Raw genomic sequence first — 60,948 nt, forward strand, 5'->3', positions numbered from 1 at the left:
GGTTAGTAACTGGGATAGAACCTATCATGATTAAACTCTGGACTTGCCGGAGCTCTCAAGTTGGTAATCGTAGAGCAGTAATCAGCATCTTTCTCAAAAATATCAAAAATTGTCATATTTCAATTTATAAATGATAAGTGAACCTACAAGTGGTTGAAAATGAGGTTTTCACCTACAAGTGGTTAATCAAGGTCATTAAGTTGAACTTGATTCAACTTTCATACAAAATGGCTAAAAAAAAAAAAACAAAAATGATGAAGTTTATCCCCTAACCTACAAGTGGTTTGTGAAAATCAACAAAACTTATTTTCCGGAAAACCATTTTGATTAAAACAAAGTTAAGTGTTTTGAAATCATAATGGGAAAATAGTTTGTTGTCGGGGGGGAGTTCTGATTGTTTAAGCCAAGTGGATGGCGAATTGAAGCAATTCACAACAGTTGTCAGTTTATTTGTACAGTTTATTTTCAAATTTTCCTTGAAAATCAAAAATTGAAACATATTTTTGATTTTAAGGGGAGTAAAAATTTTAGAAAGTTCGAAAATTTGAAAAATCCAAAAACATGATAAAATCTAAAAATCCAAAAACATGAGAAAATTCAAAAATGAGTTTTGTTGTAAAATAGAGGAAATGATAGTACATTAGTGGACTATCACAGCACGCTAAAGAATTGAAAAGTAAATTGTGATAAACGATCTCAATGAGGATATGCCAGTAGGTTTTTATACATTCAGTAGATTATTTTCGAGATATAAACCTAAATATCAAATACTTACTTCTTTCGTGGGGAACATCTCTTGGATATATGGGTAACCCCCGAAATCTTGTTTGAAGGGCTTTCTATTTCTGACATACTAGGTCTTTGTGCGTGATGATATCTGGGGTATTATACCTGGACTTCTGATTTTGCGGAAGCAATAGCCTAGTCCTCGTATAATACTTTGTACAAGCTTTAATCATAAAGCCTACCCTCAACATAAAAAAATGATGAAACATTGAAAAATGCTAATCATGTGTTGTTGAAGAAAAGATCCCCAAACGGGACACACCTAAAGTCGAGCCATCATCTCTTTGTCTGAACGGAAGTTCTAACCTGAGCTCTCATGGTCTCGCATTACCCACTTACAGATATCATTAGTGTACATTCACCTCTAAGACTGAATATAGAAATCTGGATACGGGAGTATATTCTGAGGTGGAACACGCGAATAAGTTTAAGTCCTTAAACTACTAATCTCGTATCTCGAAACAGTTGAACTTTGTGTGAAAATTTAAGTGGATCAGTATACTGACAATCTAAGTGAATCGTTTAGAACTTAAAATGTTTAAAGCTTAACGGTGTTAGCGATTTTTCTCAAAAACTGGTATGATCCTCTTAGACAAACTCACAAAAAAAAAATTGTCGGTAAATATTTCTTTACTGCATTTATTTAAAAACAAAATCCAAAAAGAGTTTAAGTGTGTTTTAGCATAAAATTTTGAAAAATACAAAAAGATTTTCGACAACTGATGTTGGAAATCTGATTTTCAAAATTCCGAGTGCTAAACATGATGAACAGGTTTGGGAGAGTTTGTTTAGATAGAAAAAAAAATGTTATTCTTACGTGTGATTATCTGAGATTTTAAATGTTAAATCATTTTGATGATATCTACAAGTGTTGATTTGAAATTGTTACAGGTGATAAGCAGAGATTAAATTTGTCAAATTTTTAAATTTGTGAAATTTATTTCTGGGTAGAGATTTGTGCAGGAAGAAGCAGCCAGGTTCCGATTCCTGTGAAATTTCAGCATGAAGATATGCAGACTTAAGTCAGGTTCCAGATCTTACGGCTACGGAGAGCCAGGAAACATTTATGAATCTGTGAAAGCTGCAAAGTGTGATGAGTAGAGATTGTGCCAGATTTCAGATCCAAAAGTTGTAGATTGTGAACTCCAGACTGCGATCCCAGCTTATTGAAAGGGGGAGTCTGAAGATATAAGAGCCAGTTTCTGATCCTGGATCTGTGATCAACATTCAAGGGGGAGTTTGAATGTAAGAAAGCCAGGTTTGAATCCTGACGTGCACGCAAGCTGTTGATGCTGAAGAACTTAAGGAATCAAGAGATCTGATCAAGAGAAGATAGAGACAGGTTGAGATTCTGGAAGAGAGAGAGAAGATAGAGATACTTTGAAGAGAGCGAGAAGACTGATAAAGACTGAAGATGTGACATATCGAAGACTCGACACCGAAGACTTCGTCAACATCCAAGGGGGAGTCTGTTGGTGCATATGTCTGTCGACTTCGTCTTGTATCGAGTCTTGTAATAGGTTAGATAGATCAAGGCACGATATACGAGAAATATGAGAATTATGTGAGATGTGACCATTTCGCACGAAATGGTAAGGCTCAGTTCGCACGAAATGGTATAGCCATTTCGTACGAAATGACATTGGTCATTTTGTGTGAGTCTGTTCCGTGCGAAATGGGAGGTCTATATATAGGAGCCTTGGTCATTTCATTTGTAATGTTTGGTTTCCGGTAGCGAAGCTCTGCTGAAGTGTCTCCAGCATTGTAAAACGATCTGATATCAATACAAGAGACAGTTTAAGTGAATCTAAGTGCAAATCAGCTGAAATAACTCTGATACGTCTGTTTCCGCCTTTCGTATTAGACGAGATCTCTTCTGAACGACTCATTTGGTCGTGCAAACGATCTTACAAGTTTACTCATATATATATATATATATATATATATATATATTAAAAATGACAATTATGCCCTTTTTCGTCATAATGACTAAATAAAGGTTTTAAGCTAAATAACATTCTGACTTTCTAAATAGAACGTATAATGTTATAAAATATGTTTTGACACCTCGGACTTGTCATAGACCCAACCGACCTTCTGAACCCGCTTATACGCGCATAACTAGTTATATGAACCTAGTTCGCATAAAATAGGCGTAACGGGTCAAAATACTTCAAAACCACTTTAAAACAGAATGTTTGGTAAAATAACCTTTATCCAATGAGTCAATACACTCAGATAAGTATATATAGACCACATTCTATACAGTCTACGCTTAATCTGGCGAAACCGAACCTTTTCCTAAGTTAATGGGTCAAGTCTAGGGAACTTACCTATGACCCCCCAGATAATCGGACTTGGGCAATAATACTTAGACTTGCGGCTTTTGCTAAACTAAAATCGTTAATGGTTGGAAGCTAGCAAAAGGTAAATACTCTTAACTTATTTTATTTTTAAACTTGGGGTATGGCAAATATGCCACTTGGAGCGGGTATTTTATAAATGAGCCATGAGATCTGCTTATAAATATAATAACTCGGTTTAATTTGTATTACTTAATTACTGAAACAATTGGAGGTAAATGTTACCATGTCCGGGCGTTCTGACTCATAAACTATCATGGCCATACTAAATAACGTGACGAGGTACGCATACTGACTATAAGACGGGTTATTAAACTCTGGTGTGTACCTTAATTATTATTGCACTGAAAATGACCAGCTATGATTTCTAGTTCCCGACTGTATGACAAGTATTGTAAAACTGGTGACAAAATAAAATCTCAATAAATATTAAACTCTGGTGTGTACCTTAATTATTATTAAACTCTTTTTGGAAAATTATTTTTCAAAACGGGTCGGTTAATTGTATTTACTATTTGCAAAATATTGAACCGTAGGTATCAAATCTTGATATTAGGCTGGGAATCCGGGTCGGCTATGATGAAGGCTATAGAATTTGCAACTCCTCAGCTTAAGGCCTATAATGTCTAAAGCTCATTTTATATTGATCTCGCGTGTGGGCATGTACTCGAACGCTTGTATAAATATTTCTATATATTCAAGCTTTTAGTATTAAATACTTTTACTCAATACTTCCATTGCATATATATTGTGATATTGTTATCCAGTCGTCACGCTTAAACCCTACGCCAACCGGGGCCATCGAAAATTGGGGTGTGACAGAGACAGTCATGGATAATTATGATTTTTACCTTTCTCATATTACAAAAAGAAAATTCCGTACATCTAGATCACATAACACAAATGGCAGGTTGTTCATAGTTAGTATTAAATACAAATAATACACAACTTCAAGATGGTTTGCCGTTAATCACTAAAGCAACGGCAAATTATTCACTGTTATAAACACAAAACCACACCAACAACAAATCAGAAAGGTCAATAAAATAAAATATGCACTTAAACGTGCGAAATTGATGAAAAATGGACAGTACCATCAACTGGATATGTAGATTGTGGTTTGTAGTCCCACAGGTTATGAAAACCAAGAACTATTTTTGACATCGTCTTCTTGAGTGCCCGGAAGAAACCAACAATCATATTCCAGTAATCTGATATGTAAGAGTAGAAGAAAACAAGCACCGGGAAGAATGAAACTGCGTACAACGTTACGTCTGACCACTTTCCTTGATTGCTGATGGTTAAAATAAGTGTGGCTACAAATGCTACCATCATCGTTGCCACAGAGATGATCAACAGGATAAGTGTTGTAAGTTGTTTTTCAAAAAGATGTGAGGCAAAATCCTTAAAATGAAATGGTGATGTGACAATGTTGAGAAATACGATAACTGATGTCAATGCTCTTGAGAGTGAAATTGCATCAGCTAATGTAAAGAGGAGAAACATGGGTTTTCCCTTGAGAACTGGATGACCAGTCTCACTTGGACCTCCTGGGACGGTGTAGGCGGATGTAAACGCTACTGTTGCGATTAGCACAGCGACAATGGAGCAGCTTTTTGAATTTTCGCACATCCACACCTTTGCTTCGGCGCGGAGTTTGTCATTCGCTTCGGAAAACACCTCGAAAGCGGTCTTCTGGTTGGCGTTTCGGGTACTCATGTCTAAGGTTGTACATATCTTCTCCACCCTCTATATATACAAATCAAATAGAGAATGAATACAATGAAAAATGAAGGAGAAAAACATGTGTAATTCAGATTAAAAGATAATTTATGTGTTTGTTTTTGTTATATGCATTATGTCATTACACATTTAGTATTCTAAAAGTGTTGATGCTAACTCTCAAATAAAACTATGATTGCTGAATTATATATTATGTGTTACTGAAAACAAAATCTCCTTATATAGGTTACAACAAAAAGAAAGTATAAGTGTAACCAGATAATAATTATCTCTAAAACAATTAATAATACACTAGATATATTTTTTTGGTGAATCAAGTACTGATAAAAATTATCTCTAAAATAATGCATAATACCCAAATATAATGATTAATACACTAAATATAATATGGTGAGGTTTATTGTAGAACATTAAAGTATTGCAATAACAAACTCCACAAACCTAAAATTTTATCAACAATTCATTTTTTTTAAAGTTGTAATTTTATATACATACAAATCCATATGGCAAATAAAAAAATCCACTAAATATGATCCTAAATTTTAACTGTTTACCCCCATCACCCCCCCCCCTCTCTCTCTCTCTCTCTCGATCTCGATCTCGAGGGGCCAGTTAACATACAATATTCCTTAACGTATGAGTCTTTGCTGTGAAATTACGCACGTTGTAAACTCAAAACCTAATCACGCATGTTGAAAAACCATAATTATGCATGTTGAAAAGACATGGTCACGCATGATTTATGTAACATGCTTTATTACATAACTATAACATGCGTGATTAGCAAAACACATTATTACTAGATTTATATAACATGCTTCATTACATAATGAAACATGCGTGATTGAGTTTTTTCAACATGCGTGGTTACGCTTTGAATTTTACAACGTACGTAATTTCAGAGCGTAAAGAAATATTGTATTTTACAATTTCAATGTATATATATAGAAAGTATATCGTACATTACGGCTTAACGTACTTCACAAACGATAACGTGCATGATTTGTTATATAACATGGGTGATTAATGTTTTCAATATGCGTGATTATTGTGTTTCAACATGCGTGATTTTGGATTTTTAAGTTATAACGTGCGTGATTTTAAAATTAACGTGCGTAATTACCTGCCGTACGTGATGTACGTTAAGCCGTAATGTACGTTAACCTTCCTATATATATATATATATAGGGGAAGATTCAAATGAAAACCAATAATTATCACGAAAACTCGAAAACTAACTAAAAAAGTCAAAAAAAACATACCAAAATTTATTTTGTTTGCATACCAATTTTCGCCACTTTTTATATATAAAAAAAAATTCAAAAAAAAAATTGTAGTACACATGTGTAATACTACACATGTATATGTGTACTACACATGTGTATTATTATACATGTGTACTACAAAAAAAAATGTTTTTTTTTGGAAAAAAGTTTTTATATATATATATAAAAACCTGCGATTTTTATAAAAAAAAATTGTGTGTTTTTTAAGCTTTTTTTAGTTAGTTTTCGAGTTTTCGCGATAAAAGTGGTTTTCATTTGAACCATCCCCTATATATATATAGGGCCATGATCATTTCAGAACCATAAATATTTACAGAACTCGCAGAACTCCTAATAAACAATCGTTTTATTTATATATTTTTATGTTTAGAATAATTTTATCATTTATTATGTGTATTTTTTACGATTACATACATGTTAAGAGTAATTTTATCATTTTTTATATGTAATTTTATAATTACACATATGTAAACTAGTCTTTTTACATATATGTAATTAGTTATGACACATATATATAATTTTGGCAATTAAACATATGTAAACTACTTTTAACATGTATGTAATCAAAGAAATACATATAATAGATGATAAAAAGATCCTAAATACACAAACTTATATATAAAATGATTATTTATTAGGAGTTCTGAAAGTTCTGATGTTATTTAGAGTTCTGAAATGAACTCAACCATATATATATATATATATATATATATATATATATATATATATATATATATATATATATATATATATATATATATATATATTGGATATTATACACATGACTTAAGCACATTAATTATACATAAACAAAATTTGTTCCTATTTAAAGAAAATGCTTATGGGGACTAAGGTCGTTAAAGTTTTTGCTTTTGGATTCAACCAGTTAAAACCAATAAAACACAGGGACTCAAAATTTACCCAAAAATTAAACATTACTTTATGTCAAATACTTTTATTTTAAAAATATATTTATATTTTATTTTATTCTTCATGTATTGTAGCGTTAAAAAAATCTTTGTTTTTCTATACAAGAAATTTCTTTAATCATGTCGTCATGATTGACGAATAATTAAACTAGGTGTTCATAAAAGTTGTCTTTGTCTATAAGTTACCAACTCCATTTAAAAATAAATTACGGTATTGAAAACTCAAAACCGATACCGTTGTTAATGATTTGGTTCAAGAAAATGACAGAACATATTACTACAATTAAGGCTTGTTTTATTCACACCCCTAAATTCTTGTTCTCACGTCCTTTTCACTCTATCTCTCTCTATCTATTTATGTATATATAAAGAAAGATAGAGTGGAGGGATGTGTGAATATTAAGACCGTTAATGTATAGGTTTCAAAAAGAATAACCACCTTATAAAGACGTTGATCCTCTTTCAGTTCTTGAGCAGGATGTTTTATATCCTCCTTCATGTCATCTACTTTGTGACCAACCATGTGCAACAAAGTGTTATAATTGCTGTCAAGCCTTCCTCTTAATCTGGTCAATGGGTACTCCATTTCTTCCACCATATCAATGATTTCATAACGTCTATGCCATATTGCCAAATGTAAAATATTGTGCCCTTCTTTGTCGACATGTTCGACGGCCTGAGGATAGATGTTCAGTATTTCTCTAACAATCTCGGTTGAATCATGTATGGTTGCTAACAGCAATGGCGTATCAGCTGTATGAAAAAGTTTCACTTCGGCGGCTGTGGTGATCATTTGGTCGGGTTTGAGTTTGGACATGCATCGTCCAGAATCGGTCCATGATGCAGTCTTTTCCCATGAGTTATCTTCTTTTATCAACAAGTTAGCGATTTTCATTGCCCACTCACATGAATGTTTTTCTTTCTTTAATTTCCACAATTTCTTGCCGAAAGGGAGCTTCTTTAGTCAGGGCCGTCCTTGAGAATGATATAAAACTTTTGGGTCTTGTGCGAGACAAAAAAATTGGGCCCCCCACCCTGTAATTTAAACTCATCAATCATATATCAAAAAACCATAATACGACTGAAGGGGTATGGTCCCAGATCTCGCGTCAGCATCGACCGCGAGTGACCATTACCCTTATCAAAACCCCCACCAGTAACAACCTACTTGTGCCCATGCGAGAACGCATCGACACAAGGGGTGAATCCAATCTATCTAGTAACGAAGGAGGACTTACATGGAACATGAAAACGATAGAGTGATGCGACATAGCATCACATCTGGTGTATGAAAACGGAAGTATTCACAGCGATACGGCCTCGCACCGCATCCAGTGAACACTTCTATCAATACAAGGAAGCTGGATAACAGCAACAGTCACCACAGGCGACGATGCGGCCAGCACCGCATCTCGCGTATTTCTTGATCACTAGCAAGAGAACCGCAGACAGCGATGCGGCTAGCACTGCATCCTATACGCTCAACAAGTGGGACTGACACCACAGTGCAAGTGGAACCAATGGCAGTCACCTGTCAGATCTACGGAAGCGACAGACTGACGTGGCGTCGTCTCAACGGCCGACATGCCTGACACACCTGCAAAGGTGCAGCATGCCGTCAGTCTATCCAACCACCTCCTCCTTCACTCCTCGGCTATAAATACCAACCCCAAACCAGGTTTGAGGTATCTCTTCACAACTCTCTCACTACTACTACTATCTTACTTTGCTTCCCAAGCAAACTACTGATTCTCACGCCGGAGAGTGGTAACAAGGAGCACCCCCCACCCCATCCTCCTTGTTACGAGTCACGGTTTGTTTCCTTGTGCAGGAGATCAACCCACCGGTGATCCAGCCAGTGATCCTCGAGAGGAAGGGATTAACCCTTCTTGACGAGACCAGTGAGTTAACCCTGCCCGGTTAACCATTGTTTCATCATTGGCACCCACCGCTACTCTTAGCACTTTTTCGATCATCCTTTGTCCTCTCTCAAAATCATGACTGATCACCAAAACAATACTACAGGGGATAATCCACTCCCCACCAACACAGGAAATGTGAGGAGTACCCCACCGGAACCGAATCCGGGCCATATCGGCACATCAACGCAAAGGGGTCCATCCCTAACGTTCGGGCATGACTTATCACAGTACGCATCTGTGATCCCCCCGAACATGGACCCCCACATCTGGTATGACCAACAGGCCACCCTGCTGGCCGCAACATACAACCGCGCTTGTGCGGAAGCGCACATACAAGCTGGGCCAACCCCAGCATCGCACACCCCTGCTGAACGTATTCTACAATACGAAGGTAGGGGACATTCACGTCCAGCTTCGAGAAGCAGACGTGAAGACCGCGGATCATCTTACTGTTCGATCCACACAATCAACGAGGATGATTCCGCATACGGGTCCCACACCAGGGGATCAGTGCATACCCGCCTAGGTCCTCACGTTGAGGACAAACGACGGTAAGCATCCCGACATGGCTCTGGAATTCAGAGCCGGTTGGGCCCGCAACCATATACCGAAGGGTATGGTCGTACTGACCCGGACGACCATATATATATCGGGGATTCGCATGACACCAACAGCAGACCGGGAGGATGCACCTATGTTCCTCCCACTCACCCCCGCAGTACATACCTCAGGGCTGCAAAATGCCCTGAGAACCAGCCATACAGGCCCAAAGCTGCGGCCGAAAATTCCAAATTCGCCCCGCGAATTGCCCACGCCCATGTTACCACAACAAAATTCCCATTCAATGTCGGGAAATACAACGGTTCGTCCGACCCGGACGACCACATGAACGTTTTCATGGGCGCAGGGTGCAACGGCCTGTGGGACGAACCCACCTGGTGCAACTTTTTCCCCCAGACCCTCACGGGCCTGGCCAGGGCATGGTTCGATTCTTTGCCAGTGGGATCACTGGCCTCATTCGAGGACTTGCACGCAAAGTTACTCGCTCATTTCAGCCAACAATGACGTCACATACGTGACTCGTTGGACGTCATGAACATCTGGCGAAGGGACGACGAATCATTAGAAGCATTCGTCGTCCGGTACAATAAAGAGTGCCTAGAGATAGGTGACGTGCAAGACCAAATGGCACGGAACCATTTCATCAAGGCCGTTAGGGACAGGCAGATGGTCATGACCATCTCTGGCAAGGAGGGTTTGCCTAAAAAATGGGAAGACGTCATGGTCGCGGTCAAGACATACGCCCAAACGCAGCGGTCTCTCGAACCGCATGTGGCAAAGGCACATCCCCAAGCCGAAACCTCCCACCAAGGGTCCAAGCGTAACAACAAACGCAACCGGGACATTGGAAATCGCGATATTTCCAAACCATACTTCCCGCGGACCAACCCGTTTGACCCAAGGAACTACAATCCCCAACGGGACAACCGGGCCCCAAAGAAAGATTCTCGGGACCGCAACTGGACCGAGATCACTGTGTCGCCAAGCGAAGTCCTTCTTACGGACGCACAGCTCTTACGACCGGCCCAACCAATGAAGTCCAAGAAAAATCAGGACCTCACACTCTATTGTGAGTACCACAAGGACTCGGGCCACACCACAAACAACTGCATCAGTCTCCGGCTGGAGATTGAACGAGCCTTAAAAGAGGGGAAACTGCAACATCTTTTGCCAGGTGGACAAAAACCCACCAAGCGCATCACCCCTAAGTACGTGGCTTCCACCCACATGATCAACGGAGGCAAAGGTAGGCCGCGCAAAGCGGCAAGAAGGCCGGACAATGACTGGAAAGACGAGCAAGTCGTCTTTCCAAAAGTCCGAGGCGGACCGCGCGATAGGCGCGCCGTCGTTATTACAGGCCAACTGGCACATTACTGCACCGAGCGTCTATTCATCGACCCGGGCAGTACTTCTGACATAATCTACGAACAATGCTTCAACCAGTTCGACCAGGAGGACAAAGATCGGTTGCAAGCAGTAGATTACCCATTGGCCGGGTTCGCAGGGGAAACTGTCTTTCCCCTAGGCCAGATCACTTTTCCTGTGCGTTTTACCAACGGCAGACACACAAGAATAGAAGAGGTAAACTTCATGGTTTTACCTCACACCTCCAGATATGACGTACTCCTTGGGAGAGAATCCCAAGGCAATTTCAATATGATTACATCCGTCCCCCACTCTGCTGTCGGTTTTCCAACCGAATCGGGGGTCGCGGTAATCTACGCACGAAAAGACGTCAAGATAACGGACGAACTACGTCCGACCAAGGTCGCAAGGCCTACCCCCAATAACCAACCAGAGAAATGGGTTCTCAACGCGAGATACCCAGAGCAAAAGGTTACATTGGGTCACGCCTTGTCCCCCGACCACAAGAGCGCACCCCGACCACATCAGCAAGATGCTCAACGACCCAGAAACAAGGTACTCAATAATGGAAAATTGGTATTAGCACTAGTGCACGCATCAAGAAGGTTGCGACGCTACTTCGCGAACCATGTCATCACGGTGCTAACCAATTACAGGATCGGCCCGATCCTATCCAAACCTGACATTTCTGGGAGATTAGCAAAATGGGCAATAGAGCTGGGCGCGCACACGTTGAACTACAAACCGCGCCCCGCGATAAAAGGCCAAATCTTAGCTGATTTCGCTGCCGAAGTACCGGTGAATCGCATCCAAGAATGCGAACAAGCACAAAACCCTGCACCAACGCCATCTTCCTCGGAAACTTGGGCACTATTTACCGACGGTGCCCTGATGGCCAAGAGCTTACATATGCCATCCGCCTCGATTTCAAAAGCACAAATAAGGAGGCCGAATATGAAGCCCTACTGGCCGGACTACGTTTAGCAGTCAAACTCGGTGTGCAGCATCTGGAAGCATACGTCGACTCTTTGTTGGTTGCAGGACAAATACGCGGCGACTATGCCGCAAAGGGGGATATTATGATCCTCTACCTCGAGCAAGCCCTACAACTAACATCCAATTTCGCTTCGTTCAATATCCGACATATTAATCGAAGTGAAAACAAGTCCGCGGATGCACTATCAAAACTCGCATCCACCAGCTTCCAGCACTTGGCAAAGGAGATACGAATCGAAATTCTGCAAAATCCTTCGGTACCCCTGCGCCAAGTCAACGTCATTCAATACGGTACAACATCATGGATGACACCTATCATCGCATATCTGCAATCAGGTGTGACTCCCGAAAGCAAGTCAGAGGCACGCAAGCTACAATACAAAGCGTGCCATTATCAAATGGGAGACGGTATCCTATACCGCAAATCATACCTAGGACCACTACTACGATGCGTCAACCCCCAGGATGCCACATACCTCATCCGAGAGATACACGAGGGCATATGTGGCATACATGCTGGACCGCGCATGGTAGTGGGCAAAATCATGAATACCGGGTATTACTGGCCCGGCATGCACCTGGACGCCGTCAAAGAGTTGCGCAAATGCATCGACTGTCAACGTCATGCTCCAAAAACTTTGCGGCCAAAGAACAACTTAGTCCCCGTCACAACCGCATGGCCCTTTCAGAAATGGGCAATTGACGTTGTGGGACCTTTCCCTAACGCTCCGGGTGCGGTCAAATTTATCATAGTAGCGGTTGATTACTTCACAAAATGGGTAGAAGCAAAACCGCTCGCCTCAACCACTGCTATGATAACAAGAAAATTCATTTGGGAACACATCATCTGCCGTTTCGGGTTACCAATGTGCATTATCACCGATAATGGCACCAACTTTGCTGCTGACGAATTTCAAAAATGGCTAAAAGAACTACACGTTGAACACATATTCTCATCCGTGGCACATCCGCAAGGAAACGGCCAAGTTGAGAGTATCAACAAAAGCCTAGTCGAGGCATCAAAGCAAGGTTGGGAACAGCCAGGCGTGGCTGGGTCGATGAACTCCCAAGTATCCTATGGGCTCACCGTACTAGCCCAAAAACAAGCAATGGGGAAACACCCTTCAGCCTAGTCTACGGTTCAGAAGCGGTGATCCCCGCGGAAGTAGGTCTCCCCTCTCCTAGAATGTTGGCTATTGAAAAACTAGACAACATCACAGAACGCAGGATCGATTTGGACCTCTTGGAAGAAAGGCGCGAAAACGCTGCCATCAACGAGGCCAAATATAAATCCAAACTTGAAAAGTACTACAACACGCGAGTCCGCGTTTGTACTTTCAATCCAGGAGACTACGTCCTACGCGACAACAAAGCATCTAATGTTGAGCGCCCAGGCAAACTTGCCCCCAAGTGGGAAGGACCCTACCTCATCAAAGAGGTCTTAGGAAAAGGCGCATACAAATTACAAACGTTAGAAGGCGAACCTATCGCACTAACATGGAACGCACAACAGCTTCGACGCTGTTATATGTAAGCCATGTTCCTACATTTTCTATGTAACATAGCGGGCCGCAGGCCATTGGCAAATAAATAAATAAGCAATTTTATACATTATTATTTGTTACTACTATTACAAATGCGTGTTCCACTTTGCGGTATCCCAAAAACAGATTGGCAAAATCTTCATTCGCGATACCCATACAAAGTGGTAACCACACACAAATATTGTAATAGGCCAGCAAAAGGCAAAAAGACTTGCATATTTATCCGGCCGGATAAACAAGTTTTTTGTTAACACTTTACACAATTCCTGAGCCCAAAAAGGCAAACAATGGAATTGACGCGTACTCATATGACAAAGGTATGAAGTATACTTGACCCCATTCACAAATGGGTAGAGTTCCGGATATATAAGCTTTTACAAAGCTTACACAATTCTAAAACCCTAACGGGGTAAATAACAGAATTGACGCATACTCATACGACAAAAGTATGAAGTATACTTGACCCCATTCACAAATTGGTAGAGTTCCGGATATATAAGCTTTTACAAAGCTTACACAATTCTAAAACCCTAACGGGGTAAATAACAGAATTGACGCATACTCATATGACAAAAGTATGGAGTATACTTGACCCCATTCACAAATGGGTAAAGTTCCGCATACATACGTTCAAACATGCAAGAATTAAAAACACTTGTACAAACTGAACAAAAAACTTTATATTCAAAAAATTCAAGCACCCACGTGATGCTTAATGGATTTACATAAAGTTCTTAGTATATACAAGAGGAAAAACAAAAAGGGGGCGCACTTGCCAACCTAAACCCTATTTCGTACCGCTGGTACCCGCGTCATCTCCAGCACCACCAGCGGGATCTTCCTCTTCTGCATCGGCATAGAGCATCCGCAGCCGGTCAACGTAGTCCGCAGCCTCTAAACAGTCGTCCAACTTCTCCACACTAGAGAGGGACGTATCATAAAAGGAGGCTACGGCCGCGTTCAGGCGACCTTCGGTATCCACGTCCCGAAAACCGGATCGCTCTTCGATAACACCGCCTATGGACATGACGTTCATATGGGAAATGCAACGATTATAACCAGCTTTAAAGCCAGCGTCACGAGCACGCTGCTTGACCAAATCCAAACCAGCTGCGGTTTCAGGAGCATCCATAATGGCCTGAACAATCTGCAACACAAGGATAATAAAGTCAGCATATGGTCAACCTTTGGCTCAAACATCACAACATACTTACACGCGCGATGTCATGACTCCGCATCCACTCGCGATCAGCCTCCAGCTGGTTAAAAGAAGATGCCAAGGCATCCTTGGCCTCAACAGCAGTGCTAGCTCGCTCTTCTGCTGCAGTCATGCGGGCTGTGAGGTCAGTGACCGCGACCTCCCGGGTCTGAACCTCAGCCTGTCAAAGAGCAGAAAACAGTTTACTCAGTAAACATTCTCAAAAAGCAGAGAAATATAAAACAAAGGTAACAAGTCATACCTGAAGGCTGGCAACAACTTTATCTAAACGAATGCGCTCAGCATTCGCCTCTTCAAGAGCCTTAGAAGAACGGCTCTCCCTCTCTTCGGCCTCCTCCAGGGCCTTCGCAGCACGCGCCCCGGCTTCCTTGGCCTCTTCAAAAGCCTTTATGGCCCCGACCTCCACCTGCTGCGCTTTAACCGCAATTGCCTCAGCTGCAGCTTTCTCTCTACCCAAGGCAACGTTCGCTGCCTTGGCGTTCGTCAACTCCTGCCGAGCACGGAACAAATTGTCATTTTGCTACGCCCAAGATTCATTCCACTTCTTGCGCTCATTGGACAACTTTTCGTTCCAGCTCTTGCGTTCATCAGAAAGGAGTTTGGCAAGAGTACGAACCTGTTTCAGCTGAGCAGTGGCAGCCCACTCCGAGGTCTGCTTCTGCTTCTCAAACGCAGCTCTATCTTTCTCAAGCTGCTCCGCACCCACACGAGCAGCCTTGATCAACTCTTCCGCTTCGGCCCGCATGCGAGCAGCTTCCTCCTCTCTGCGGCCTAACACCTTGTAGTCTTCCAAAATGGCGTTAGCCACTATGGAACTTCCTACTAGCAAGGTGGAAAGTTGATTGATGCGCAACTCACGGGGGGCGGCACGGGCACGTTCTACTTCAAAGGGGGTGCCCAAACCACCCAGAATCTCCTTGCACGCAGAGGGGTCGTTGGAAATATCATCCCCCTGCATAACAGTCCAGGGGGGTCGGTGATAAACAGTACTTCGACCCTTGGTATAGGTGCGATAATAATACTCCAATTCAGACTCCCCAGGCTGAATTGGAGGCCCATCATAACCCGCACCACCGGCAGACGAACCGATACCCTTCTCACCAGCAGAAGACTTCTGCGGCTCAGCATCATGCTGCCGCACCTCAGCATCAGTTTTTTGCGGCTCAGCATCAGACTTTTGCTTCCCAGAATCAGAAAACCGCAGACCCAAATTATCACCCTCATTGGGAGAGATCAGATTGTTGGACGAATCAACGGTATCGAATATCTGGGTCGCGACCTTCTCTGCGGTACCCTCCGTTTGCACGGTCGAATCAGGCACCACCTTGACAAAGGGTGCCGAAGGTTCCTCTGACGCACCCGCACCTGCACCCGTGGCATGCGGAGGTGACAACGGAGCATCAAAGATAGAAAAATCTTTATCTTGAAGCTCTGCAAAACAAAGTCAAATAGCTATCAAAACACAAGTTGTACATAACACTTGAGACAAGCAATACAACACTTACCAACAGTACCCGCAGGTTTCTTTGATGTCGGACCAGTCCTCTTAGACTGCAACCTCCGACGTTTCGGTCCACCGGCACCAGCGGCCGTCTCTTCTACTTGCCTCTTCCCAGCACCAGACTGCGAGCCCGCAGCTGTACCCAAACCCTCAAGGGTATCAGATACTATCACATAATCCAAGTATCTACGGAAAGAAGAGTGAGAGATACCTGCCGCCTGCGGTACTAGATGAGGCAAATCCGATACACCCAGTTAAACCGTTGCTGAGCCAAATCCGGTACGATATAAAAACCGTATATTAAAACATTGCCTAAAAGGCTAAAAGAGAATAAGGAAAAACAGTCAATTAATAGTTATGATCTCATACTCGATACATATATGTTACCTTTTTTTCTATTTTTGTGGTGTGCCTTTTGGACAGGGTTGTCCTTGAGAATGATATAAAACTTTTGGGCCTTGTGCGAGACAAAAAAATTGGGCCCCCCACCCTGTAATTTAAACTCATCAATCATATATCAAAAAACCATAATACGACTGAAGGGGTATGGTCCCAGATCTCGCGTCAGCATCGACCGCGAGTGACCATTACCCTTATCAAAACCCCCACTAGTAACAACCTACTTGTGCCCATGCGAGAACGCATCGACACAAGGGGTGAATCCGATCTATCTAGTAACGAAGGAGGACTTACATGGAACATGAGAACGGTAGAGTGATGCGACATAGCATCACATCTGGTGTATGAAAACGGAAGTATTCACAGCGATGCGGCCTCGCACCGCATCCAGTGAACACTTCTATCAATACAAGGAAGCTGGATAACAGCAACAGTCACCACAGGCGACGATGCGGCCAGCACCGCATCTCGCGTATTTCTTGATCACTAGCAAGAGAACCGCAGACAGCGATGCGGCTAGCACCGCATCCTATACGCTCAACAAGTGGGACTGACACCACAGTGCAAGTGGAACCAATGGCAGTCACCTGTCAGATCTACGGAAGCGACAGACTGACGTGGCGTCGTCTCAACGGCCAACATGCCTGACACACCTGCAAAGGTGCAGCATGTCGTCAGTCTATCCATCCACCTCCTCCTTCACTCCTCGGCTATAAATACCAACCTCAAACCAGGTTTGAGGTATCTCTTCACAACTCTCTCACTACTACTACTATCTTACTTTGCTTCCCAAGTAAAGTACTGATTCTCACGCCGGAGAGTGGTAACAAGGAGCACCCCCCACCCCATCCTCCTTGTTACGAGTCACGGTTTGTTTCCTTGTGCAGGAGATCAACCCACCGGTGATCCAGCCAGTGATCCTCGAGAGGAAGGGATTAACCCTTCTTGACGAGACCAGTGAGTTAACCCTGCCCGGTTAACCATTGTTTCATCAACGACACTAATTGTGACAACATAAACGAAACAAAAATAGTGTAGCAAAATGATCAAACTTACTTACTTAAACAAATCGTGAGACACTTTTAGCGTTTTTGGAAGTAAAGCTCTCGATCAAGTATTTATAATCCATACCGATTCTTCTTTATATTTCAATGTATCACAATTATCTATTCATAAAGTAAAGTGAATGCACAACTCAAATTAGCATTGATTAAAAACAAGAAATCCTAGTTTTATCTTACAAATAAATTGATACACCTAACATTAGTTTTAATACCTTGACAAGCAAAAATAACTAACATTTGAATCTTCTTTAGTAAGAAGAATTGTAATATATGTGTAAACATATCCAAATTAGTTTGGCAACACTAACCTTGTCATACAAATAAAATAAATAGAATCAGATACTAGATACTGAGTTCTTCTAAATTTATATTGTAAATGGTTAAATGAGAAACGAGAAATAAAAAACCTATAAATTTAAACAAGTAAACATGTAAAGTTTGTTTTGTAAATTGTTAAATAGAAGAAAAAAAATCTAAGAACTTACAACTTTATGAAGGCCTAAATTTAAAAGTGAAAAAACAAAATTAAAACTAAAAAAAAGCTAACTAAAACTAAAAAAATAAGCTTGCAAATTGTTGGTATGAGTTTCCCCAATTAATAAAACAAGCCTAGAAAACAAAAGAAAATTTAGAAAAATTAAAACAGAAAAGGCATCATAGTGGGAATCGAACCCGTAATGGCCAGCTCATCACATAACTCCCGCATCCATTAAGCCAAAGGGATAACTTGTGTTTTAATTTTCTACATCAAATATATATATTAAAAACATATATATTTTTTAAACAATTTTTGCAATTTAAAAACCGGTAAATACCGGCCGGTTATACCGGTATTACCGTTTTCAGATGTAAATCCGGTACGAAACACCCCGGTAAATAAGTGAAACAATATAAGGTTTGTACCGGCGGTAAAATCCGGTATACCGGTTTGAAACGTAATACCGGTACCGGCCCAGGGTTATTTTAGTTAGGGTTGTTACTTATTTTTATTATATATGTTACTTATCTTACGTAATTTTTACATATTATGATTATTTGTAACTAAAAGTTCTTATTTAATATTGTATGAAACGGAAATAGTTGATGTATTCAACACTCAAATGGCTTAAACATATCGTATACTTTCATTTAAAAGAGCTTGTTGGAAAATTGAATGATTTTCGATTATCTTTTGGATTATTTTTTATTATGGATTTACTTTTAGATCATCTTTTAATATGTAATCATGCATTTTTAGATTAAATTTTGAGTTAATGTTGTAATTTATGAAATTATAGAGTTAGCTAGTCAACCTGGTTGAACCGCTCGGTACAACCTGGTTCAACCGGTTGAACCATTTTTTAGCCTAATCCGGTTTGATTTAAAAACCGGTTTTTAAAACATTGAATTTTTGGCCCCTAGATGCTTTGGGCCCTGTGCGGTGGCACCTCCCGCACAGGCCCAAAGCCGGCCCTGTCTTTAGTTGAGCATTAAGATCTGTGTCAATCACTAGAAAACAAGCAAGTTGTAGTTAGGAAATGAACATTAATCGAAAAAATTACAAAATGAATATTGACTTTTATTATGACTTTGACATGTTTTGATATCAAATGCTATGACTTTTACTCCAAATAAGTTATCAAAATACTCAAAAGCGTTAACTAAGGCTGAATTTTAGCGCCCCGGGACGCTACACCTCCACACCCTCGGATTTAAAGGAGACGCTATAGGAGGGGCTCCATCATGGTAACGAGGGAGAAGGGCTTTATCAGGTGGGGCCCACTTGATTTAAACCAATGAAATCTTTTTCTTTTTAATTTTGTTTAATAGGGTGTTCCATCCACACCATGCAAATTAAAGAGGGCTCCATGGCTGAGGTGGATCCTAGGTGGCGCTGACATGGCCTGATAAAGCCCCTAGGGGGCTCCAACCACACCCTCCAGCGTTCTGTTAGATGGCGACAAAGTAAAGAGTAGGCCATGTTTTAGTTGCCGGCTAAATTTAGTATATATGCCTTAGAGCATTGACATCAAATTCTGTGTGTGGTGTTTTTAAAATATAAAGAGTATAAAAAGTGGTTGTGAGTGAAAGAGAAAGAAAATGTTACTGTTCATCTGTGTATTTTGAGAACATTGTTCACCCCCCTATAATTTTTTTAATATATTTTGAAAGTGTTTGTGACTGGAGGAGAGAGAAAAGATAATAATAAAGGTATAAAAATATTGTTTAATTGAAAATAAGAGAGAAAATGTAGTGTTTTTTAGTGTAATTTAGGGTGAAAATATGATGTGATAATATGAATGCTCTTGCACCTTTATTATTTAAATTGGTTTTTTTTTTTTTTTTTCACCCGAATGAACCTTTAAAATTTTTTTGCCATCTAAAATTTAGCCCATGATTTACTGTCTTAGCCGGCAGTGTTTTTTTTTTTTTTTTTTTTTTTTTTGCCACCTAGATTGTTTTTAATATGTCTATTATTGGAAAGACGAAAATATTTTGATAATTGTTTTGTCAAAATGTTTGTTTTGATGATTTTCACTAATGTAAATGGTTGACTTTAGTCAATCACTGTGTAGAAATCTAATCATGTGGTGCTTTATACGATTTCAGCGCAAACAATTCTAACAACTAATCTCCATGTCTCCATGGCATGCAAGTTTAGCCATTCAAAAAAAAAAAAAAATCATGTGGTGCTTTAAAACATTACACGTAAAAACTTACAGAAACCCGTTTAAACTTAACACTTAAAAGCATAGACTAATGTGAAAGACTTATATTGACTTATAATAACTAAAACCAGTGTTTTTATAGATTGTGCATGACCAAATGAGGCCTGATGCACTACTGCTTTGTTTGATAAGCCTTTACAGACATGTTTTACACTATTTGTTATTATAAATTTTAATTGACATCACGCATCGTTTATGATCAACGTGGGATGACAACTTTTCTAAAAGAAACTTTAGACTGTTTTCTTATTCATCTATTTGAAATGACGATTTAAACGTTTTCTAAGAAAAATATGATGACAACTTTTTTTATGGAAAAAAAGGTTCAAAACTAAAATTTCGCTTGAAACTGTGAAAGACAGTGAACCGACAGTCCACGCTTGCGCAACAAGTATTAGTGTAAGTAAAAAATTTATAATTTTCGGAACACATACTTATTATGTTTAGGTATATGCCTAATAGTTTTTGTAACAAAATATATGAAATTAACTATCTAAGATGAACTATTTTTACACTAATATGGTAAAATAATCATCATAAGCATTTTAGCAAATTACTACTTCAAATCATGATTAACGGAATTGAAGGTAAAATGAATGTAAAGCATATGAGTCAGCTTACGTTTAAACATCATCCTCTTAATTCGACTTTTAGGATGGAATTCGGGTTTGATAGCTGAAAGAAGTTGAAGAGGAGTCATGCCATCTGCGTCCTTTACTGGAATTAGCTCTCTATGATTGGTCGCTATATCGTATGCCACCCCTAAAAAACACACAAGCGCGTAAGCTTAGTTTGAAACAACTAAAAAAATAATTACACTCGCGTATGCACGCGCACACTTACTGTAGTTTCTGCTTAGAATTGCTATGTGGAGTAAAGTAAATTTGTCATCCCTTTTAAGAGAGGCCTCCACAAATGTTCCTTCATTTGATCTACAGACTTCATCATGCAGGAACATATAAATGTCAGTCTTGCCATGGCAAGCAGCGTAGAATAAAACGGTCTCTCCCTCTTTGTTGACCATGTTAAGCAACATGGGAGCGCGATGTAGGAAGGATCGCTTCTGCAACCCTAACCGTCCTATTCACTACCACAAAAATTATTTCTTTGAGCGTTCAAAACATTGATTTTGAGCAGTTTTCTGTAGATTTAGGAACGCCCAAACAATAGTAGCTGGAAAAAACAAAGGACTCATTCTGAGCGTTTATTAACTCGCCCATATTGTAAATAAAACGCCTAAAAAGAGCCCTAAGAAGCCTACTCAAAACTACCCAAAATAACATGGAAATGCCCAAAAAACCTTCCATAAATCACTCAAAATAAATCCCAAAACGCCCAAAAAGACTTTCCTAAAAGTCTGAACTACTTGAACCATAAACGCTCAAAAAAAACCCTTTAAATGCCCAAAAAAGTTCTTTTTACAATGCTCTATAAAACCCCTTGTTGAATGCCAAGAATTTCTCAATAAATGCAGCCACCCAAAAATTTGTAAAAAACAAAGACAAATGCATATAATCGAAACCAAAATTACATTAAACATCCAAACAAACATCACAAACGTGTTTCATCAACAAACCTAAACAGATATATCCCAAACATGTTTGATAGCGGACATATCTTACAAAAATTGTTCAAACACGATACTATTTCTTGGTGGTATCATTAAGCACTTCTCTGACAAACTGAGTCATGATGTTCTTAACCAAGTCATCGATTTCCGCTTCAGTGACATCTCTTGTGTCGTTCCAAATCTGAAAAAGCAAGTAAACAAAATAAGATTGATTCAAACATGTAGAATTGATTCAAAATATGTAAATTAAATACAACACTTACCTTTTTCGGAAAATCATATTGCTTTTCGAGAACAAAGTTGAACATGTTTCTTATTACCAAATATCCACACTCCCAAGAGCCATCTTGTTGCATACACTACATTGAATCAAACGAAAATGCATTAATAAAATAATCTTTTAATTTTATAAAATACAAAATATATATGGATAACATACCTTTGCCATCTTCCATGTAAATTGACTTCCAAAGGCAGTTTCAATTGCTTTTGTTAGAGGATAATGATCTTTATTCTTTTTGGCTCTAATCGACACTGAATCCAAAATCCAACCTTTCCGGTCCGAAGGGGACACAATAAACAACACCCAATGACCACTTCAAAATAGTAGTTAAGCTATAGTCATTATAAAAGATCAATAATAAAATTAAAAAAATAAATATAACACGTTAAAATACAATAATATACATTACCCGTAGAAAAATGGAGCGAGAAAATACTTTTTGTCCTTGTGAAGTTTGTAGACCTCGACTAAGTGTTCTTTAACACTTGCCAGATTTTTCTCACATTCTTTCCCGGTGATGTATTGGGTATTGAAGTAGGCAACACGAGTTTTTCCTTTTGCGTTCTCTTTTTTTGACCTCATGTGATTATATAAAAACCTAATCTCAAGAAAATAAACAGAATGTTAAAATACTTAACCATATTTAAAAATAAAATATAGATGTCAGAGATGATGATAATTATAATATAACTTACATTTGACAGAAAATGGAGGCAGGTCATCAAAATGGTCGTATTCTTCCTCGTCAACTTTATCAACACCAAGGATACGCCGTTTGCCTTGTAAAACGATGTGGTATCTTGGTTTACTCGGGTCATTTACAAAGAAAACTTGTGTGCAATGTGAAGCGAGAATAAATGGTTCAGATTGGTAGCCATTAGTTGCAAGGTCAACAAGTGTAAAGCCGTATTTGTCAACTTGAACACCTGTGTTGTTATTCACCCACTTGCATTTAAAAACAGGGACAGTGAAAGTTCTGTAGTTGAGCTCCCAAATTTCTTGGATGACACCATAATAAGACTCCCTAGCAATATCTAACCTTATATCAGGATTCGTCCGATCAAATCTAGTTGTTGATGCTATTAGTGTAACTCCGCTATTCTGCATTGTACTTTTCTCATCTTGGTTTTTTGTGTAAAATGTATATCCATTCATGACATACCCCTGGTAAGATTTTACTCTATAGTCCGGACCTTGCCCCAATTTTTCTACAAGTGGTTCAACAACTGATTGACCATTAGTTACCTTTTCTTTCATCCAAGAAGAAAATTCTTTGTTATGCTTAATTTCATGCCACATTTTGCTCTTGTTCGGGTAGGTTGATTGCAATAACTTCAAGTGTTCATTGACATACGGAGCAAGACAAGTCATGTGTTTTAGGACATAGAAATGTGCACGTTTTAAATCATCGTTACTTGGGTTCAATATTTTCATACCCACGCCTCCTACCCCTTGAAGTTTACCGGAGTGACGAGAATCTGGCTGACCAATACTTTTGGCACCTTCCACGTAACTTGTACAAAATTCAATCACCTCCTCGGCAGCCTATCCTGTAGCAATACTACCCTCAGGATGACTACGAGTTCTTACAAAACCTTTCAAGACACCCATATACCTTTCAAAAGGGTACATATAACGCAAAAATACAGGACCACAAGCCTTGATTTCTCCAATGATATGAATCACCAGATGAACCATCACATCAAAAAAGGACGGTGGAAAGTACTTTTCTAGTTCACACAACGTGATGATAATTTCTTTTTGCCATACATCCAATTCCTCAGGATCAATAACTTTTGACTGAATCATGTTAAAAAACAAACAAAGTTTTGTGATCGTGTGTCGTGTGCTCTCTAGTAACAATCCACGGATAGCAATAGGAATCATATGTGTCATTAAAACATGGCAATCATGAGACTTCATACCAATTAATTTACGGTCTTTCATCGACACCAACCTTCCAATGTTTGCAGAGTAGCAAGATGGAACTTTAATATTGTGTAAACATGTACAAAACTTTGTTTTATCTTCCTTTGACATTGTATAACACGCAGGTGGCAGATAAATACGATTACCTTTATCAACAGGGGCAAGCTCTTTACGTATTCCCATTTCTTCCATATCTTTACGAACATTGATACCATCTTTAGTTTTTCCGGGAATGTCTAATAATAATCCTATCAAGCTATCACATACATTTTTCTCGATATGCATAACATCTAGACAATGCCTAACTTGTAAATGTCTCCAGTATGGTAAGTCCCAAAAGATTGATCTTCTTTTCCAATTAACACCTTGCTTTACACGAGTTCTTTTTCCCAACACGGTTTCTAGATTTGTAACTCGTGAAAATGCATCAAAATTCTTGGGTGCTTTTCCAGTCTCGGTACTTCCATTAAAGTCCTTTGTGTTAAACCGATAATTGTGACCACGCGGAAGGAACCTTCGGTGTCCCATGTATACCGTTTTTCTGCAATTATTTAACCACACCGAACTTGTCTCGTCTTCACAAACAGGACAAGCTTTTTTACCTTTCGTACTATATCCTGATAAATTAGCGTACGCTGGGAAATCATTTATGGTGCAAAAAATCATGGCACTCAATTTAAAATATTCCTTCTTATAAGCATCATACACATCTGCTCCAGAACTCCATAAAGTTTTTAGGTCATCAATCAGAGGGGACAAATAAGTATCAATCTTATTACCAGGTTGTTTTGGACCCTGAATCAACAACGGCATCATTATGTATTTTCGTTTCATGCATAACCACGGTGGAAGATTGTAGATGCAAAGAAGAACCGGCCACGTACTATGACCACTACTAGCGTTTCCGAAAGGATTGAATCCATCGGAACTAAGCCCAAACCTTATGTTCCTAGCCTCGTTACTGAATTCTGGATATTTCCTATCAAAATTTCTCCATTGAATCAAATCTGCCACATGTCTTAATTTCCCATCTTTTATACGCTCATCAGAATGCCAATGTAACAGTTTTGCTTCTTTCTCGTTTGAAAATAATCGTTTTAGTCTTGGTATAATTGGAAAATACCACATTACTTTGGCCAGTGGTCCATTTTTCGTCACATCATTATGATATTCACCAGTTTTACTTTTTCTCTTGTACCTAGATTCGTCACATACAACACATTTATGACTGCCCTCATACTCATTTCTATACAAGATGCAATCATTCGGGCATGCATGTATTCTTTCCACTTCCAATCCTATTGGATTCATCATTTTTTTGGCTTGGTAAAATGAAATTGGTAACTCGTTATCTTTCGGAAGTATGTCATGCAAAACAACTAATAGATCTGTGAGACTTGTATCGCTCCATCTGTTTTTTGATTTCAAGTTAAATAGCTTCAACACAGCTTCAAGTTTTGAAATCTCACAATCGCTGTATAATGGTTTTTGTGCATCTTCAATTAGATGTTGTAATTTTATATAATCATCATCGTCGATATCATTCTCTAAATCCTTAAACATGTCATCTAAGTTTTTATCATTTAAAGTGTCATCAGTTAAGTCGTCACCATTTAAATCGTCATCATTTAAATCATCAACGTTTAAATTGCCATCATATAAGAGATTTTCATCATCCTCATTGTCTATATTAGTCGATGTTGTGGCACCATCAATCCGTGATTCCCATGTTTTGACCAACAAGTGTAATTAGGCATAAAACCATTTGCAAGCAAATGATACTCTATATCACGAATATTTCCGAATTTTTGAAAAGTTTTACAACTCATACAAGGACACCAAATCTCTTTGGAGCCAACATTCCTCCGATTAGCTTCAACAACCTTAAGAAAAGTAGAAACGCCTTTCGTATATATTTCGGAAGTACGCACGACGCTACTATTGTACATCCAATATTCTCTACCTTCCATCTGAAAAATTAAAATAATCAAATAAGTGATATGCAATTAAGTATGAAATTAGGCGGTGGATCCTAACCCACTTTTTAAATAATCTATCTCACATGTATATATTTTAACGTGAAAACTATTTAAGAAAAAATCGGCAGCGTTTCCCCTCAACTCCCCAAGTATGCGGTTAAACCACAAACCCGAAGGAGTAGGGGAAATACTGCCAATTTTTTCTTAAAAAGTTAACAAGTTAAAATACATACACATCCTAATGAGATAGAATATTTAAAAAGCAGTCCCAAACGGGGACAATCCAAAATTTATCTCTATTAGATAAATTTTGGACGGGTATACTATTAAGGGTTATCTTCAATGCACACATATCATACATATCTATATTAGAAATATTATACACAAAATGTTAGACTAATATTGCTTTTGTTATACACAAATATTTAAATAAAAATAGAATACGTTATTGATAAAACCAAAATTACATACCTTTAAGTCTTGATAGAATATTGAAGAGAAATGTTTCGAAGTATCCGTACAATTTTTATCTACAAATTAATAGCAACATATAATCAATTAGTGATCATAAAAGAATTCAAGAACGAGTAAATATATAAACGATAATATGATGAAACTCTATATACCTTTGTTAATGGAATGATTGAATTGAATGAACAATAGAATTAAATCAATAAGTTGAAAGAATCAAAGAAATTGATGGTAAGGCTTTGATGGAGAAGAATCATTAAACGAGAGATGCATGAATTGAAGTAACTGCTTTGGATTTATTAGGGTTTTTTCTATTTATATAACATGTTTTTTTTAGCCACATTAATTTTCGCCCAAAAAAACTGTTATTTTTGGGCCACTTACAAGTCTTCGCCCAAATAATTGATTTCTTTGGGCTCCACTGAAGTTCGCCCATATTGTATACTTTTTTAGGCTATTCTTTTGTTTTTTTGGGCGAAAAATTGTTAGGAATATGCAAAAGTAATATTTTGGGCGGTGTTAAGTGATAAAACGCCCAAAATGTAATATTGAAACGCCTAAAATAATGTCTTTTCTAGTAGTGATTGTTGGTGGCCGTCTCGTGGAGGATGGTGCTACCCCCAACGTTTTGCCATGTGAGTTTGTGATTATCACATGAAGGCACCATTTCCAGGAGCCTGAGGGCCAGGTTTGTTTTCTTTTGGTAAATAGCCATATGGAGGACGGTGTCCCCGTGTATGCTAGTTATGTGCAAAGCACCCTTAGCAATTCCTCGACATATACGGATCACTTCGTCGTCGTTTTTACTCTTCATAGCTTCATACAAAGCTTTATTGATCTTCAACTCCTGATCTTTAGGAAGAGCCATTTGATGGGTAGATAGGTAGGTAGAGAGGGAGGAGAGGAGGTCAATACATTGTAGTTTCTAGTGCATGTATATATATAGGCTTCAAACATGGTCACTTTTGCATGAAACGAATCTAAATGACTTGTGAAGTTGTTCAAAGTATGGAATCAAATGCTACAAAAATTAAGATTCTAAATGCATGGGAATAAAATTCTATCAACAACAATAAGATTTTAACATTAATTTGTACTTGGCCGAAATTTCAGGTAGTGGCAAAAATTTGGGTCGGGTCAAATTTACGTAAGCCAGATTAAATATGATTTTTCTTAAAAAGTTCTAGTTCTAATAAAAGAACGATTTAGATAAACACGAAAAATAAACAGTTAATAATGAGCTAAAAGCCATCATCACTTTGGTGGGGTGGTAGAGGCTTTGTGCATCTTGGAGAAATACCAGGGTTCAAATCCTGGCATGGGTAAAATTGATATAATTTAGGAGTGTTTATGTAATCTTTGCCGTTAAAAAAAAAATCAGCTAAAAAGTAAACAAAATCTAGAAATAACAGAAAAAGACGTTCAAACAAATAAACATTGTGAATATCGTAGGGTTACAAATATATTAGCCGGTAGTAAGTGTGTGCTTTGTGATGGGTAGCGTTTTTTTCACGCAGGGCCGTCTCTGAAAATCAAAAACAAAATTTTGGCCTGTGTGAGATAAAAAATTTGGGCCCTATACGAAAATCTCAATTTAATATAAACTTATCAATCACTAAAATTTATGTGGATGTAATTTAAATAATTATTTTTAGCTAAGTTTAGAAAGTAATTTATTAATTAAAGAAAAAAATCTAGTTGACAAAATTAAGCATTAAATGCGACTAACGAAAAAAAACCAAAAAATAAGGTAAAATAAAGAATTTGGAGATGCTTGGATTAGACCCCAAGTCTCCTTGTTATTTAAGCAAGGTAGTAACCACTAGTACAAATGCTCATTTACGTTATCTTTTGATTCAGTGCATATATATTATATCTTATACAACGTAAATTTTATACAAAATTAAAAGATTTGGGCCCTCGGAGGGGTTGGGCCTTGTGCCATCGTCCACCCCGCACCCCCTACGGGTCGGCCCTGTTTCCACGTGATGCAGTGGTGATTCGACCGGTATCATTTCGGTTCGTTACGTGTCACTATTGTTATGATAGTCTCACAGCGTTAGTACTCGGAGTAAAAGAAGGTAGAAAAAAGTTAGAAAGAAAAAAAAATGTAAAAAAAGAAAGATAAAAAAACAAAAAGAAAAGAAAAGGAAATGAAAATAAATAAAAAAGAAAAAAACGGAGGAAAATTTTGGTCAAGTGAAATAAAATTTCATTATAAAACTAAACAAACACCTACCCGACTTGGTTATACTTTTTCTTCAAAACTAAGAGTTCACAAGTTTAATTTCTTACTATCATACGGAGTGGGCATCAAAATGTGACGTGAAAGTCACTCTACACCGGGTGTCACCCCTGTCTGAGGGTGGCGTAGGGAGGGGCGGAAGAGTAATATTAAAAATGGCTAAAATAACACTTATCAGACCATGCGTAGTGGTAGAGAAAAAAAAATTATGCCCCCACCATGGGGCATTATTCGACACGTGTCATCCCAGTTACTGCTGATTGGCTAGTCAAAAAAGCAAACAGTCCCATTGGCCACATGCAAAAATCTCATTGGCCACATGCAAAATCCCCCATCTCTCTTCAGCGTTTTAATTAAAACGCTCACATGCAACTTTCAAAAAAAACGCCGGGTAACGCCTAGTGTAATGGGGTGGAGGCGTTTTGGGGCCTTTTTTTTCAATTTTTTTTTAAAAATCACGCCCCACTACGAATGGTCTCATGGTTACAGAAGAATAAAGAGACTATGGATAAACTTGGAACATACTCCTCAATTCAACACATTTATCTGTATCATTTGTTATTAGTCTCACATTGCTTTGTTAATAAATACCCTCCACAACTTTATTAGCTTAATTATAAATGTACAATGAGTGATAGTTACAAACAAATTAAATTTAAACACTTAATTAAAAAGATTAAAGTTGTGATGAATATATAAAAACCTTTTATAGGGTTGGTGGTTAGTTGTAAGACAAAACCTTTTAAAACTAAAGTTTTAAATTCAAGTATCACAAGAAGTAGGAAATTCAGTATTAAAAGAAATATAAACTTTTTATTTTTATATGTTTCAGTTCTAACTATAATATGAGGAAGGAAATGAAGATCTAAATAGAGGAATGTAACATGTGAGGCATAAAGTAAATTAGTAATGAAGATCTAAAGAGAGGAATGTAACATGTTAACAAAAAAGGCATAAAGTAAATTAGTAAATATGACAAAAGTAAATACCATACACTGAATAAATTCTTGACGTAAAAGGATTCATATATTAAAGCATGATGTTATATTCACTTTTTTTCTAAATTTGTTACAAATATATAAATTACCACAAACTATACAAATTTTAATAGTGGTCCAGCTAGTGTGCATTAGTTTCTCATATGCATAGATTGACAACCATAAAAGAATTTACTATGTTGGAAATAACTTCTTTAGTATAATCAAATAATGATTTAATAAGAAAAAACTCTTTAATTAAAACTGAATGTACATAAAGTCTAAACATATGATTCGTATTTATACTAAACAACCTACACCTAAAAGAGAACCAAATAAAATAAAACTACCATAAATATTAAATATTCCACTTAAAATAAACTAAACATTTAGCATTCTTCAAATTTTGAGTTATGACAAAATTAGTCCCAAAAATCACCCCTTAATCTTGTCAAACACTTTCATTACATTAGAGCTGGTCCATTGTCCTCATATCGAGTAAGGTTGGCTTCCTTCTTTTTCTCCCACTTTGGACACTCCGATATTTAATGTCCGAACTCAACGCACTTATAACACCTGACGTGGCATTTGTCTCGTTGTACTTGACCAACTCCTCGATCTCTACCCGACCTCCGACCTATACCTCGGCCTCATTAAAGATCTTCTCGATTCCAATTTCCACAATCGCAATTGTCACACCCCAACCGATGGCGGAATCATCAGGGCGCGGCACTAGGCGAACCAGATTGCTCAAGAGAATCCATAATAACTAATTTAGCGACAATATTTAACAAGTTTAATATTCCATACTATCAAACAAACATTTCATAAAAAGTCATACAGATTCCAAGTCTCTCAAACATAATCAAATCCGACAACCTAGATTTTTATGTGAGTTTCTAGACTTCCTATCCATTTGCAGCAACCAGACCATCAACCTGTCACATACGTTAAAATAAAGTCAATACAATAATGTAAAGGTGAGTACACAAGTTTAACATAAATATAATATAAAAGCGTTTACGCATAACCAGCATGTAACACGTAACGGGTGAATCAAGTAACTATCAACAATGATACAAGCTAACCACATGACTGCTAGTAGAGTATGCGCGACACATGTTCACCGAAGCGAACAAGTGAAGTAAAGTATGTGATCCTTAACAACCCCTGAATAAACAGGTGTTGAGTCCAAACTATAGTACTATCGTTGCTAAAGGCGGTAGGGTAAGTCATCACTGTGTAACATAGCAACAAGTATTCAACTAATCACGTATATCATGCGAGTGCGGTAAGCGTTCATAAAGCATTTAAGTCTTGTGTATTTTGATAAAGAACGTATGTAACACCCAAAAGTGCGTTTAAGCGAAAAAGGGTTCGAGTATACTCACAGTGCGTGTCTAACAAGTAAACACGATCTGAAATGGGATTGAAAGGAGCGCCGGGTCAGCCTGCATACGAGAACAGAAGCATAAGTCCTCCAAAGTGCTGAAACGGTCGAAATCGGAGTGTCGGTGGGAAACAGAGGCTTCGTACGAAGCAAGTGCCTTCGTGCGAAGGTGGGTCTTTGTACATGTGTGGCTTCCGTTGTCCAAAATCGAGTGTGCTTCACGTCTTTCTTCGGAAAATCGAGTGTTCATCGCTCCAACCTTAAGCTACTGATTGAACTTAGAGTCAGAGAGGTCTTTGTTCGAGTCACATGTGAGAATTGGACTGTGTTGTGCGAAGTCAGTGCCTTCGTACGAAGCCATGAGTTGTAACGCTCCGCTTTTTCATAACTTTCCTAATTTAGGAACTATGTCTTATAAATCTATTTTTGGAAACTTGAGTCTTTCGCGATCGTATTTAGTCTTATCGTCATAAAACTGAGATTTTAATCGTACAAAAATCTATTGCTTTGTTTCAAAATCTTACTTTCGCTATCCATTTTACTTGTACACTCTAAATCCATTAGACGTCACCACATCATTCGTGACACACGCTAATCATGTTAAACTCGTCTTACATACTCAACTTACGCAAACGCGACTCGTGCCCTCGACATTTATACTTGATTTCACTTGATTTATGCTTGCTTTCATAATCCAATTACATTTCATACCCTTATTATATAATCCTTGAACTTAAAACAACCTAAAGTAACTTAAAACGTCAAATATATACAAGTTTAAGGGGTAAAATGGTAAAAAAAACAACAAAATCCAAACTGGTAGAGCCTCGCGGCCCGCGACCCGGGAACCCAATTATGTCGCGCCCCGCGACGGAGTTTGTAGGATCGTGCGATTGACCCAAATGAGTCGTTCAGAGGAGTTTTACTTTGTTTCGGGTGCGGAAAACAAGAAACAAAGGTAGAAACAGCTAAATCTTCACTTTAAACACTGATTGTATTGATCTGACGTTGTTTACAATCAAACCTCACACCGGCAGCACTTCGGCATGGAAAACAAGGGACTGTTATCTGATTTCGCTCGTAATGACCTATTTATAGGGTTCTGATTCCGCCCGAAATGATACCATGACTGTTGGAGCGGAATCAGCACTTCTGATTCCCGGCGGAATCACCTACTTATGCGTTTGGAGCGAAATCAACATCTAACATATACACACTTTCCTATTTTCTCGAATAATGTGCCCTGATCTATACAATATAATCTAATCTAAGACTCGATACAAGACAAAGTCTACAGATGCATGCACCAACAGACTCCCCCTCAGATGTTGACGAGTCGCACGTGTCGCGTCTTTGACAGTGTCATGTCTTCGCATCTTCAGTCTTGATCAGTCTCTGGGATTCACTCTTTCTTTCTCTTTCTCGTAAGTCTTCAGACTCCCCCTTGCGATATGCTGGCATTCCTCTAGTTCTTCAGCATCATCTGCTTCAGGATCGTTGTCTGGCTTTCACAGGTACATGATTATTAGCCTGGCTCAAGCTTTGTCCACATAATCGAAACCTGACACATGCTCTATCCACAGAGTCCTCAGGTATCTGAATCTGGCTCTCATATGCTTCTCAGAATCGAATGACCTGGCTCTTCAGAAGATTTTTTTCAAGATCGAAACTTGGCTCTAGTTCTGCTCAGGATTGATAATCCAGCTCATGCTTAACCTGCATAACCTCTACCTTAAAGTAAGTATTACACATTTAACAATTCAGAATATATGCACTAACATTGAATTTCCCTCAAAATAAACTATCTTCTTTGATGAACCACTTGTTGATTTGAAAACAAATTTGATGTTCAAGACACACTCCCCCTCTCAACAATGTCATCATGTTTAGCACTTTAGACTTTGAAAATCAGCATTCCAACATCAGTTGTCAAAAATCTTTTTGACTTTTTCAAAAATTTATGCTAAAACACGCCAAAAATCTTTTTGGATTTTGAAAAATAAAGAAAATAAAGACAATAATTGTAGAAATAAAGAAATGCGGAAATGAAATATTTACAAACAATATTTTTTTTGCGAGTTTGTGTCAGAGGATCATATCAGTTTTTGAGACGAGTCACTAACACCGTTAAGCTTCATTTCATTTTAAGTTCTAAACAATTCACCTAGATTGTCAGTATAATTGTCCACTTAAATTTTTACACAAAGTTCAATTATTTCGAGATACGAGATTAATGTTTTAATGACTTAAACTTATTTGTGTGTCCCACTACTTGAATATACTCCCGTATCCAGATCCCAATATTCAGTCTTACAGGTGAGTATACCACAGATGATATCTGTTCAGGGGTTAATTGCGAGGGTCGTGAGAGCTCAGGTCGATACTTCTGTATACGCAAAGAGATGACGGCTTCGACTTTTGGTGTGTCCCCTTTAGAGGATCTTTTGTTACAACAGCAATGACTATCAATTTTATTGTTTCATCAATTTGCTGAGGGCTGCGCTTTTTCTAGCATTTGCGGAAAGTATTATACGGGGACTAGGTCAGTATTTCCATACAGCAGAAGTCCCGGGATAATACCCCAGATATCACTGAGCATAAAGACCTAGTATCTCAGAATAAGGGACCTTTCAAATAAGATTTCAGGGGTTACCTATATATCCAAGAAATTGTTGCCTACAAAATAAGCAAGTTTGAATTTTTAGGTTTATATCTCGTCACAATCTACTAAATGTGCAAAAACCTACTGACACATCCACAGTGAGATTGTTTATCACATTTTTACATTCCAATTCTTTAGCATGTTGTGACAGTCCACTGATGTACTATCATTTCCTCTTTTATACAACAGAACTCATTTTTGATTTTATCATGTTTTTGTATTTTTCAAATTTTCTAATGTTTTTGGATTTTCTGAAAATTTTCTACTCCCCCTAAAATACATACACATTTCAAAGGAAATTTGAAAACTATCTAAGCTCTTGACCTAATTACAGAAAAACTCAAAACAAACTGTACAAATAAAGTGACAACTGATATCGAATCGCATCAAAACGCCATCCACAAAGGCATAAACAATCAGAACTCCCTCTTTCAACAAACTATTTTCTCATTTAGATTTCAAAACACTTAAGTTTGTTTTAATCAAAATGATTTTTCCGGAAAATAAGTTTGTTATAACCACTTGTAGGTTCACTTGTAAGTTAGGGACATGGTTCATCATATTGTTCATCAATCACTTGTAATGAAGATTACATCAAGTTCAACTCAATGACCTTGATGAATCCTTTGTACCAATTGTAAAAACACAAACACCTGTATCATGTGTAGGAAACAAACATCTACACACGTCATTTTACCAATCAAAGATGCCGATTCCTGCTTCTCACTTACCAACCTGGAAGCTCCGGCGTAGTCCTTCAACCTGTAAAATTTAAACTCGTTCAAACTCTTTCAAACAATCTATTCAAAAACTAGAATGATGCCAATTCCTGATCCGCGATTACAAACTTGGGATCTCCGGCGTAGTCCTAAGACTTCAAGGGAAAAGAATTTCCACCCAAGTCTTTTCAGACTTAAGTGTTTTCAATTCTTACTCAGTAGGGTTGTAAGTTGCCTTTTTAGTTGCGTAAAAATCTTTAACCCCTTTAGCTTTCCCATTAAGCATTTTCCCAAAAATTTTCTTAACATTCCCATTGAATGTTTTCTCGACATCAAACTCGGTTTTCTCAGAATAAAACTGATCTGAGATCTCAACTTTACCAACTTTTTGTTTAACTTTCTCAAACTCCAGTGATGGAAATTCATCATCATTCACTGGATCCTTTACCTCAACCTGTGGCTCATCTGGCTTTGTGGAACCAGATTCATCGCCAACTTTCTCATCAAACTTCTTAACAACCCATACTTGGTTGTTCTTTGCTTTCTTTTTATAAACATTATTTTTAAAACACTCACCAACCTCATGAGTTGAGTTTTCAAAAATTGTAAATTTTTCGGTTGGTGGTTCAACATCAACAACTTTTTCTTTCAATTTCTCAGAAACTCCCTGTTTTGTCTTGGCATTTTTCGGACAGTTCCAAGCAATGTGACCAACTTCATTGCATTTGTAACAGGTTTGAGTCTCTCTTGGATGAAACACTCCAGTTCCATTCCTTTTCTTTTCAGCAAGAAACTCCTGGTTTGATTGTTTCCAGAACGGTTTCTTCTGTTCATCCTCGGCACTTCCACCTGAAACAAATTCTGTTTTTGTTTTAGAATTTTTCTCATTTTTATAATTTTCTGGTGGAATAAAACCTAAACCTTTCTTTTTGTAGCTACGATTATGGTTTGGTTTCTTTTGAAACCCAAAACCAGAATTGTAACCTTTTTTCTTGTTTAAACGTTGTTGAACTCTTGAAGTGTATTTTTTAGGTTTTCCAGTAAGATTTAAATCTTTTATTTCAGAAATATTAATTTCTGTCATTTTGAAAACCTTTTTGATCATGTCAAACCTAACACTTCTTATTGGATACTCTTTCTTATAATATAATTTGTTAGAATCATTCAAAGTATAAACTACTTCGAATGTTTCATCATTCAAATTCGATTTTGATAATAAAAACTCTTTACTATAAGCCTTTTTGACCGACGACTTTGGACTGTTGACTGACGAACTTGACCCTCCAGATTTAGATTTTGACTCAGACTCCTCATCAGTATCTAACACCTGATCGACCACCTTTTTTATTAACTCAGACTCATGATCAGTATCAGACGAGGTGAACGTGACGTCAATGTTTTCTGGTAATTCATCAGTTGTATCGGTTTTTAACTTTATATTGACTGCTTTTTCAAGTTACTCCTCGTTTGGTTTTCTGGGAGAATAACCTTCCCAGATTGGGGGCGGGCACTTGTTATAGCTAACAGTCGGTTTCTTACCACTATCTTTCTTCTTTGGCTTGTCATCTTGAAAAGCTTCGAAACCTACAACAGTTGGATAAATTCGATCAATGAGATAATCAGAACTAGAATAGCTTTGTAATAAACGTCTAATTCTCTCATTCTCAATTTTCTCTGTTTCCAACTCTTGCTTCCACTTAGCACTTTCTTCGATGTAGAAATTGATAGCTTTCTGCTTCGACATCATCACAGCATTCATCATTGTCAAAGCGTTCTCTCTTTCTGAGTTTGTCTTTTGAAGACCAGTCACTGTTCTGTTCAAGACATCATAAGATTCTTTCACATAATTGAGATTGAACAGTAATTGCTCTTTGTTCTTTTCATACTCAGCCAGTTTTTCGTCTTTGGTTGCACATTCTTTGCATGGTTGACGGGTGGTCCATTGGACAACCCTTTATGATGTTAAAAGACAAGTTTATCCCTCATTTAAGTGTGTAATTATCTTGAATTAGATAACTTCTGTTGCTTATGTCTCAGGTGCGGTTTGGTGGCTTAAAGTGGATAAAATGCAGCTTTGGAGGGTTTGAAGATGAACGGCTCGTGTGTGGAACAAAAGAAGAAACAAGGCACACATTTCAGGGGTCCACCGTAAATTACGGTGGCCACCGTAATTTACGGTGGCCCTGAAACATCACCAAATTCCACCGTAACTCAGTTTCAAATCACCGTAACACTTTGAACATCACCGTAAATTACGGTGATACCGTAATTTGCGGTGGAAGCTGCGACAGAATCGTAACTGCCCTCATTAAGTCAATTTTATGGTGTCTTTTCATCTATTCTCATTATTGGACGGTTTGGGAACTTGCTAGGGGCGATTTTGGCTATCTTGCTTGGTTGTAAACATTTCCTAAACAATTTGTTTGTGTTTTCGATCCGTATGAACATTGAACTTGTTGCTATGATGATTCACCAAGCTATGTGTGGCTAAACTTATGGTGATCATCCTGAATTGAAGGTTTGTCTATGACTTTTGTGTTTGGATTCGTATTTCTAAAATAATAGACTTGCAATGTTTGTTCTGTTTATTATGGTGTGTGAATGTTTGTTTGTAAATTGTTGATTGATGTTATAATCATATTCTAAACCGTACGTTCTTGGTGTCATTGACAATCGAGATATCACGGGAGGGATTAGGGGTGGATATTAATCAATTGGTTATCGGGTAACAACCTCACATTGTCATAATCCGAGTACTTAGTTCCCTTTTATCACAACAAACAATTATACAAGAATCATGTCTATGTGATTCTTTCTAGTGAATTTGAACACAATTGTCAAAAGCAAACTGGAAATTTAGGATGGTCGCTTGTTCCTAATCTGTTTACAAACTTAACCTTTGATTTGCAATTTAAGTAGTTAATAGTAATTCGTAAACCAAAACAAACAACTCTTGAATTTTAATTTCTGCATTTTAGTTTAATTTTAGTTTAAGTGCAAAGCTATAAAATCACACATTTTCCACATACTCCCTGAGTTCGATACCCACTTACCGCTAACTATTAGTTGTAATTGGATTAAATTTGCGTGTACCTACGATAGCACGTCAAATTTTGGCGCCGTTTCCGGGGAGTAGTGCGCAATGTGTGTTAGTTTAATAGTTTTGTTTTGTTATTTTCGGGTTTACGTTGGTTATGTTTAGTGTGCAGGTACTTCAGGTGTATGCATACTAGGGGCTCTCACAGGTCATCACCGCTATCGTTTGATCTGGAAATTGAAAGAACACTAAGGCAAAACAGAGTTTTAGTACGGGAAAACAAGATTATTGGTTCACCCACTTCACCCATCACACCGAGAAACATCATGGCTGATTCACAAATTCCACCTACAACGGGTCAAACGACCTCATCCTTTATACCTACTTCCACCCAACCATCACCAAACACCACGTTACCTAATACCATTGTCGAATTCACACCAACCAATGTCACTCAACCGATCACTACCCAAGTCGAACCCACCATTACCTTTAACCCTTCTACCACAATCCCACCATTATCCCACTTCTTTCCCCCAACTATGGGTTAATCATCATCTAACTTCACAATTGCACCAAATTCAACTATTGTGCATGCTATGCCATCTTTTAGAACACAATACCAATCGGGTTTTCAGTACTCGACTCTTCCATTTGGGCAATCTTCGGGAATTCAAGGAGATGGGTATGATGAAGGATATGAGGAGTTTGAAGGTTTTGATGAAGACGGGTATGCTTATGGGGGTGATGGAAATCAAGGAGAATTCGGATACATGCAAGGTCAAATGCAAGTAATGCCAAGTGTTGGTGGAGTACAACAACAACAATAACGCATACCACAACACATTCGGCCAAGACCACAAGGGCCACAAATGCAACGCCCTATACCTTTGCAACAAGTTCGCCCACAAAATATGCAACCACACCTCCAAAGACCAATTCAACGCCCACCGATGCCACAACAACAATTTCAACAACCAATTGCACCACAAGGGCATGTACCAAGGCCAATGGGTCCTATTCCTCCAAGGGATAGGTTTGGTGTACCAAGGAGGCACCTTAGAGAAAATGTGAGGGGCATTGAAGCGCATTTTAGGCCGGTAATCATTTATAATCCTTCACCGGTAGTCATTCCTCACAATGATCAAGGGAGGACATTTGAAGTGAGGACTAACTCATTGCAAAGCTTGCCAAAATATAAGGGTTTAGCAACGGAGGAGCCTTACTTTCATTTGGAGGCTTATGACTCGATTTGTAACACTCTTGGGAGTCAAGGATTCTCAGCCGATGATATTAAATTGGTACTATTCCAATTTTCTTTGGAAGACAAGGCGAAAAAGTGGTTCTATACATTACCTTCAGCATCTATATATACATGGGGGGAAATGCAACAAACCTTTTTGGATGAATTTTACACCGCTCAAAAGACGAATGATGCTAGAAAAGGGTTGAGGAGCTTTCAACAACAACATGGTGAAATGTTTCATGAGGCTTTTGGGCATTTCAATATGATGATAAAAAATTGCCCTCCCCATGGAATTGAATTGTGGGAATTAATGAATACTTTTCACGAGGGGTTGAGTGCCGAAGATGCTCGTGATTTAATGTCTATCACCGGTGGGACTTTTGGTATAAATTACGAGAATGATGATTGGGAGTTTTTGGAGAGCATGGCAACTACATCAAAAAGAAAAGCTCAAGCATCGAGGAGAGCACGTCCGGCCATTGCCCGACCTCAAGTGCATGCAATAGATGACGGTAATGTTCAAACCACTAACCAAATTTATGATGTTTGTGCATTGTGTAAAGAAATAGGTCATGCGGCTGAAAATTGCCAAGGAATGGTGGAAGGGCAATATGAAGAAGTTCATGTCGTTCAAGGTCAAAGAGGGGGTGGTAGAAATTACAGCAACATGAATTCTAATACTTACCACCCCGGGTTGAGGAACCAGCCAAATTTTCGGTATGGGAACCCTTCAAATCAAGGTAACCCAAACTTTCAAGGTAGCCAAGGTAACTATGGTTCGCGTCAACCTTATAACAATCAAAGTGGGTATAGAGGTGGAAACAATCATGGCTATCAAAGGCAGTACCAAACGGGTCAAGAATAAGGGGGGTCGTCTGGTGGAAATGAAATGATGGATATGTTGAAGAGTATGCAAGCGGAAATGCAAAAAAGAAACCAACTCGATGAAGTCCGAATGCAAAAAGATGAAGTTCGTGACAAGACCATCCAATCACTAACAACCCAAATGGGTCAATTGGCAACCGATGTGGCGGAATTGAAGAAGGGAAAAGGTCAACTTCCTAGCGACACCAAGGTAAACCCCTCACATGGTTCGTCAGGAGGTAATGTTAATATTAATCATGTTAGTGTCTTGAGAAGTGGAAAAGAATTTAAAGCCAATTTGTCACCCGAATTGGTTGAGGGGGTGGTTGAGGATATCACGGGTATTGAAAGTGATGATGAAGTTTCACCGGTAAAATCAAAAGAATCAAATTTTAACAAACCGGGTTTGGGTGAAAATGAAAAAAATGAAAAAGTTGAGGGTGAACCGAGTCAAGTCCCGTTTCCATCGGCTTTACTTGACCCGGGAAAGAAAAATTTTATTGCATCAAGAGGTCCCCAAAAAAAAGACTTAACCGGGCAAGTGAGTGCTTTGAATGGGGAGCTTCCTCCTAAGCTCCAAGATCCGGGTACGCCATTAATTAACATTCAAGTGGGTAATTTTCAAATGGCAAAGGCGTTGCTAGATCTTGGAGCCGGGGTTAGCATTTTACCGGGGGGTTTATATGACAAACATGATTTTGGTCTGTTAGCAAGGGTAGAGACAACGGTTGTTTTAGCTGATTTGTCTCATAAGTTACCCCGGGGGATGGTTCAAAACGTAATTGTTAAAATTGATGAGTTTTATTACCCGGTTGACTTTCTAGTTTTGGACTACTCGTCCGCGGACCCAAAACAACAACAAAATGTAATTTTGGGTCGGCCATTTTTTAGCACCGCACACTCTGTCATCGATTGTAGATTTGGTACAGTCGATATAACTTTTGGTAATCGAAAAATGTGTTTGAATGTTTTCACTAACAATTCTAATGCTAATGGTGTTGATGAGTGTTTCATGGCAGATATAATCGAAGGATGCAACCCGCATGAGTATCTGGAGGATGGTATGGATATTTGTTTGTGTGATTTTTCTGAACAGGTTCATGCTTATGCGCTACGGGTTGAAGAAGAAAAGCAGGATGCCATGGCCTTGAGGGAAGGTCGGCCACCATGGTCTCACCAATTTGAAAATTTACCGGCGGAAATGGACTCGGGAACTAAACCATCATTAGAGGAGCCGCCAAGATTGGAGCTCAAGGACTTGCCGAGCCACTTGAAGTATGTGTTTTTAGGGGATAATGACACTTTGTCGGTCATGATTGCCTCTAATTTGGAGTTGGCACAAGAGCAAGCCTTGTTGGAAGTTTTGAAAGAAAATAAGGGAGCTATTGGATGGATGATTGCCGACCTCAAAGGAATTAGTCCATCCATTGTCATGCACAAAATCATTACCACTGAAGATGCAAAGCCGACACGAGAAGCTCAAAGGCGATTGAATCTGAACCTACGGGAGGTAGTTAAAAAGGAGGTAATTGAATGGTTGGATACGGGAATTATCTATCCCATTTCGGATAGTGCTTGGGTGAGTCCCACCCAAGTTGTACCTAAGAAGGCCGGCATTCAAGTAGTCAAGGACGAAAATGGTGAACAAATTGCCACCCGACCGGTTACCGGGTGGCGTGTATGCATTGACTACCGAAAATTGAATGCCGCCACTTCTAAGGACCATTTCCCGCTACCTTTAATTGACCAAATCATTGAAAAATTGTCGGGTCAAAAATATTACTACTTTTTGGACGGGTATTCGGGTTACAATCAAATCGCAATACACCCGAATGACCAACACAAGACCACCTTCACTTGTCCATATGGCACCTTTGCCTTTCGGCGAATGCCCTTTGGTTTGTGTAATGCTCCGGCTACTTTCCAACGATGTATGATGAGTATCTTCTCGGACATGGTTGGAGAGTCGCTTGAAGTGTTTATGGATGACGTTTCAATCTTTGGCACTAGTTTTGATGCTTGTCTCAACGAATTACAAAAAGTTTTAAAAAGATGCGTTGAGAAAAATTTAGTGCTAAGTTGGGAGAAAAGTCATTCCATGGTGCAAGAGGGCATTGTGTTGGGTCAGTAATTTCTGAAAGGGGAATGGAGGTGGATAAGGCAAAAATACGGGTAATAGCTTCTTTGCCACCTCCGAAAAATGTTAAGGGGGTAAGATCGTTTTTGGGACATGCGGGTTTTTATAGACGTTTCATTAAAGGATTTAGTGTTATCACTAAGCCTTTGTGCAATTTGTTATTAAAAGATGTCCCATTTGATTTTACTAACGAGTGTATGCAAGCTTTCACTGTTTTGAAGGAACATTTGGTCAAAGCTCCCATTTTGCAATTGCCGGATTGGTCAAAGCCATTCGAGATCATGTGTGACGCAAGCGACACAACTATTGGTGCAGTTTTGGGTAAACGGGTTGACAAGAAACCGGTGGTTATTTACTATGCAAGCAAAACTTTATCCAAAGCGCAACTGAATTACACCACAACTGAGAAGGAATTACTAGCGGTGGTGTATGCTTTAGATAAGTTTCGCCCGTATATTTGGGGGAGCAAGGTGGTGGTATATTCGGACCATAGTGCGGTCCGTTACTTGATGGAGAAAAAGGATGCGAAGCCTCGTTTAATTCGGTGGGTGTTGTTGTTGCAAGAATTTGATTTAGAAATCCGAGACAAAAAGGGAAGTGAGAATGTAGTGGCGGATCACTTGTCTCGGATTCCGGTTGAAGGGACTGACGATGTTAGTGAAATAAACGAAAGTTTTCCCGATGAGCAACTCCTAGCCGTGTCCACCTTTGTTGCACCGTGGTACGCTCATTACGTAAATTATTTGGCCACGGGTGCCATCCCAAGTCATTGGACCAAAAAGCGAAGACAACAATTTATGGTTCAAGTGAAGCAATACATTTGGGATGAACCGGATCTTTTCAAGATTGGGCCGGATCAAGTTATTCGGAGGTGTGTGCCCGAAACGGAAGTATTGGAAATTTTGACCCATGCTCATTCATCCGCATGTGGGGGTCATTTTAGCGGGCACAAAACGGGTTACCGGGTTCTTTCATGTGGGTTTTATTGGCCCACTATTTTCAAAGATGCTTGTGAGTTCGCTAGAAATTGCATCAATTGCCAAAAGATGGGAAGCATATCGAAAAGAGATGAAATGCCCTTACAACCGATCTTGGTTGTGGAAATATTCGATGTTTGGGGCATTGACTTTATGGGCCCCTTCCCGAATTCGAATGGTTTTCTATACATTTTGGTGGCGGTTGATTATGTCTCTAAGTGGATTGAAGCCATTGCAACAAGAACAAATGACCACTCGATTGTTTGTAAATTCGTTCAATCCAACATTTTCGCTCGTTTTCGCATTCCAAGAGTTATCATAAGTGATGGTGGTTCGCACTTCAAAAACTTTAATTTCAGTAAATTGTTGAAGAGGTATAGTGTGAATCACCGAATTGCTACACCTTACCATCCGCAAACGAGTGGACAAGTCGAGGTGTCCAACCGTCAAATCAAGGAAATTCTCATGAAGACGGTAAGAACGGATAGGAAGGATTGGTCGAATAAATTGGATGATGCATTGTGGGCATACCGAACGGCCTACAAGACTTCTATTGGCACAACCCCTTACCGGATGGTGTATGGAAAGGGTTGTCACTTGCCAATGAAGTTAGCGCATCGGGCTTATTGGGCGATCACTACGGTTAATGCGGATTACAACGAAGCGGGAAAGATGAGGAAGCTACAATTGTGTGAAATTGAAGAGCTTAGAGATGAGGCTTATGAATGTGCATCGGCATATAAAGACAAACTCAAGAAGGTGCATGATGCAAAATTGCGAAAGAAGACATTCGAAGTGGGTCAAAAGGTTTGGTTGTACAACTCAAGACTCAAGATGTTTGCGAGCAAGCTAAAAAGTAAATGGATGGGCCCGTATGTCGTTCGGCGGGTTGGAAGGTTTGGTGATGTAGACATCCAAGATGAGCAAACACTAAAACAACAAACGGTGAACGGTCACCGGTTGAAACCATACTTGGAGGGGAACGACATTAACAACTTGGAGCTTGACAAAGTGGGCTACATTCTACGCCCGGTCGATGAGGAACAACCGTGAGAGGCCCAGGTTTGGTAGTGTAAATAGTAGCATTTTGTTTTGTTTTGTATAGTTTGTGCAATTATCGTATTTCCTTGAAATCCGTGTTTGAAACAAGTGTGGGGACATTCGGGTCACGAATTGCTCTAACATTGTGTTGAGGACAACACGGAACTTTCGAGGGGGTAGGGTGATTTTTATTTATTTTTGAAAAATTTTAAAAACATAAAAAAAATCGAAAAAACTGAAAAAATATAAAAAAATACATGTAAAATAACATTTTTTGGCGGATCAGAAATGCCCAGGTGCTACCGTAACTTACGGTGGCACCATAAGTTACGGTAGGGGGTAAAAACCTTCAGTCTTTACAGTGAAATGCCCCTGATTTACGGTAAGGATATTGCTCCAGGTTCTACCGTAAGTTACGGTGATACCGTAAATTACGGTAGACCTGGAAGTCAGACGGGTCGTTCCGGGTTCCGCACATAAAAAAAATAAAAAAATAATAATAATCACAAACGTCAGTCACGTGAATATACCCCAACCATTCATTTTTTCCTTATCATTCCCATCCATCTCTTTCACCTATCACTTTCCAAGACCCACAAGAACTTCAACCCTTCTTCAACCTTCAATCACCCATAACTTTCTCAATTTTCAACCAAATCAAGTGAAATCGGAGTCTGTCTTGGCTAATTTTTCAAGAACTTTCTGATTTGGAGAAGAAATTAGTAAAAAAACGAAGTTTTTGGGCTCAGATTCCAAACCCTAGTCCGAAAATTTTAGGGGTTTTTGAAGCTTTTGTTTCACAAGTGTGTTAGAATCTCCAAACCAAGGTATGAAAGCTTATTTGTTATATTTTGATGCTACATTGTGAAAAGTAAGGTAATTTAGGTTATTTGCCCATACCCACTTGCTTGTTCTTAGATATGGTCATGAAATTGGTTATTTGAACATGGTTATGGTTGTAGATGTGGGATTTGTGATTAAAGTAGTGAACTTTTGGGATGCTCTACATTGTAGAGACACCATGCCCGATTTTTGAAAAATTCTTGACAAATTTTTGGTTCACTAACATCTACAATCATGGTAATAAGCAAGTGTGAGGATATTGTGAGAGAAGACTAATGTTTGCGTTTGGTTGTGTTGTTTGCTCTAATGTGTGTAAGAAATGGCGCGAACAAAAGAAAAGACCGGAGCTAGTTCATCTTCGTCATCGAAGGGAAAGGGCAAACAGCCGGAACAACAACCAAGGAAGAGACAATACATGGGTCGAGTAAGCGAAAGTGAAAGTGAAGATGAGGAAATGGAGTTAGACCCGGCTGAAAAGCCGAAATGGGACTCGGGTCCTTTGGATGAACAGCCAGAGCATTGGCAGCCAGCTTTATATCATGACCGTATGAATAAGTTGAAGAATAAGGCAGCGGCCTTTATATGTGAGAGGGAAGTTCGGGAAGTTGAATTTCAACAGTTCGGTGTGTTTGACAAATTCTGCGCTTTAGGTTGGGAATCGGCACTTAAATGTTTTGACAAAGATAAAAGCAATTTGTTTATCACCGAAATTCAAGAATGGATGGCAACTCTTAAGGTTAACACATATGAAAAGCCATCACAAATGAAGTTAGTTGGTGAAGTGCACGGGATTCCAGTGGAGATGTCTTTTGACACGTTGAAGAAGCTCGGGAAATATGATAGTCTTCCAGCTCGAGATTATATGATTCCCACCCTTGATAACCTTTTGGTGAAGCCGGAGAAGCACCCCCGTTGGAACGACATGTTGGCAACGCTATTTTTGCCCGGTACTTATCATGGAGTTTTGTATCGGAAGAATTTAAAAATCGAAGCAAAATTGTTATTGGCAATTTGTCTTTTGAATGTCATACCACGAAGGGGGGGACAAAGAGCAAGTAAGATTCCCGGAAGTACCAGTTCTCTATTCACTTCTTACTGGGGGTCCGTGCTTCCCAATCCGTTATTTGATCATGAACCACCTATGGATCTGCCGGAACAAGTTTGGAAGAGACATTATTCCATATTGTCGAATCATCACGGGGTTAATGAAGCAACAAAAGGCACTTACGTCAGAAGATAGAGGAGCAACAAAAAGACATCAGCCTTTTATTTTAGACAAGATGGGAATTGGTTAGAATTATACGCAATCGGAGCGGTACCATAAGCTTAAGTCGGAGGGGCAGAGATGGAGAGCGTTAAAGGCGAGTGCTAGAGATTTGTTACCGGGTGAAGAAGATGAACCCGAGAGTGATGCAGAAATCCCGAGTGGTGACGATGATTATGCGGATGCGCCGCATGGTGGTGAACATGTGAACGTGAATTTGGGGCAAGGGGGCCCGGGTGGAGGTTATGGTGGCGCTTTTTACGACTATACGGAGCGTTCTTATGAGCCCGGGTGGGCTTATGAAGGTACCATGCAAGAGGTGATAGCAAATCAACGTCCTCCGGCTTCCGTTTTTGAAACTTGGTCGGGTCCGGAGCGGATGTTATATGATCAAAATACAATGATGAGTGCAAGCATAGAGCGGTCCTTGAAACAAAATCTTGATCGTAATGAGGCGTGGAATCGCACCTTTGCGTATTCCCAAGAAGTGGAAATGAATAATCGGTACCACGATGATCAAGAGAGAAGATTACATGCAGACTGGCACGCCGAGCGGCCAGTGGTTGTGGATCCACAACATGTGGATTATGTCTCTCTACCACTTTATGATGGTAGTGTGTCGTATCCGACTCCACAGCTTCACCACTCACAATGGATCGACCCGAGGCAACAAGAAGGAGCTCAACAACAACAAGGAGGGAGTAGTAGCGTCTCATTTGCGTTTGGAGAATGGAACGACATGATGTCTTCCATTTTTGGGCCGCCGGGACCGCGCTATTATTAGTCAGGTTGTGTTCCTCCTTTGTATATTTTGTGCATATTTGTTAGTTTGTTTTGTTTATGGTCGGGTGGTTAGGTGGTGTTAGTTGTTATTTTGTGTTTGGGTTGGTGCTAGTCGGTGGTGTGTTGGTGTTAAAAAAAGAAAAAAAATTTAAAAAAAAATATAAAATGAAAAATCCAAAAAGAAATTCGTGGTTTGAGTGTTGAGCTTTTGGATGATGTTGAAGGGTTTAGTGATCAAAGCCTCCTAAAACCATATATTGGGGTCAATGTATCCCAAGTATGGGGATGGGGGGTAATTTTTGAAGATTTTGAAAAATTTTGAGTCAAGCAAAACATTGTGAAAATTTGAACACCCTAGATTAACCCCAAATGATGCACCGGCAACCCTTAATACCCTTTTCATTCTTGGTGAGAGTTGAAGCCACCTTGTACATAAATAATGCTTATCTTTGATGAGAGTGGCAACGGGTGGGGGTGCATTAGAACTTGTGCTTGAATGCGGTTTGAGTCCTTAGTTGAATGTGAATGTGAAAAGGATAAGGGCAATTAGGTAGCCTCGTCTTGGTGTGTGCGAGTGTGGGATTTGGGGGGTTGGACCTCATAAGTTATATATATGAGCATGGTTGCGAGAGGGGCGGGGGTTTGGACATGTAGTAGCCATTTTGTGCCTAAAAGCTTATCGTTTGTTACCCCTAGCTACTTACTTAAAAATTTACCCAATTTAACCCGGTCTTATAGTGCTAGTAGTTGCTTTAGTCGTGTTTAGATATGTTATGTGAATGTTTCTATTTGTTAAAAAAAAAGCAAAAGCAATGAAAAAAAATGATGAAAAAGAAAAAGAAAAAAAAGTGATGGTAGTTGTCTTGTATATATTAGTTAACTTGGTAGTTGTTAGTTTCCTTTATTGTAATAAAAAGACCGGGTTAAATTTTCGCTACTTCATATATATTCCATTTCCTACCCATGCACCTAGCCACGTTACAACCTTGAAAGTCCCTTTGATTTGCATTCATGTTTGGCACTTGTTAGGAGAAGGATCGATTTAGGTACAAGCCCATAATTGTGCAATCACCCGTTAGCCTTTGTGTATCTAGCTCATATTGCTAGTGCTTACTTGTAACCGAGAGGAGAGACATAGTGAGGGGTGCATTAGTTGGGTGTTAAAAAGGGGTTAGTAAAAAGAATTGCATGTTTTTGCTTGGTTTACAATGATCACTTGTTGAGAAATTGATTTAATGAGTTGCTTGGGACAAGCATCGGTTAAGTGTGGGGATGTGACGGGTGGTCCATTGGACAACCCTTTATGATGTTAAAAGACAAGTTTATCCCTTATTTAAGTGTGTAATTATCTTGAATTAGATAACTTCTGTTGCTTATGTCTCAGGTGCGGTTTGGTGGCTTAAAGTGGATAAAATGCAGCTTTGGAGGGTTTGAAGATGAACGGGTCGTGTGTGGAACAAAAGAAGAAACAAGGCACACATTTCAGGGGTCCACCGTAAATTACGGTGGCCACCGTAATTTACGGTGGCCCTGAAACATCACCAAATTCCATCGTAACTCAGTTTCAAATCACCGTAACACTTTGAACATCACCGTAAATTACAGTGATACCGTAATTTGCGGTGGAAGCTGCGACAGAATCGTAACTGCCCTCATTAAGTCAATTTTATGGTGTCTTTTCATCTATTCTCATTATTGGACGGTTTGGGAGCTTGCTAGGGGCGATTTTGGCTATCTTGCTTGGTTGTAAACATTTTCTAAACAATTTGTTTGTGTTTTCGATCCGTATGAACATTGAACTTGTTGCTATGATGATTCACCAAGCTATGTGTGGCTAAACATATGGTGATCATCCTGAATTGAAGGTTTGTCTATGACTTTTGTGTTTGGATTCGTATTTCTAGAATAATAGACTTGCAATGTTTGTTTGTTTATTATGGTGTGTGAATGTTTGTTTGTAAATTGTTGATTGATGTTATAATCATATTCTAAACCATACGTTCTTGGTGTCGTTGACAATCGAGATATCACGGGAGGGATTAGGGTTGGATATTAATCAATTGGTTATCGGGTAACAACCTCACATTGTCATAATCCGAGTACTTAGTTCCCTTTTATCACAACAAACAATTATACACGAATCATGTCTATGTGATTCTTTCTAGTGAATTTAAACACAATTGTCAAAAGCAAACTGGAAATTTAGGATGGTCGCTTGTTCCTAATCTGTTTACAAACTTAACCTTTGATTTGCAATTTAAGTAGTTAATAGTAATTCGTAAAACCAAAACACACAACTCTTGAATTTTAATTTCTGCATTTTAGTTTAATTTTAGTTTAAGTGCAAAGCTATAAAATCACACATTTTCCACATACTCCCTGAGTTCGATACCCACTTACCGCTAACTATTAGTTGTAATTGGATTAAATTTGCGTGTAACTACGACAGCACGTCAAATTTTGGCGCCGTTGCCGGGGAGTAGTGCGCAACGTGTGTTAGTTTAATAGTTTTGTTTTGTTATTTTCAGGTTTACGCTGGTTGTGTTTAGTGTGCAGGTACTTCAGGTGTATGCATACTAGGGGCTCTCACAGGTCATCACCGCTATCGTTTGATCCGGAAATTGAAAGAACACTAAGGCAAAACAGAGTTTTAGTACGGGAAACAAGATTATTGGTTCACCCACTTCACCCATCACACCGAGAAACATCATGGCTGATTCACAAATTCCACCTACAACGGGTCAAACGACCTCATCCTTTATACCTACTTCCACCCAACCATCACCAAACACCACGTTACCTAATACCACTGTCGAATTCACACCAACCAATGTCACTCAACCGATCACTACCCAAGTCGAACCCACCATTACCTTTAACCCTTCTACCACAATCCCACCATTATCCCACTTCCTTCCCCCAACTACGGGTCAATCATCATCTAACTTCACAATTGCACCAAATTCAACTATTGTGCATGCTATGCCATCTTTTAGACCACAATACCAATCGGGTTTTCAGTACTCGACTCTTCCATTTGGGCAATCTTCGGGAATTCAAGGAGATGGGTATGATGAAGGATATGAGGAGTTTGAAGGTTTTGATGAAGACGGGTATGCTTATGGGGGTGATGGAAATCAAGGAGAATTCGGATACATGCAAGGTCAAATGCAAGTAATGCCAAGTGTTGGTGGAGTACAACAACAACAATAACTCATACCACAACACATTCGGCCAAGACCACAAGGGCCATAAATGCAACGCCCTATACCTTTGCAACAAGTTCGCCCACAAAATATGCAACCACACCTCCAAAGACCAATTCAACGCCCACCGATGCCACAACAACAATTTCAACAACCAATTGCACCACAAGGGCATGTACCAAGGCCAATGGGTCCTATTCCTCCAAGGGGTAGGTTTGGTGTACCAAGGAGGCACCTTAGAGAAAATGTGAGGGGCATTGAAGCGCATTTTAGGCCGGTAATCACTCATAATCCTTCACCGGTAGTCATTCCTCACAATGATCAAGAGAGGACATTTGAAGTGAGGACTAACTCATTGCAAAGCTTGCTAAAATATAAGGGTTTAGCAACGGAGGAGCCTTACTTTCATTTGGAGGCTTATGACTCGATTTGTAACACTCTTGGGAGTCAAGGATTCTCAGCCGATGATATTAAATTGGTACTATTCCAATTTTCTTTGGAAGACAAGGCGAAAAAGTGGTTCTATACATTACCTTCAGCATCTATATATACATGGGGGGAAATGCAACAAACCTTTTTGGATGAATTTTACACCGCTTAAAAGACGAATGATGCTAGAAAAGGGTTGAGGAGCTTTCAACAACAACATGGTGAAATGTTTCATGAGGCTTTTGAGCGTTTCAATATGATGATCAAAAATTGCCCTCACCATGGAATTGAATTGTGGGAATTAATGAATGCTTTTCACGAGGGGTTGAGTGCCGAAGATGCTCGTGATTTAATGTCTATCACCGGTGGGACTTTTGGTATAAATTACGAGAATGATGATTGGGAGTTTTCGGAGAGCATGGCAACTACATCAAAAAGAAAAGCTCAAGCATCGAGGAGAGCACGACCGGCCATTGCCCGACCTCAAGTGCATGCAATAGATGACGGTAATGTTCAAACCACTAACCAAATTTATGATGTTTGTGCATTGTGTAATGAAATAGGTCATGTGGCTGAAAATTGCCAAGGAATGGTGGAAGGGCAATATGAAGAAGTTCATGCCGTTCAAGGTCAAGGAGGGGGTGGTAGAAATTACAACAACATGAATTCTAATACTTACCACCCCGGGTTGAGGAACCACCCAAATTTTCGGTATGGGAACCCTTCAAATCAAGCTAACCCAAACTTTCAAGGTATCCAAGGTAACTATGGTTCGCGTCAACCTTATAACAATCAAAGTGGGTATAGAGGTGGAAACAATCAAGGCTATCAAAGGCAGTACCAAACGGGTCAAGAACAAGGGGGGTCGTCTGGTGGAAATGAAATGATGGATATGTTGAAGAGTATGCAAGCGGGAATGCAAAAGGGAAACCAACTCGATGAAGTCCGAATGCAAAAAGATGAAGTTCGTGACAAGACCATCCAATCACTAACAACCCAAATGGGTCAATTGGCAACCGATGTGGCGGAATTGAAGAAGGGAAAAGGTCAATTTGTCACCCGAATTGGTTGAGGGGGTGGTTGAGGATATCACGGGTATTGAAAGTGATGATGAAGTTTCACCGGTAAAATCAAAAGAATCAAATGTTAACAAACCGGGTTTGGGTGAAAATGAAAAAAATGAAAAAGTTGATGGTGAACCGAGTCAAGTCCCGTTTCCATTGGCTTTACTTGACCCGGGAAAGAAAAATTTTATTGCATCAAGAGGTCCCCAAAAAGAAGAGTTGTGGGATATGTTTAAACAAGTTAAAATTAACCTCCCACTCCTTGATGCAATAAAACAAGTACCCGCCTATGCAAAATTTTTAAAAGAGTTATGTACACAAAAAAGGCAAAACAAGAAGAAAGTGCCTAAGCGGGTGGACTTAACCGGGCAAGTGAACAACACCTTTTCTTCTTTTTTCACTTGCTCAGTCTCAACCACCTTCTCAGCAACACTTTCAGCATTCTCATTCTGAACAACATCTTCAGATTTCATTTGTTGTTGTTCTTTTGCAGCTCGTTTCTCCTTTAGTTTTTCCAAGCGATCTACAAAATAGAAATGAAAACTTTCAGGAGACAGATGAGATTTTGCAATGTTAATATGTTTTTCTTCCTCATCGTCACTACTATCATCAACTGGTGACTGATCAAACTCGACTGATTTTCTAGAATTATCATCCAATGAACCAGAATCAGATGGTGTTTGATCAAAGACAACTTCTTTTTCTGAACTAGCATCACTTTGTGAACTTTCATCTGTACTCAATGAGTTTTCATCAGAAACAATAGACTCTTCCTCCACATTCTTCACAGTCTCACCAATAGACTTCATCCATGTGGCATACATATCTGGTTCTCTAACAATCTTAGCAATGAATGCTTTGAACTCTCCTTTTTCATCAACAAACATATCCCAGCTAAAGCCTTCAGGTAATATTTCATCATCCTGATTGACTAAACAGACTTTGCTTTCTGGTGATATGTAATTGTTCCAGTTAAAATCCACCAAACATGCTCTTTTAGAATCCTCGATTTTTCTACCATGACCCACCTGCGGTTCTTGTAGTTGTTGTTGACCAACTTGCTGATAAATGGCTTTTCGGTAGTAATCGTCTTTTCCAAACGGATTCTGAGCTCCACTAGCTTCTCTGTTCTTGCATTCTCTCTTGAAATGACTTTTCTCCCTGCATCGAAAACAAGTAACTTTAGATTTATCAAAACCTAAAGTAGAAACATGTGCATCAAGAAAGTCATTTCTCCCGGTAATCATCTTGAACTTTTCAGCACGTCTAAGAACACTAGCTTGACACCATTTGATGTCCATCAGTTCCATCTCTTCAGCGTCTATCTGATCGTAATCCTCCTTTGTGAGCATAGGATTTCCGATCCGTCCAGCGACTAATCCTTCATAAGAGAGTAATACAGAACCAAGCAATGCCATGTGATCTTTCGCAACTTCTTCAGAAAAACTTTGACCCTCTGGAAGATTCAAGGCAATGTTACATTGTATCACATAACCATTTCCTGTTTTTGTGCTTTGAGAATGGAAACTTGATGTAGTATTTTTTGGATTGACACTCGGAAATGAAAAGAAACCACTGCTGCTTTTGTTTGAACTCTGATATGCTTTTTCTGTTGAATCCCCAGCACTAAACGCAGTTTGGATTTTCGGACTTCTTTCAGCTTCCGGAACACCGCCTTTGTAGTACATCTTTACATCCTGTTGACCACTTGGACTATTCATCCTCGCGATCTTTTGCTGTTCCAAATCCTGACTTTCAATCTTCTCGATAAACTGAGAAATCGTTAACCCATCATATACCCCGGTATTTTCCAGAATCATCAAGTAGGTTCCCCACTCTTTCTGCGGTAACGCATCAGCTAATTTGTCTACCCACTCTTCACGATCTTTTGTAATACTCAGCATCGACATCGATCGTACTAAGTGGCAGTATCGCTCAATCAATTTCTTCGTATCTTCTCCGGTAAACTACTGAACAGATCAAACTCTTTCTTGAGCAATGCCTTCTTGCTCTTAATCATGTTCTCACTACCCTCAAACTTAACACGAAGAGCATCCCAAATTGATTTTGAAGTTTTGTCATGCTGAAGCAAAATGAAGATGTCTTCTTTGATTGCCTGCTGTAATAGACTAATCATCATTTTCTCGGCTTTGTACATATCCCGTTCTTTGTCACTAAACTCTGATAGTTCTTTGATAACCTGCAAATCTGTTCGTGGCAAAACATATTTCTTCAGAATATATTCCCAAGACCTAAGATGGTTTGCCTGAACCCAGTTTTCGAATCTATCTTTCCACCCGTAATATTCTTTGATTCTCATCAGTTTCGGGGGCTTTTGTAACGTTCCGGTCTCGTTTTCCAAGTTCATATTCTGAGCAATGGAAGCTGGAGTAGTCGGGATGAAGCGAACGCGTTGTAGAAATCTTCACTCATGATGACGAATCACGTTTTTAAAAAACAGTTGGTTTCGAGCGGAATTAACAAATAACCAGTTCGAGCGAAATAGCAAACAGTCCTTGGAGCGAAATCAGAAAATTTGTATTCTGGGGCGAAATCACACTGTACACAGGAGCGGAATCAGATGTTTGTATCTCTGGAGCGAAATCACCACTGATTTTGGAGCGAAACCCCTAAATAGTTACCCTGGAACGGAATCAGCAGGTTTTGGCAGCTTGGAGCGAAATCAGGCCTATATCTCGAGCGAAATCAGAGATGTCCAGTTCGAGCGGAATCAACTCGGAGGTCATTTTTGGCCATTTTTAATCCGAATTTAAACATGAAACTTTCAAGGATTTGTCCATGTCCAATTTTAAACAGTCTGTGAAAATTTTGTCCGATTTTAACCGTTAAATCTTGTTCTGTTGAAGAAAGAAGGTGTAGAAGTAAGAAATTTCGATGAAATTCGGCTAATCTCTGCAGAACTCCTCCTCCTGAGCTCTGATACCAATTGTAGGATCGTGCGATTGACCCAAATGAGTCGTTCAGAGGAGTTTTACTTTGTTTCAGGTGCGGAAAACAAGAAACAAAGGTAGAAACAGCTAAATCTTCACTTTAAACACTGATTGTATTGATCTGACGTTGTTTACAATCAAACCTCACACCGGCAGCACTTTGGCATGGAAAACAAGGGACTGTTATCTGATTTCGCTCGTAATGACCTATTTATAGGGTTCTGATTCCGCCCGAAATGATACCATGACTGTTGGAGCGGAATCAGCACTTCTGATTCCAGGCGGAATCACCTACTTGTGCGTTTGGAGCGAAATCAACATCTAACATATACACACTTTCCTATTTTCTCGAATAACGTGCCCTGATCTATACAATATAATCTAATCTAAGACTCGATACAAGACGAAGTCGACAGATGCATGCACCAACAGAGTTGAATCCGCGATCAGCCCTTAACAGCTCACGATTGGTCATTTCTTTTGTGTTTCTTGGGTTTGGTTTTGTGTTTCTTGTCATAAATTCACTCAACCACCAAACCCTAACCCTCCCCTATAAAACCCAAGCACTTTCCACACTTCAAACACTTTATAAAGTCACAAATTCACTTCCAAAACACTCTCAATCCGGCTGTTAATCAGGAGCTAGATCAGAATTGTTACAAGTTACAAAAACAAGCATAACTCACTCGTTTCTTAACATCTTGCTTTGATTCTTTTTCCTGCTTACTTGGATTGACCTTAGAAACATTTCCACAGGTTTTCCACGGAAAACCAAGATCTGGAATGCCACCAAAAAGGCTCCAAAGTGGACTGCAACTTTCTGTTTTGATTCATACTTTGCTAATCATAGTTAAACTTGAGTTATCTCATCTTAAACCTATGTCCTTGTGCTCATAATCAATTGAATGGTTAGTTGGGCTTAAAAAAAGGTTGAGACATGTAAATCAAAGGTGTAAACCTCATAAACTTTATGTTTTTTAGGGTTTTACCCACAAGTAGTGTTCAAGCTTGAAGCTTGATGTTTGTGTGATTATAGGACAAGCTTGGGCTATCCTACTAAAAATCCACACATTACTTGATGATTTATTAGATTAGTTATAATTGTTTTCTTTCTTATTGTATGTTCATGACCATCCTTGAATGTTCATAACATCAAGTGTAGTGGTGAACACCAAGAGGTACCTAAATGGAAGACTTGCTCTTCCTACCTCCTACATGACTTGTATGATATCAAAAGAGGTACCTAAACAGGGGATTTATCCTCCTACCTCATGCTTGACCTATATAACATAATGTACAATATATAATACTAATATACTATCCGAATAACCAAACTCTTGATGATGAACAAGTGGTCATTGTCAAGACAGTAGGTTACATCATCTTGGACTTGATAACTTGTCACGATTCTAATGGGATTTTATCCCATGAAAACATTTAAACTCTTTCGAGTTTCATAGTGTTAAGAACAAGTATCATGTGTGCTAGATGATTATTTTTGCTTGTATGTCTATTTTCATGTCCTTGGACTTCGAATTCGTAAACCCTAATGTAAACATCCCTTAAAACTCCAAATCAAACACAACCAATCTCCTAGTCTCAACAACTTCGTCACATCGGATAATCGGAAAGAATATGCAATTTTATGAGTACACTTGACCCATTTTTCCTTTTAAATACACTTTGGGTGCAAAATGTTTTACTTGTTAAAATGCACGATTCACAAACATGCTTTATTCATTCAATCCTTATACATGCTTTGTTATGCTTAGGTTCATGCTAGAATTCATACTACTTGTTAACCCGCCTTAACAATTATAGCGCTATAGGAGTAGCACACCACCCGACAGGGTTTTTGTTAAGTTATACTCTTTACGGTCTCGATATTGCTATATCGAGGGATGCTATTATTCATTCTTTACGGTCTCGATATTGCTATATCGAGGGATGCTATTATTCTTGTGGACACTTGGGTTTGACTTTTAGTTATGCATGATAGTTTGACCTTGTATACCAAATTGCAATGTTGGATTGAAAATACTTTTATTCATATGTCATGAGTCTAAAACTACTGTACTCGCCAATACTTTTGTATTGAACTATGCTTTTAAAACACGTTGCAGGTTTAATGATGATGTTGGTGATGCATGGAATCTAGTAGGATGCGTAGATACACACTTTAAATTTTGTACTCCTATTGTATTGTATTTCATTATTCATGTTGTTGTATTTGCTTCAAATCCTTGTAATTGACTCTTTAGAAATGGAATGAAATTTATTATTTAAATACTTGTTACAATTATTAGTGTTATGATGTCTCGAGCAATCTATTTCGTCTCACTCTGATGTTTCCGCCATTGGTTGGGGTGTGACATGAGTGGCTTCCTACGAAGGCAGTGCCTTCGTATGAAGCTGAGCTTCGCACAAAATAGTCCAGCTCGCATTCGTGGCTGTTCTTGGCGTTCGGAGCTGTGTTTTTGTCTGAATCGGATGTGTTTTCGAGTCCTATTCGAGACGGTTTCGACACCACTTCGTCCCACTATCCAGTGTACGAAATATGTGTCGGTTTTGGTCCATTTTGTGTAAAAATCGAGTTTAGAAGGGTTTTTAAAAGGTTTTCACTTAGATCTAACACTTGGTGATTGTGAAATCTGCAGATTTCTAACTTGGGAAGCCGAAGCTAGGCCCAATACACTCGGTTAAGTGTAGATCCGTGATAAAATAGGAAGATTTGATGAAAAAAGATGAAGGTTTTTCATGAAAAAGATGAAGTTTAGATGGAAAAGATGTAGATCTTCTTAAAAGATGAAAGTTTTTGTAAAAAAGAAAGAAGTTTGAATGAAAACGGAGTGGGAAATTGTAGTGGAAAACGTTGTGTTATCAAGTAAAAATGATAAATCTTACTTGAAAACAGTTGGACAGCAATTAGGCAGCGTTTTAGATGAAATGGCAGCAAGGAATGAAATGCAGAAGTGTGGTTGCTATTTATAGAGGAGGTGGGATCGCACAGGGGGGCTTCGTTCGAAGTTGGCTGCCTTCGTACGAGGGTAGTGCCTTCGTACAAGGCTGGCTGGCTTCGTTCGAAGGGCCTGTTTTGTGCAATTAGTTTTTCGTTTCGCATGTGGGATGCTCGTTAGGTGCATTTTGTTGCGTTAGTTAATGTAAGTACTTAAAGTATTTTAGCGAGATGTTAAGTGTTGCGTTGTGTTGCATTTCGGTATGATAAATCGAGTTGTGCGAGTAGAGTTTGAGCGTTTTGAGCGATGTAATCAACACATATAACATATTAAACAAATAAACACACAATAACATAAATAATATAAATAATTCCGCGTTTCGAGTTTGCATTGGGTTTGCATTGCGATAGTGTTTAAGTAAATAAGCGTTTAAATGCGATAAAGTGCGATAAATAAGTGATTTAAAATGCATTTAGAGTATAGTTCAACCCATTGGCGATCATCGAATCTCGGAGTACAAGTGTTTACGATTGAAATGACGATAAAAAGGAACAACCAAAATACGGGTTGTTACAGCAATGCTTACATCTGTGCTTTGTTTCATTTGCCCTTTCATCTAAATTTGTGAACAAAAGTTGGTTTAGATTTCCAGATAGAGTATCCTCCTCATCTTTGATCCTTTCTTCATAAGCTTTAAGCCGACCAATGATATCATCATAGCCGATGGTCTTCAAGTCCAACACCTGTTCTCTTGAAGCTACCATATGAATGAACTGTTTTGACAATCCGTTGAGAAACTTCTTGACTAACTTGGTTTTTTCTATAACCGAGCCAAGTGAGGCGGCTTCAGAGGCATACCCGGACAACTTATTAGCAAACTCGTCTATAGCACTTTGATCCTTTATCTTTAGATTTTCAAACTCAACCATTAAAGTCTGAAGTCTCGCCTCTCTGATTGAATTGCACCCAGATGGTAGGTCTTTAGAACATCTCACATCTCCTTTGTTGTTTTGAGATTTCTAACTTGCAAAATATGCTCTTCGGGTATTGCTTGAAACATGAGAGCGATTGCAATATTATTCTTTTTGACATCCACACCCATACCTGGTTCGATTTGCTCCCATATCCCGTGAACATTGAAAATAACCCTCATTCTCATAGCTCACACCGTGTAGTTTGTTGAAGATAACACTAGACATTGAAGAGCCATAGTGTTATTCTCGTTAATGCTAACTAACGCCAGATTATCCGGTTGAGAGATACTTACTTAAAATAGTAAATATTGTTTTCCTTTATTAAAAAATATCAAACTTAACCTTTTTCTTTTGTTCGAAAACAAGTGAAAGCAACTTATCCTTTTGTTTACTTTAGATTTGTGATTCTTAAAATTGAAAGTCCCAATGTAGCCTCCTTGGAACGTGAATGACCGTTTTGCCGAATGATGATAACCAAAACTTGGTTAATCACCGATTTTGGCACTACTTTCGAAACCGAACCCTTCTTATTACCAATTTGACGTCGACGTTTCGGAACCAATCGCTGATGTCGTCAAACACTTAACAACCTAACGATTATGAGAAACCTTTTAAATTGATAAACTGCTCTAATACCAATTGTTGGAAATCATACCTTCTTTAATATAATCAAATAATTATTTAAGAAGAAAAAACTCTTTGATTAAAACTGAATGTACATAAACCCCATATGATCTCTATTTATACTATTTATACTAGACAACCCCCTTGGAGAACAAGTAACTAACTCTTATAAGGAAACCAAATAAAATAAAACTACCATACAAATTAAATATTCCACCTAAAATAAACTAAACTTTAGCATCCTCCAACTTTTGAGTTATGACAAGATTAGTCCCAAAACACAAATCCATGTGATTGTGTTATGAAATTGGATGACGGGATGTCTTATGTGAATAAGACCATAAGTATCTATCTATTAAATAATATACGAAAGGAATAATGCCACGCAACTTCCTAGCACCATTCTTTAGAGCCACATTCTGATTATCGCAACTCTACAGTTGTTATCCACACGTCTTCACTAGATGTTCACCGTCTCACGTGTTGCGTAATTGTTCTTCATCAATGAGACCAAGAAAAACAACTTCAAAAGAATTTATATTTAATATACTTTCAGTGTAACAAAAAAAACCCTAAATAATATATAACGAAGTGATTATTCACTACTACATACACTCATACAGAAGAAAAGGCCACATAATTTTGTGAAGTAAATAAATCGTCAGAAAGTCACCGTGGAAAATTGTTTTAGTTTAAACCTATAAGAAAGAATTATAACCTTCCATCAGTTATGAAAATATCAGGTAAGAGCTCAATCATACTATCATTAATAAAATAGAAAATCGTACAACAAATCTCCTATATATGGACAATGGAATAGGAGAGATAGACTAAGTACTAACCAACTCCCATGAGTCTAAGTGTCTAACTAACTCACTTGCCTAAGAAACTTACAACATATACATACACTAATATGCTCCCTCAAGCTAAACAAGTCGCAACAATGTGAAGCTTGGACCGAAGAGTGTCAAAACGAGAGGATGATAGCCCTTTAGTCAAAAAATTCATGAGCTAAACAAAAATGGGCACACATCAAACACAGAGTCTGTGCTAACACCATATCACGAATAAAATGCAAGTCAATCTCCAAGTGTTTCATGCGCTGATGAAACACAGGGTATTATTGCAAGATACATAGCACCAATATTGTCACACCAAGGAGTAGGTGAGCAAGAGCAAGAAATATGGAGCTCACTCAATAATGACATAACCAAGCAAATTGCAGCAGCAGTGTGAGCTAAGGCATGATACTTAGCCTAGGTGCTAGAATGGGCAATGGTATGTTGTTTCTTGAAGATCTAACTGATGAGGTTAGGTCCAAGAAAAAAAATAATATGTTGTAGTCCACCAACGATCATCATAGGCATCCAACCCAATCAATATCAAAATAAGCATGTATATTAAGACTATTAGATCGTCGAATAGCACATTGCTTTCTTTCCACCCTTGGTGTCCATTATTCGGATGAATTCAAAAACATCAAAATTCAATTTGACCCAAATCTAAATTACGTATTTGAAACCTTGAATCTGATTAGCAACCAAACAAAATTTTGAATTCGATTTACAAATTTTAATTTTTGAACCGGCCCATATATTTTAATCAAGATTTTATATATAAGTCTTACTTTTTGTATTAAAAAATACATATAATTACAGAGTTGAGTCATCCTACTTATTCTCCTAAATCTAGGAAGGCTATGATGGCACAATAGATCACAAAATATAACACAATGCCAAGAAAAAAAGACATAGTGAATCGCAAAAAATGACCAAAAAACACAATGTCAAATAAAAGGACACAATGAACCGAAACAAAAATTCTAAAATCAACAAGCTGATAATCCAAAAGTGAAAACCTATGTGACAATCGATAAATCCGAGACATTATACGTACATCTGATTAATCATGTTTTGTATTAATTACGTTCATTTAGATTA

The 60,948-nt window shown here is 38.7% G+C and overlaps 2 protein-coding genes, 1 long non-coding RNA gene and 2 other non-coding genes across 5 annotated transcripts; all 5 read right to left on the reverse strand.

Annotated features, from left to right (window-relative positions):
• Nucleotides 1–4,122: 4,122 nt before the first annotated feature.
• LOC110924741 (ankyrin repeat-containing protein ITN1-like) lies at nt 4,123–8,002 on the reverse strand. Its single transcript, XM_022168734.1, has 3 exons — nt 7,547–8,002; nt 4,244–4,898; nt 4,123–4,145 (listed from the first exon to the last, which is right to left on the reverse strand). Exons 1-3 carry the CDS (start codon nt 8,000–8,002, stop codon nt 4,123–4,125), a joined length of 1,134 nt encoding a protein of 377 aa, XP_022024426.1.
• A 14,037-nt stretch (nt 8,003–22,039) lies between these two features.
• Nucleotides 22,040–22,430, reverse strand: LOC118489176. The gene is made up of 3 exons (XR_004886619.1): nt 22,396–22,430; nt 22,220–22,315; nt 22,040–22,137 (listed from the first exon to the last, which is right to left on the reverse strand). It is a non-coding gene; the product is annotated as an uncharacterized LOC118489176 (long non-coding RNA).
• Nucleotides 22,431–23,784: 1,354 nt separating this feature from the next.
• On the reverse strand, nt 23,785–25,731 carry LOC110924742. Its single transcript, XM_022168735.1, has one exon. The coding sequence runs from the start codon at nt 25,729–25,731 to the stop codon at nt 23,785–23,787; it is 1,947 nt and encodes a 648-aa protein (XP_022024427.1).
• A 13,351-nt stretch (nt 25,732–39,082) lies between these two features.
• LOC118489520 lies at nt 39,083–39,188 on the reverse strand. The gene has a single exon (XR_004887540.1). It is a non-coding gene; the product is annotated as a small nucleolar RNA R71 (small nucleolar RNA).
• An 11,432-nt stretch (nt 39,189–50,620) lies between these two features.
• LOC118489650 lies at nt 50,621–50,726 on the reverse strand. The gene has a single exon (XR_004887667.1). It is a non-coding gene; the product is annotated as a small nucleolar RNA R71 (small nucleolar RNA).
• Nucleotides 50,727–60,948: the final 10,222 nt, after the last annotated feature.

Source organism: Helianthus annuus, chromosome 17 (assembly GCF_002127325.2).
Source record: "Helianthus annuus cultivar XRQ/B chromosome 17, HanXRQr2.0-SUNRISE, whole genome shotgun sequence".
Taxonomy (NCBI): domain Eukaryota; kingdom Viridiplantae; phylum Streptophyta; class Magnoliopsida; order Asterales; family Asteraceae; genus Helianthus; species Helianthus annuus.

Coding starts and splice junctions, on each gene's coding strand:
- LOC110924742 (XM_022168735.1), bottom strand. CDS start 25,731: ATGTTTAAGGATTTAGAGAATGATATCGACGATGATGATTATATAAAA.
- LOC110924741 (XM_022168734.1), bottom strand. CDS start 8,002: ATGAAAATCGCTAACTTGTTGATAAAAGAAGATAACTCATGGGAAAAG. Junction 4,899..7,546: donor AGGATCAACGTCTTTATAAG/GTGGTTATTCTT, acceptor TTGTATATATAG/AGGGTGGAGAAGATATGTAC. Junction 4,146..4,243: donor ATCTACATATCCAGTTGATG/GTACTGTCCATT, acceptor TGTTTATAACAG/TGAATAATTTGCCGTTGCTT.